The sequence below is a fragment of the Triticum urartu genome, chromosome 4A, assembly GCF_056163025.1.
Source record: "Triticum urartu cultivar PI428250 chromosome 4A, HENAU_Tu73, whole genome shotgun sequence".
Classification (NCBI taxonomy): Eukaryota; Viridiplantae; Streptophyta; class Magnoliopsida; order Poales; family Poaceae; genus Triticum; species Triticum urartu.
Window position 1 is genome coordinate 145,721,363 of NC_141876.1, and position 72,089 is coordinate 145,793,451.

At 43.3% G+C, this 72,089-nt stretch overlaps 1 protein-coding gene across 1 annotated transcript; it reads left to right on the top strand.

Annotated features, from left to right (window-relative positions):
- Positions 1–31,919: 31,919 nt before the first annotated feature.
- LOC125551176 (clathrin heavy chain 1) lies at positions 31,920–42,743 on the top strand. Its single transcript, XM_048714333.2, has 30 exons — positions 31,920–32,135; positions 32,287–32,491; positions 33,617–33,705; positions 33,821–33,899; positions 34,017–34,144; positions 34,514–34,612; positions 34,696–34,804; positions 34,985–35,064; positions 35,147–35,374; positions 35,462–35,527; positions 36,055–36,171; positions 36,518–36,715; positions 36,832–36,948; positions 37,043–37,102; positions 37,229–37,315; positions 37,391–37,474; positions 37,564–37,698; positions 37,777–37,839; positions 37,911–38,015; positions 38,111–38,223; positions 38,312–38,564; positions 38,654–38,790; positions 38,873–39,151; positions 39,265–40,267; positions 40,402–40,887; positions 41,007–41,177; positions 41,260–41,445; positions 41,730–41,852; positions 41,924–42,034; positions 42,121–42,743. Exons 1-30 carry the CDS (start codon positions 32,091–32,093, stop codon positions 42,310–42,312), a joined length of 5,148 nt encoding a protein of 1,715 aa, XP_048570290.2. The 5' UTR covers positions 31,920–32,090; the 3' UTR covers positions 42,313–42,743.
- The last annotated feature ends 29,346 nt before the right edge of the window (positions 42,744–72,089 follow it).

Here is a 72,089-nt window from a genome sequence, read left to right on the forward strand (position 1 = left end):
CGGAATCAGGCGATTCAAGCGCCTAGAGTTTCATCTCCAAGCCCTATTTCTGTTTAATCAACTTAAACACGTTTTTGCTACTGTAAAATTTGACTTTAGTCCAGATTAGTAAACGGATCTTGTTTCTTTCGCAGTTTGAGTTTCATTGCTTCGTTTGATTTGATTCTTTTTGCAAACCGGAGTTCTTAAGTTGAACTTTCTGGTTAGATCTTCTTATTTGAGTTTTACCCGTGCATCTTTGCTTGGTTGCTTATTGTATGCTTTTTTGATTGCGATAGAGTACCCGGAGTGTGAAGCGTGCTACTACGAGTCTCTAGGTTGCACGGATCATCAGCAAGGCAAGTAACACTTTGATCATACTTCTTTACTACCCAGTTTTATTGCATTAGGTCAATCCTCAAACAATTGCATGATTAGGATCTGATTAATATGTAGGTTTTGGGAAGTATATGAGGTAGTACCTATTGTCCTATTTATTACCAAACCTTTGGGAGTTACTTATACGTTGCTTATATTGCTATGCTATGCTCGTAGACGTGGTTTGGGTTTGAGTGTATTCATGACAGATGTGAGTATTTTAATTTATGGTTAACTTAAGGTGGCAACTTTAATACACATCTGGGTGGATTGAGGCACCCGGGGAACCCAGTGTTGCCTGTATTTTTGGAAATCCCAGGGTACCGTGTGATTCTCCTATGGACTGCCACCCAGGCTCAAAGGGATCATAAGATTATTCATGCTAGAAACTTCCGTGTGCAGCCACATGCCATTATGGGCTCTGGCATAGTTGAGTAAGTTGTGGGAAACCTTTCCATGATGGGCTAGCAGATGTAGGGGATTGTAGGTGTACCAGCCTATCTATCGGTTAAGGGGACCTCTTCAGAAAGACTGTGTCTCGGTCATCCGTTTCTCAAACATCATGTAGTGAGAGAAACCCAACGGAGGAGATCGAGTCTTGTGGGGAAAAGTGCACAAACCTCTGCAAAGTGTACAAACTAATCATGGTTAGCCGTGTCCCCGGTTATGGACATCTTGAGTATCTAGTTCTTGGATTATCATGTGGATCTCATCACTCTTAATATAATTTGATTGGGTTTAATGATGAAGCTTAATTGGGATTGAGTTGGGTGAACCTTCTCAATGTTCAACAACCACCATGATAGTTAAATAAAATTTATTCCTTTGTTGTAGGGAAAAATTGGCTTTCCGCAAAACATATTAACCATACAGCCTCCACCAGCCATATACATGTAGTGATAGCATTATTCTGTTCATTACTCTCTTGCGTTACCTTGCCAGCATATTCCATGTGTTGACCCATTTTCAGGCTGCAATGTTCATGTTGCAGACTTTTCAGACGACGAGTAAGGTGCCTTAGGTCGTGGTCTTTCACTCAGTGATGTCGCTGGAGTTGATGGACTCACTTTATCTTCCAAGCCTTCCGCTGTTATCGTATTAGATGGCATTAAGCCATATTTATTGTAATAAGTTCTCTTTTGAGACATTCGATGTAATAAGTGTGTGATTGCTACTCTGTTATAAATCCTCAAGCACTGTGCGTGTCAGCATTATCGATCCAGGGATGACACTAATGCACAGAGATCAGGCTGTTTGAGGTCCGGTCGCTACAATGCCCCGGATGGCATCACCTCTTTCGTCTTCGTTCCATCGGTAAATTTACTTGAGGCTATATTTTAATGCACCACATGATAGGTGTTTTGCTTGGAGCGTCTTGTATGATATGAGTCTTTGCTTTTTAGTTTGCCACAATCATCTTTGCTATACATACCTTTTGAGAGGGACACGCATGAATCATGAATTTATTAGAATACTTTATGTGCTTCACTTATATATTTTGTGCTAGGCAATTTTGCTCTAGTGCTTCACATATATCTTTTTAGAGCACGTCGGTGGCTTTATTTTATAGAAATTGTTGAACTCTCATGCTTCACTTATATTATTTTGAGAGTCTCTAAACAACATGCGTAGGTTGTGAATTTAGTCCTAATATGATGGGCATCCAAGATGGATATAATAAAAACTTTCATATAAAGAGCATTAAATACTATGAGAAGTTTGATTCCTTATGATTGTTTTGAGATATAAGGATGGTGATATTAGAGTCATGCTAGTGAGTAATTGTGGATTGGTAGAAATACTTGTGTTAAAGTTTGTGATTCTCATAGCATGCATGTATGGTTAACCGTTATGTGATGAAGTCGGAGCATGATTTATTTTTTGATTTTCATCCTTTGTGTGGAGGTCGGGAGCGCGCGATGGTTAACTCCTACCAACCTCTCCCCTAGGAGCATGAGTCTAGTTCTTTGTTTCAATGACTAATAGATTTTTGCAATAAGTATGTGAGTTCATATTACACCAATATAAATAAAGAATGAGTTCATGATACATCCATTTTGCATCAAGCTTTTATATCGATATTTATTGCATTATGGGCTGTTATTACACATTATGTCACAATACTTATGCCTATTCTCTCTTATTTTACAAGGTTTACATAAAGAGGGAGAATGCTGGTAGCTGGGATTTTGGGCTGGAAAAGGAGCAAATATTAGAGACCTATTCTGCACAGCACCAAAAGTCCTGAAACTTCACGGAAGTCATTTCCAGAATATATAATAAATAATGAGCGCAAGAAGTTCCAGAGGGGGCCACACCCTGCCCACGAGGGTGGGGGCGTGCCCTACCCCCTTGGGCGCGCCCCCCTGCCTCGTGGGTCCCCTGGTGGCCCTCCGATGCCCATCTTCTACTATATGGAGTATTTCGATGAGGAAAAATCATAAGCCAACTTTCGGGACGAGACTCCGCCGCCACGAGGCGGAACCAATCTAGGGCTCTGGCGGAGCTGTTCTGCCGAGGAAACTTCCCTTCGGGAGGGGGAAATCATCGCCATCGTCATCACCAACGATCCTCTCATCGAGAGGGGGTCAATCTCCATCAACATCTTCACCAGCACCATCTCCTCTCAAACCCTAGTTCATCTCTTGTATCCAATTCTTGTCTCCAAGTCCGGGATTGGTACCTGTGGGTTGCTAGTAGTGTTGATTACTCCTTGTAGTTGATGCTAGTTGGTTTACTTGGTGGAAGATCATATGTTCAGATCCTATATACATATTAATACCCCTCTGATTATGAACATGAATATGCTTTGTGAGTAGTTACGTTTGTTCCTGAGGACATGGGAGAAATCTTGCTATTAGTAGTCATGTGAATTTGGTATTCGTTCGATATTTTGATGAGATGTATGTTGTCTCTCCTCTAGTAGTGTTATGTGAACGTCGACTACATGACACTTCACCATTATTTGGGCCTAGATGAAGGCATTAAGAAGTAATGAGTAGATGATGGGTTGCTCGAGTGACAGAAGCTTAAACCCTAGTTTATGTGTTGCTTCGTAAGGGGCTGATTTGGATCCATATGTTTCATGCTATGGTTAGGTTTACCTTAATACTTTTGTTGTAGTTGCAAATTCTTGCAATAGAGGTTAATCATAAGTGGGATGCTTGTCCAAGTAAGGGCAGTACCCAAGCACCGGTCCACCCACATACCAAATTATCAAAGTACCGAACGCGAATCATATGAACGTGATGAAAACTAGCTTGACGATAATTCCCATGTGTCCTCAGGAGTGCTTTTCTCTATATAAGAATTTTTCCAGGCTTGTCCTTTGCTACAAAAAGGATTGGGCCACCTTGCTGCACTTTATTTACTTTTGTTACTTGTTGCTCGTTACAAATTATCTTATCACAAAACTATCTGTCACCTATAATTTCAGTGCTTGCAGAGAATACCTTGCTAAAAACCGCTTATCATTTCCTTCTGCTCCTCGTTGGGTTCAACACTCTTACTTATCGAAAGGACTACGATATATCCCCTATACTTGTGGGTCATCAGTTCACAACAGTACCAAAAGTGGTGACTTATTTCATTATACCAACGGATCTCTTGAGTTTTTCTTTTGAGTTTTGTGTTGTGAAGTTTTCAAGTTTTGGGTAAAGATTTGATGGATTATGGAATAAGGAGTGGAGAGAGCCAAAGCTTGGGGATGCCCAAGGCACCCAAGGTAATATTCAAGGACAACCAAGCATCTAAGCTTGGGGATGCCCCGGATGGCATCCCCTCTTTCGTCTTCGTTCCATCGGTAAATTTACTTGAGGCTATATTTTAATTCACCACATGATATGTGTTTTGCTTGGAGCGTCTTGTATGATATGAGTCTTTGATTTTTAGTTTTCCACAATCATCGTTGCTATACATACCTTTTGAGAGCGTCACGCATGAATCGTGAATTTATTAGAATACTCTATGTGCTTCACTTATATCTTTTGAGCTAGGCAATTTTGCTCTAGTGCTTCACATATATCTTTTTAGAGCACGGCGGCGGCTTTATTTTATAGAAATTGTTGAACTCTCATGCTTCACTTATATTATTTTGAGAGTCTCTAAACAGCATGGTAATTTGTGTAGGTTGTGAATTTAGTCCTAATATGATGGGCATTCAAGATGGATATAATAAAAACTTTCATATAAAGAGCATTGAATACTATGAGAAGTTTGATTCCTTATGATTGTTTTGAGATATAAGGATGGTGATATTAGAGTCATGCTAGTGAGTAATTGTGGATTGGTAGAAATACTTGTGTTAAAGTTTGTGATTCCCGTAGCATGCACGTATGGTGAACTGTTATGTGACGAAGTCGGAGCATGATTTATTTTTTAATTGTCATCCTTTGTGTGGAGGTCGGGAGCGCGCGATGGTTAACTCCTACCAACCTCTCCCCTAGGAGCATGAGTCTAGTACTTTGTTTCAATGACTAATAGGTTTTTGCAATAAGTATGTGAGTTCATATTACACCAATATAAATAAAGAATGAGTTCACAACAGTACCAAAAGTGGTGACTTATTTCATTATACTAACGGATCTTATGAGTTTTTCTTTTGAGTTTTGTGTTGTAAAGTTTTCAAGATCTGGGTAAAGATTTGATGGACTATGGAATAAGGAGTGGAAAGAGCCTAAGCTTGGGGATGCCCAAGGCACCCCAAGTTAATATTCAGTGCCAACCAAGCATCTAAGCTTGGGGATGCCCCGGATGGCATCCCCTCTTTCGTCTTTGTTCCATCGGTAAATTTACTTGAGGCTATATTTTAATTCACCACATGATATGTGTTTTTCTTGGAGCGTCTTGTATGATATGATTCTTTGCTTTTTAGTTTGCCACAATCATCCTTGCTATACATACCTTTTGAGAGGGACATGCTTGAATCGTGAATTTATTAGAATACTCTATGTGCTTCACTTATATCTTTTGAGCTAGGCAATTTTGCTCTAGTGCTTCACATATATCTTTTTAGAGCATGGCGGTGGCTTTATTTTATAGAAATTGTTGAACTCTCATGCTTCACTTGTATTATTTTGAGAGTCTCTAAACAGCATGGTAATTTGCGTAGGTTGTGAATTTAGTCCTAATATGATGGGCATCCAAGATGGATGTAATAAAAACTTTCATATAAAGAGCATTGAATACTATGAGAAGTTTGATTCCTTATGATTGTTTTGAGATATAAGGATGGTGATATTAGAGTCATGCTAGTGAGTAATTATGGATTGGTAGAAATACTTGTGTTAAAGTTTGTGATTCCCGTAGCATGCACGTATGGTGAACTGTTATGTGACGAAGTCGGAGCATGATTTATTTTTTAATTGTCATCCTTTGTGTGGAGGTCGGGAGCGCGCGATGGTTAACTCCTACCAACCTCTCCCCTAGGAGAATGAGTCTAGTACTTTGTTTCAATGACTAATAGGTTTTTGCAATAAGTATGTGAGTTCATATTACACCAATATAAATAAAGAATGAGTTCACAACAGTACCAAAAGTGGTGACTTATTTCATTATACTAACGGATCTTATGAGTTTTTCTTTTGAGTTTTGTGTTGTAAAGTTTTCAAGATCTGGGTAAAGATTTGATGGACTATGGAATAAGGAGTGGAAAGAGCCTAAGCTTGGGGATGCCCAAGGCACCCCAAGGTAATATTCAGTGCCAACCAAGCATCTAAGCTTGGGGATGCCCCGGATGGCATCCCCTCTTTCGTCTTTGTTCCATCGGTAAATTTACTTGAGGCTATATTTTAATTCACCACATGATATGTGTTTTTCTTGGAGCGTCTTGTATAATATGATTCTTTGCTTTTTAGTTTGCCATAATCATCCTTGCTATACATACCTTTTGAGAGGGACACGCATGAATCGTGAATTTATTAGAATACTCTATGTGCTTCACTTATATCTTTTGAGCTAGGCAATTTTGCTCTAGTGCTTCACATATATCTTTTTAGAGCACGGCGGTGGCTTTATTTTATAGAAATTGTTGAACTCTCATGCTTCACTTATATTATTTTGAGAGTCTCTAAACAGCATGGTAATTTGCATAGGTTGTGAATTTAGTCCTAATATGATGGGCATCCAAGATGGATGTAATAAAAACTTTCATATAAAGAGCATTGAATACTATGAGAAGTTTGATTCCTTATGATTGTTTTGAGATATAAGGATGGTGATATTAGAGTCATGCTAGTGAGTAATTGTGGATTGGTAGAAATACTTGTGTTAATGTTTGTGATTCTCGTAGCATGCACGTGTGGTGAACCGTTATGTGATAAAGTCGGAGCATGATTTATTTTTTGATTGTCATCCTTTGTGTGGAGGTCGGGAGTGCGCGATGGTTAACTCCTGCCAACCTCTCCCCTAGGAGCATGAGTCTAGTACTTTGTTTCAATGACTAATAGATTTTTGCAATAAGTATGTGAGTTCTTTATGACTAATGTTGAGTCCATGGATTATACGCACTCTCACCCTTCCACCATTGCTAGCCTCTCTAGTACCGCGCAACTTTCACTGGTGCATTAAACCCACCATTACCCTTCTCAAAACAGCCACCATACCTACCTATTATGGCATTTTCATAGTCATTCTGAGATATATTGCCATGGAACTTCCACCGTTTCGTTTATTATAACACGCACCATCTTTGTCATATTGCTTTGCATGATCGTACGATAGCTAGCATGATGTGCTACGGTAGATTATTGCACATGCCAGTACACCGCCGGAGGCATTCATATAGAGTCATACTTTGTTCTAGTATCGAGTTGTAATTCTTGAGTTGTAAGTAAATAAAAGTGTGATGATTATCATTATTAGAGCATTGTCCCATGTGAGGAAAGGATGATGGAAGCTATGATTCCCTCACAAGTTGGGATGAGTCTCTGGACTTTATGAAAAATAAAAGAGGCCAAAGAAGCCGAAATAAAAGAAAAGAGGCAAAAGAAGCCCACAAAAAAATGAGAGAAAATAGAGAAAGGACAATGTTACTATCCTTTTTCCACACTTGTGCTTCAAAGTAGCACCATGATCTTCATGATAGAGTCTCCTATTTTGCCAGTTTCATATACTAGTGGGAATTTTTCATTATAGAACTTGGCTTGTATATTCCAATGATGGGCTTCCTCAAATAGCCCTAGGTCTTCGTGAGCAAGCGAGTTGGATGCACACCCACTTATTTTCTTTTTTAAGCTTTCATAAATTTATAGCTCTAGTGCATCCATTGCATGGCAATCCCTACTCACTCACATTGATATATATTGATGGGCATCTCCATATCCCATTGATACACCTAGTTGATGTGAGACTTTCTCCTTCTTTTTGTCTTCTCCACAACCACCATATTTTATTCCACCTATAGTGCTATATCCATGGCTCACACTCATGTATTTCATGAAAGATGAAAAAGTTTGAGAAAACTAAAGTATGAAGCAATTGCTTGACTAATATCGGGGTTGTACATGATGAAATACTTTGTGTGATGAAGATGGAGCATAGCCAGACTATATGATTTTGTAGGGATAACTTTCTTTTGCCATGTTATTTTGAGAAGACATAGTTGCTTTATTAGTATGCTTGAAGTATTATTGTTTTTATGTCAATATTAAACTTTTGTTTTGAATCTTATGGATTTGAATATTCATGCCACAATAAAGAAGATTACATGTATAAATATGTTAGGTAGCATTCCACATCAAAAATTCTGTTTTTATCATTTACCTACTCGAGGACGAGCAGGAATTAAGCTTGGGGATGCTTGATACGTCTCGAACGTATCTATAATTTTTTATTGTTCCATGCTATTATATTATCTGTTTTGGATGTTTTATATGCATTAATATGCTATTTTATATTATTTTTGGGACTAACTTATTAACCCAGAGCCCAGTGACAGTTTTTGTTTTTTCCTTGTTTTTGAGTTTTACAGAAAAGGAATATCAAACAGAGTCCAAATGGAATAAAACTTTATGGTGATTTTTCTTGGGCCAGAAGAAACGCGGGAGACTTGGAGAGCATGCCAGAAGACCAATGGGGAGGCCACAAGCCCTAGGGGCGCGCCCCAGGGGTGAAGGAAATATGCCCTAGAGGCAATGATAAAGTTATTATTTATTTCCTTATATCATGATAAATGTTTATTATTCATGCTAGAATTGTATTAACCGGAAACATGATACATGTGTGAATACATAGACAAACAGAGTGTCACTAGTATGCCTCTACTTGACTAGCTCGTTGATCAAAGATGGTTATGTTTCCTAGCCATAGACATGAGTTGTCATTTGATTAACGGGATCACATCATTAGGAGAATGATGTGATTGACTTGACCCATTCCGTTAGCTTAGCACTTGATCTTTTAGTATGTTGCTATTGCTTTCTTCATGACTTATACATGTTCCTATGACTATGAGATTATGCAACTCCCGTTTACCGGAGGAACACTTTGTGTGCTACCAAACGTCACAACGTAACTGGGTGATTATAAAGGTGCTCTACATGTGTCTCTGAAGGTACTTGTTGAGTTGGCGTATTTCAAGATTAGGATTTGTCACTCCGATTGTCGGAGAGGTATCTCTAGGCCCACTCGGTAATGCACATCACTATAAGCCTTGCAAGCATTGTAACTAATGAGTTAGTTCCAGGATGATGTATTACGGAATGAGTAAAGAGACTTGCCGGTAACGAGATTGAACTAGGTATTGAGATACCGACGATCGGATCTCGGGCAAGTAACATACCGATGACAAAGGGAACAATGTATGTTGTTATGCAGTTTGACCGATAAAGATCTTCGTAGAATATGTGGGAGCCAATATGAGCATCCAGGTTCCGCTATTGGTTATTGACCGGAGACGTGTCTCAGTCATGTCTACATAGTTCTCGAACCCGTAGGGTCCGCACGCTTAAAGTTCAGTGACGATCGGTATTATGAGTTTTTGTGTTTTGATGTACCGAAGGTAGTTTGGAGTCCCGGATATGATCACGGACATGACGAGGAGTCTCGAAATGGTCGAGACGTAAAGATCGATATATTGGACGACTATGTTCGGACACCGGAAAGGTTTCGGACATATACCGGAGTACCGGGGGGTTACCGGAACCCCCTTGAGGGCTTAATGGGCCTACATGGGCCTTAGTGGAAATAGAGGGCAGCAAGGGGAGTGTGGGGCGCCCCCCCCCCCCAAGGCCCAAACCGAATTGGTTTAGGGCAAGGGGGCCGGGCCCCTCTTTCCTTCTCCTCCTCTCCCTTTCCTTCCCCCTCTCCTACTCCTACTAGGAATAGGAGGAGTCCTACTCCTAGTGGGAGTAGGACTCCCCCTTGGCGCGCCTCTCCCTGGCCGGCCGCCTCCTTCCCCTTGCTCCTTTATATACGGGGGCAGGGGGCACCCCATAGACACACAATTGATCATTGGTCCCTTAGCCATGTGCGGTGCCCCCCTCCACCATAACCCACCTCGATCATATCGTAGCAGTGCTTAGGCGAAGCTCTCCCGTGAAGCTTTGCTGGATCGGAGCTCGCGGGACGTCATCAAGTTGAACGTGTGCAGAACTCGGAGGTGTCGTGTGTTTGGTACTTGGATCGGTCGGATCATGAAGACGTACGACTACATCAACCGCGTTGTGCTAATGCTTCCGTATTCGGTCTACGAGGGTACGTAGACATACTCTCCCCTCTCGTTGTTATGCATCACCATGATCCTGTGTGTGTGCGTAGGATTTTTTTTGAAATTACTATGTTCCCAACAAGGGGGTGATACGTCTCGAACTTATCTATAATTTTTGATTGTTCCATGCTATTATATTATCTGTTTTGGATGTTTTATATGCATTAATATGCTATTTTATATTATTTTTGGGACTCACTTATTAACCCAGAGCCTAGTGCCAGTTTCTATTTTTTCCTTGTTTTTGAGCTTCGCAAAAAAGGAATATCAAATGGAGTCCAAACGGAATAAAACTTTCACGGTGATTTTTCTTGGACCAGAAGACACACGTGGGATTAGAGTCCAAGTCAGAAGACCCTCGAGGAGGCGATAAGCTAGGGGGTGCGCCCTTAGGGCTTGTGGCCCCCTCAGAGACCCACTGACCTCCTTCATTGGCCTATAAATTCAGATATATTCCCAAACTCTCAGAAGCATCCATGAAAAAACTTTTCCGCCGCCGAAACCTTCTGTTCCCGTGAGATCCCATCTTGGGGCCTTTTCCGGTGATCTGCCGGAGGGGGATTCGATCACGCAGGGCATCTACATCAACCCTATTGCCCTTCCGATGAAGCGTGAGTAGTTTACTTCAGACCTATGGGTCCATCGCTAGTAGCTAGATGGCTTCTTCTCTCTATATGTTCTTCAATACCATGTTCTCCTCAATGTTCTTGGAGTTCTATCCGATGTAATATTCTTTTGCGGTGTGTTTGTCGAGATCCGATGAATTGTGGATTTATGATCAGATTATCTATGAATATTATTTGAATCTTCTCTAAATTCTTATAGCATGATTTGATATCTTTGTATTTCTCTTCGAATTATTGATTTGGTTTGGCCAACTAGATTGATATTTCTTGCAATGGGAGAGGTGCTTAGTTTTGGGTTCAATCTTGCGGTGTCCTCACCCAGTGACATAGTAGGGGTAGCGTGGCATGTATTGTATTGTTGCCATCAAGGATAAAAATATGGGGTTTTCATCATATTGCCTGAGTTTATCCCTCTATATCATGTCATCTTACTTAAGGCGTTACTCCGTTCTTTACAAACTTAATACTCTATATGCATGCTAGATAGCGGGCGATGTGTGGAGTAATAGTAGTAGATGCAGGCAGGAGTCGGTCTACTTGACACGGACGTGATGCCTATATACATAATCATTGCCTTGGACATCATCATAACTTTGCGATTTTCTATCAATTACTCGACAATAATTTGTTCGCCCACCTTATTATTTGCCTTCAAGAGAGAAGCCTCTAGTGAAACCTATGCCCCCGGGTTTATTTTCCATCATATATTTTCAGATCTATTTTATGTTTTAGCAATCTTTTATACCTATCTCTATCAGATCTCACCTTTGTAGTTGACCGAGAAGGGATTGACAACCCCTTTATCGCGTTGGGTGCAAGTGTGTGATTGTTTGTGCAGGTGCATAGATTGGTGACTTGCTTGTACCTCCTACTAGATTGATACCCTGATTCTCTAATTGAGGAAAATACTTATCTCTACTTTGTTGCATCACCCTTTCCTCTTCAAGGGAAAAACTAACACAAGCTCAAGAAGTAGCAGTCTCTGATTGTAGTGTCACGTTAGCAGTATCCTGCAGTAGTGAACCGGCTAGGTCAACTCACATCTCGCAATGCATCGATCAATCGAGCCAGCAAACTACATACGCGCACAAGTCTTGCTCGCATCGATCGGGTTCAGTAAGCAGTGAAGGGATCACTCAGGTTCAGCTGGCAGCGAAGGGATTGCTTGGTTCAGTTAGCAACGAAGGAATCGCTCGGATTTAGTAGTAATTCGAGGGATCGATCGCTCGTGTTCAGTAAGCGAGGGATCGCTCGGGTTCAATGTAGTATGAGGGATCGACCGCTTAGATTCAGTAAACGAATGACTCGCTCGGGTTCAGTCGGCGAAGGGCTCGCACACGCTCGCGTACTAGAGAAATGCATAAATCACTGTTGGGGATCGTTGCAGAAATTAAAAAATTTCTACGCATCACCAAGATCAATCTATGGAGCTTACTAGCAACAGAGGGGAGTGCATCTTCATACCTTTGAAGATCGCGATGCGGAAGCGTTGCAAGAACGCGGTCGGTGGAGTCGTACACGAAGCGATTCAAATCGCGGCCGAATCCGATCTAAGCACCGAACAACGGTGCCTCCGCGTTCAACACACGTGCAGCCCGGTGACGTCTCCTGCGCCTTGATCCAGCAAGGAGAGAGGGGGAGGTTGGGGAAGACTCCGCCCAGCAGCAGCACGACGGCGTGGTGGTGGTGGAGGAGCGTGGCACTCCAGTAGGGCTTCGCCAAGCACTCGAGAGACGAGGAGGGAGAGGGGTACGGTGTTGGAAATATGCCCTAGAGGCAATAATAAAAGCATTATTATTATATTTCCTTGTTCATGATAATTGTCTTTTATTCATGCTATAATTGTGTTATCCGGAAATCATAATACATGTGTGAATAAATAAACACCAACATGTCCCTAGTAAGCCTCTAGTTGACTAGCTCGTTGATCAACAGATAGTCATGGTTTCCTGACTATGGACATTGGATGTCATTGATAACGAGATCACATCATTAGGAGAATGATGTGATGGACAAGACCCAATCCTAAACATAGCACAAGATCGTATAGTTCGTTTGCTAGAGTTTTTCCAATGTCAAGTATCTTTTCCTTAGACCATGAGATCGTGTAACTCCCGGATACCGTAGGAGTGCTTTGGGTGTACCAAACGTCACAACGTAACTGGGTGACTATAAAGGTATACTACGGGTATCTCCGAAAGTGTCTGTTGGGTTGACATGGATCAAGACTGGGATTTGTCACTCCGTATGACGGAGAGGTATCTCTGGGCCCACTCCGTAATGCATCATCACAATGAGCTCAAAGTGACCAAGTGTCTGGTCACGGGATCATGCATTACGGTACGAGTAAAGTGACTTGCCGGTAACGAGATTAAACGAGGTATTGGGATACCGACGGTCGAATCTCGGGCAAGTAACGTACCGATTGACAAAGGGAATTGTATACGGGGTTGCTTGAATCCTCGACATCGTGGTTCATCCGATGAGATCATCGAGGAGCATGTGGGAGCCAACATGGGTATCCAGATCCCGCTGTTGGTTATTGACCGGAGAGCCATCTCGGTCATGTCTACATGTCTCCCGAACCCGTAGGGTCTACACACTTAAGGTTCGGTGACGCTATGGTTGTAGGGATATGAATATGCAGTAACCCGAAAGTTTTTCGGAGTCCCGGATGAGATCTCGGACGTCACGAGGAGTTCCGGAATGGTCCGGAGGTAAAGAATTATATATAGGAAGTGCTATTTCGGCCATCGGGACAAGTTTCGGGGTCACCGGTATTGTACCGGGACCACCGGAAGGGTCCCGGGGGTCCACCGGGTGGGGCCACCTATCCCGGAGGGCCCCATGGGCTGAAGTGGGAGGGGAACCAGCCCCTAGTGGGCTGGTGCGCCCCCCTTGGGCCTTCCCCCTGCGCCTAGGGTTGGGAACCCTAGGGTGGGGGGCGCCCCACTTGCCTTGGGGGGGCACTCCACCCCCCTTGGCCGCCGCCCCCTTGGGAGATTGGATCTCCAGGGCCGGCGCCCCCCCTTGGGGACCCTATATATAGAGGGGGGAGGGAGGGCAGCCGGACCCATGCCCCTGGCGCCTCCCTCTCCCCTCCAACACCTCCTCCTCCGTAGAGCTCGGCAAAGCCCTGTCGGAGTACTGCTTCTCCACCACCACCACGCCGTCGTGCTGCTGCTGGAGCCATCTTCCTCAACCTCTCCTTCCCCCTTGTTGTATCAAGAAGGAGGAGACGTCACGCTGACCATACGTGTGTTGAATGCGAAGGTGTCGTCCGTTCGGCGCTAGGATCTCCGGTGATTTGGATCACGTCGAGTACGACTCCCTCATCCCCGTTCTTTGAACGCTTCCGCTCACGATCTACAAGGTATGTAGATGCATCCGATCACTCGTTGCTAGATGAACTCATAGATGGATCTTGGTGAAACCGTAGGAAAATTTTTGTTTTCTGCAACATTCCCCAACAGTGGCATCATGAGCTAGGTCTATGCGTAGTTCTCTTTGCACGAGTAGAACACAATTTGTTGTGGGCGTAGATGTTGTCAACTTTCTTGCCGCTACTAGTCTTATTTTGCTTCAGCGGTATTGTGGGATGAAGCGGCCCGGACCAACCTTACACGTACGCTTACGTGAGACCGGTTCCACCGACTAACATGCACTAGTTGCATAAGGTGGCTGGCGGGTGTCTGTCTCTCCCACTTTAGTTGGAGCGGATTCAATGAAAAGGATCCTTATGAAGGGTAAATAGAAGTTGACAAATCATGTTGTGGCTTTCACGTAGGTAAGAAAACGTTCTTGCTAGAACCCTATTGCAACCACGTAAAACTTGCAACAACAATTAGAGGACGTCTAACTTGTTTTTGCAGCAAGTGTTTTGTGATGTGATATGGCCAAAGTTGTGATGAATGATGAATGATATATATGTGATGTATGAGATGTTCATGCTATTGTAATAGGAATCACGACTTGCATGTCGATGAGTATGACAACCGGCAGGAGCCATAGGAGTTGTCTTTATTTTTTGTATGACCTGCGTGTCATTGAGAAACGCCATGTAAATTACTTTACTTTATTGCTAAACGTGTTAGCCATAGTAGTAGAAGTAATAGTTGGCGAGCAACTTCATGGAGACATGATGATGGAGATCATGGTGTCATGCCGGTGACAAGATGATCATGGAGCCCCAAGATGGAGATCAAAGGAGCTATGTGATATTGGCCATATCATGTCACTATTATTATTTGATTGCATGTGATGTTTATCATGTTTTTGCATCTTGTTTACTTAGAACGACGGTAGTAAATAAGATGATCCCTCATAATAATTTCAAGAAAGTGTTCCCCCTAACTGTGCACCGTTGCGACAGTTCGTTGTTTCGAAGCACCACGTGATGATCGGGTGTGATAGATTCCAACGTTCACATACAACGGGTGTAAGACAGATTTACACATGCAAACACTTAGGTTGACTTGACGAGCCTAGCATGTACAGACATGGCCTCGGAACATAGAAGACCGAAAGGTCGAGCATGAGTCGTATAGAAGATACGATCAACATGAAGATGTTCACCGATGTTGACTAGTCCGTCTCACGTGATGATCGGACACGGCCTAGTTAACTCAGATCATGTTATACTTAGATGACTGGAGGGATGTCTATCTAAGTGGGAGTTCATTGAATAATTTGATTAGATGAACTTAATTATCATGAACTTAGTCTAAAATATTTACAATATGTCTTGTAGATCAAATGGCCAATGTTGTCCTCAACTTCAACGCGTTCCTAGAGAAAACCAAGCTGAAAGACGATGGCAGCAACTATACGGACTGGGTCCGGAACCTGAGGATCATCCTCATAGCTGCCAAGAAAGATTATGTCCTACAAGCACCGCTAGGTGAAGCACCTGTTCTCCCTGCAGAACAAGACGTTATGAACGCTTGGCAGACACGTTCCGATGATTACTCCCTCGTTCAGTGCGGCATGCTTTACAGCTTAGAGCCGGGGCTCCAAAAGCGTTTTGAGAGACACGGAGCATATGAGATGTTCGAAGAGCTGAAAATGGTTTTTCAAGCTCATGCCCGGGTCGAGAGATATGAAGTCTCCGACAAGTTCTTCAGCTGTAAGATGGAGGAAAGTAGTTCTGTCAGTGAGCACATACTCACTATGTCTGGGTTACATAACCGCTTGACTCAGCTGGGAGTTAATCTCCCGGATGACGCGGTCATTGATAGAATCCTCCAGTCGCTTCCACCGAGCTACAAGAGCTTTGTGATGAACTTCAATATGCAGGGGATGGAAAAGACCATTCCTGAAGTATTTACAATGCTGAAATCAGCAGAGGTAGAAGTCAAAAAGGAACATCAAGTGTTGATGGTGAATAAAACCACTAAGTTCAAGAAAGGCAAGGGTAAGAAGAACTTCAAGAAGGACGGCAAGGGAGTTGCCGCGCCCGGCAAGCAAGATGCCGGGAAGAAGCCAAAGAATGGACCCAAGCCCGAGACTGAGTGTTTTTATTGCAAGGGAAGTGGTCACTGGAAGCAGAACTGCCCCAAATACTTAGCGTACAAGAAGGCCGGCATCACGAAAGGTATATGTGATATACATGTAATTGATGTGTACCTTACCAGTACTCGTAGTAGCTCTTGGGTATTTGATACCGGTGCAGTTGCTCACATTTGTAACTCAAAGCAGGAGCTGCAGAATAAGCGGAGACTGGCAAAGGACGAGGTGACGATGCGCGTCGAGAATGGTTCCAAGGTCGATGTGATCGCCGTCGGCACGCTACCTCTACATTTACCTACGGGATTAGTTTTGAACCTCAATAATTGTTATTTAGTGCCAAGTTTGAGCATGAACATTGTATCAGGATCTCGTTTAATACGAGATGGCTACTCATTTAAATCCGAGAATAATGGTTGTTCTATTTATATGAGAGATATGTTTTATGGTCATGCTCCGATGGTGAATGGTTTATTCTTAATGAATCTCGAGCGTAATGCTACACATATTCATAGTGTGAATACCAAAAGATGTAAGATTGATAATGATAGTCCCACATACTTGTGGCACTGCCGCCTTGGTCACACAGGTGTCAAATGCATGAAGAAGCTCCATACGGATGGACTTTTAAAGTCTCTTGATTACGAATCATTTGACACGTGCGAACCATGCCTCATGGGTAAAATGACCAAGACTCCGTTCTCAGGAACAATGGAGCGAGCAACCAACTTATTGGAAATCATACATACTGATGTGTGCGGTCCAATGAGTGTTGAGGCTCGCGGTGGCTATCATTATGTTCTCACCCTCACTGATGACTTGAGTAGATATGGGTATGTCTATTTAATGAAACACAAGTCTGAGACCTTTGAAAAGTTCAAGGAATTTCAGAGTGAGGTTGAGAATCAATGTGACAGGAAAATCAAGTTCTTCCGATCAGATCATGGAGGAGAATACTTGAGTCACGAATTTGGCACACACTTAAGAAAATGTGGAATAGTTTCACAACTGACGCCGCCTGGAACACCTCAGCATAATGGTGTGTCCGAACATCGTAATCGCACTCTATTAGATATGGTGCGATCTATGATGTCTCTTACCGACTTACCGCTATCATTTTGGGGCTATGCTTTAGAGACTGCCGCATTCACTTTAAATAGGGCTCCGTCGAAATCCGTTGAGACGACACCGTATGAATTATGGTTTGGGAAGAAACCTAAGCTGTCGTTTTTAAAAGTTTGGGGATGCGATGCTTATGTCAAGACACTTCAACCTGAAAAGCTCGAACCCAAGTCGGAAAAATGCGTCTTCATAGGGTACCCTAAAGAAACTATTGGGTATACCTTCTACCTCATATCCGAAGGCAAGATCTTTGTTGCCAAGAATGGATCCTTTCTAGAGAAGGAGTTTCTCTCGAAAGAAGTAAGTGGGAGGAAAGTAGAACTTGATGAAGTATTACCTCTTGAACCGGAAAATGGCGCAACTCAAGAAAATGTTCCTAAGGTGCCTGCACCGACTAGAGAGGAAATTAATGATGATGATCATGAAACTTCAGATCAAGTTGCTACTGAACTTCGTAGGTCCACAAGGACACATTCCGCACCAGAGTGGTACGGCAACCCTGTCTTGGAAATCATGTTGTTAGACAACGGTGAACCTTCGAACTATGAAGAAGCGATGGCGGGCCCGGATTCCGACAAATGGCTAGAAGCCATGAAATCCAAGATAGGATCCATGTATGAAAACGAAGTATGGACTTTGACTGACTTGCCCGTTGAGCGGCGAGCCATAGAAAATAAATGGATCTTTAAGAAGAAGACAGACGCGGATGGTAATGTGACCATCTATAAAGCTCGGCTTGTCGCTAAGGGTTATCGACAAGTTCAAGGGGTTGACTACGATGAGACTTTCTCACCGGTAGCGAAGCTAAAGTCCGTCCGAATCATGTTAGCAATTGCCACATTCTATGATTATGAGATATGGCAAATGGACGTCAAAATGGCATTCCTTAATGGTTTCCTTAAGGAAGAATTGTATATGATGCAGCCGGAAGGTTTTGTCGATCCTAAGAATGCTGACAAGGTGTGCAAGCTCCAACGCTCGATTTATGGGCTGGTGCAAGCATCTAGGAGTTGGAACATTCGCTTTGATGAGATGATCAAAGCGTTTGGGTTTACGCAGACTTATGGAGAAGCCTGCATTTACAAGAAAGTGAGTGGGAGCTCTGTAGCATTTCTCATATTATATGTAGATGACATACTTTTGATGGGAAATGATATAGAACTCTTGGACAGCATTAAGGCCTACTTGAATAAGAGTTTTTCAATGAAGGACCTTGGAGAAGCTGCATATATATTAGGCATCAAGATCTATAGAGATAGATCAAGACGCCTCATAGGTCTTTCACAAAGCACATACCTTGACAAGATATTGAAGAAGTTCAATATGGATCAGTCTAAGAAGGGGTTCTTGCCTGTGATGCAAGGTGTGAAATTGAGCTCAGCTCAATGTCCGACCACGGCAGAAGATATAGAAGAGATGAGTGTCATCCCCTATGCCTCAGCCATAGGTTCTATTATGTATGCCATGCTGTGTACCAGACCTGATGTAAACCTTGCCGTAGTTTGGTAGGTAGGTACCAAAGTAATCCCGGCAAGGAACACTAGACAGCGGTCAAGAATATCCTGAAGTACCTGAAAAGGACTAAGGAAATGTTTCTCGTTTATGGAGGTGACGAAGAGCTCGTCGTAAAGGGTTACGTCGATGCTAGCTTCGATACAGATCTGGATGACTCTAAGTCACAAACCGGATACGTGTATATTTTGAATGGTGGGGCAGTAAGCTGGTGCAGTTGCAAGCAGAGCGTCGTGGCGGGATCTACATGTGAAGCGGAGTACATGGCAGCCTCGGAGGCAGCGCATGAAGCAATTTGGGTGAAGGAGTTCATCACCGACCTAGGAGTCATACCCAATGCGTCGGGGCCAATCAAACTCTTCTGTGACAACACTGGAGCTATTGCACTTGCCAAGGAGCCCAGGTTTCACAAGAAGACCAGGCACATCAAGCGTCGCTTCAACTCCATTCGTGAAAATGTTCAAGATGGAGACATAGATATTTGTAAAGTACATACGGACCTGAATGTAGCAGATCCATTGACTAAACCTCTCCCTAGAGCAAAACATGATCAACACCAGAATTCCATGGGTGTTCGATTCATCACAATGTAACTAGATTATTGACTCTACTGCAAGTGGGAGACTCTTGGAAATATGCCCTAGAGGCAATAATAAAAGCATTATTATTATATTTCCTTGTTCATGATAATTGTCTTTTATTCATGCTATAATTGTGTTATCCGGAAATTGTAATACATGTGTGAATAAATAGACACCAACATGTCCCTAGTAAGCCTCTAGTTGACTAGCTCGTTGATCAACAGATAGTCATGGTTTCCTGACTATGGACATTGGATGTCATTGATAACGAGATCACATCATTAGGAGAATGATGTGATGGACAAGACCCAATCCTAAACATAGCACAAGATCGTTTAGTTCGTTTGCTAGAGTTTTTCCAATGTCAAGTATCTTTTCCTTAGACCATGAGATAGTGTAACTCCCGGATACCGTAGGAGTGCTTTGGGTGTACCAAACGTCACACCGTAACTGGGTGACTATAAAGGTATACTACGGGTATCTCCGAAAGTGTCTGTTGGGTTGACACGGATCAAGACTGGGATTTGTCACTCCGTATGACGGAGAGGTATCTCTGGGCCCACTCGGTAATGCATCATCACAATGAGCTCAAAGTGACCAAGTGTCTGGTCACGGGATCATGCATTACGGTACGAGTAAAGTGACTTGCCGGTAACGAGATTGAACGAGGTATTGGGATACCGACGATCGAATCTCGGGCAAGTAACGTACCGATTGACAAAGGGAATTGTATACGGGGTTGCTTGAATCCTCGACATCGTGGTTCATCCGATGAGATCATCGAGGAGCATGTGGGAGCCAACATGGGTATCCAGATCCCGCTGTTGGTTATTGACCGGAGAGCCATCTCGGTCATGTCTACATGTCTCCCAAACCCGTAGGGTCTACACACTTAAGGTTCGGTGACGCTAGGGTTGTAGGGATATGAATATGCAGTAACCCGAAAGTTTTTCGGAGTCCCTGATGAGATCCCGGACGTCACGAGGAGTTCCGGAATGGTCCGGAGGTAAAGAATTATATATAGGAAGTGCTATTTCGGCCATCGGGACAAGTTTCGGGGTCACCGGTATTGTACCAGGACTACTTGAAGGGTCCCGGGGGTCCACCGGGTGGGGCCACCTATCCCGGAGGGCCCCATGGGCTGAAGTGGGAGGGGAACCAGCCCCTAGTGGGCTGGTGCGCCCCCCTTGGGCCTTCCCCCTGTGCCTAGGGTTGGGAACCCTAGGGTGGGGGGGCGCCCCACTTGCCTTGGGGGGCACTCCACCCCCCTTGGCCGCCGCCCCCTTGGGAGATTGGATCTCCAGGGCCGGCGCCCCCCCTTGGGGACCCTATATATAGAGGGGGGAGGGAGGGCAGCCGGACCCATGCCCCTGGCGCCTCCCTCTCCCCTCCAACACCTCCTCCTCCTCCGTAGAGCTCGGCGAAGCCCTGTCGGAGTACTGCTTCTCCACCACCACCACGCCGTCGTGCTGCTGCTGGAGCCATCTTCCTCAACCTCTCCTTCCCCCTTGCTGGATCAAGAAGGAGGAGACGTCACGCTGACCGTACGTGTGTTGAACGCGGAGGTGCCGTCCGTTCGGCGCTAGGATCTCCGGTGATTTGGATCACGTCGAGTACGACTCCCTCATCCCCGTTCTTTGAACGCTTCCGCTCACGATCTACAAGGTATGTAGATGCATCCGATCACTCGTTGCTAGATGAACTCATAGATGGATCTTGGTGAAACCGTAGGAAATTTTTTGTTTTCTGCAACGTTCCCCAACATACGGCTGCACCAAGAGAGAGAGAGAGAGATTCGTGTCCCTGGCAGCCCCAAAAACCCCACTATATATAGGGGAAGGGGAGGGGGCGCCGGCCCCCGGGGCGGCGGCCCCTCAGGGGGGGGGGGTAGCGGCCCCCTTAGGGTTTCCAACTAGGGGGGGCAGCGGCCCCCTAGGGTTTCCAACCCTAGGCGCCTTGGGCCCTTGGGGGGTGCACCAGCCCACTAAGGGGCTGGTTCCCACCCAACTACGGCCCATTAGGTCCTTCGGGGCAGGTGGACCCTCCCGGTGGACCCCCAGAACCCCTTCAGTGGTCCCGGTACAATACCGATAAACCCCGAAACCTTTCCGGTGACTGAAACTGGACTTCCCATATATAAATCTTCACCTCCGGACCATTCCGGAACTCCTCGTGACGTCCGGGATCTCATCCGGGACTCCAAACAACATTCGGTAACCACGTACATCTATTCTCTATAACCCTAGCGTCATCGAACCTTTAAGTGTGTAGGCCCTACGGGTTCGGGAACTATGCAGACATGACCGAGACATCTCTCCGGCCAATAACCAACAGCGGGATCTGGATACCCATGTTGGCTCCCACATATTCCACGATGATCTCATCGGATGAACCACGATGTCAACGATTCAATCAATCCCGTATACGATTCCCTTTGTCTATCGATATAGCACTTGCCCGAGATTCGATTGTCGGTATACTGATACCTTGTTCAATCTCGTTACGGCAAGTCTCTTTACTCGTTCCGTAACACATCATCCCGTGACCAACCCCTTAGTCACATTGAGCTCATTACGATGATGTCTTGTCGAGTGGGCCCAGAGATACCTCTCCATCATACAGAGTGACAAATCCCAGTCTCGATTCGTGCCAACCCAACAGATACTTTCTGGGATACCCGTAGTGTACCTTTATAGCCACCCAGTTACGTTGTGACGTTTGGCACACCCAAAGTACTCCTACGGTATCTGGGAGTTTCACAATCTCATGGTCTAAGGAAAAGATACTTGACATTAGAAAAGCTTTAGCAGACGAACTAGACGATCTTGTGCTAGGCTTAGGATTGGGTCTTGTCCATGACATCATTCTCCTAATGATGTGATCCCGTTATCAATGACATCCAATGTCCATGGCCAGGAAACCATAACCATCCATTAATCAATGAGCTAGTCAACTAGAGGCTCACTAGGGACACGTTGTGGTCCATGTATTCACACACGTATTGCTGTTTCCAGATAATACAATTATAGCATGAACAATAGACAATTATCATGAACAAGGAAATATAATAATAACCATTTTATTATTGACTCTAGGGCATATTTCGAACAGTCTCCCACTTGCACTAGAGTCAATAACCTAGTTACATTGTGATGAATCGAACACCCATAGAGTTCTGGTGTTGATCATGTTTTGCACATGGAAGAGGTTTAGTCAACGGATCTGCGACATTCAGGTTCGTATGCACTTTACAAATCTCTATGTCTCCATCTTGAACATTTTCACGAATGGAGTTGAAGCGACGCTTGATATGCCTGGTCTTCTTGTGAAACCTGGGCTCCTTGGCAAGGGCAATGGCTCCAGTGTTGTCACAGAAGAGAGTCATCGGTCCCGACGCATTGGGAATAACTCCTAGGTCGGTAATGAACTCCTTCATCCAGATTGCTTCATGTGCTGCCTCCGAGGCTGCCATGTACTCCGCTTCACATGTAGATCCCGCCACGACGCTTTGCTTGCAACTGCACCGGCTGACTGCCCCACCATTCAAAATATACACGTATCCAGTTTGTGACTTGGAGTCATCCAGATCTGTGTCAAAACTAGCATCGACGTAACCCTTTATGACGAGCTCTTCGTCACCTCCATAAACAAGAAACATATCCTTAGTCCTTTTCAAGTACTTCAGGATATTCTTGACCGCTGTCCAGTGTTCCATGCCGGGATTAATTTGATACCTTCCTACCAAACTTATGGCAAGGTTTACATCAGGTCTGGTACACAGCATGACATACATAATAGACCCTATGGTTGAGGCATAGGGGATGACACTCATCTTTTCTCTATCTTCTGCCGTGGTCGGGCATTGAGCCGTGCTCAATCTCACACCTTGCAATACAGGCAACAACCCCTTCTTGGACTGATCCATATTGAACTTCTTCAATATCTTGTCAAGGTACGTGCTTTGTGAAAGACCAATGAGGCGTCTCGATCTATCTCTATAGATCTTGATGCCTAATATGTAAGCAGCTTCTCCAAGGTCCTTCATTGAAAAACACTTATTCAAGTAGGCCTTTATGCTTTCCAAGAGTTCTATATCATTTCCCATCAATAGTATGTCATCCACATATAATATGAGAAATGCTACAGAGCTCCCACTCACTTTCTTGTAAACACAGGCTTCTCCATAAGTCTGTGTAAACCCAAACGCTTTGATCATCTCATCAAATCGAATGTTCCAACTCCGAGATGCTTGCACCAGCCCATAGATTGAGCGTTGGAGCTTGCACACCCTGTCAGCATTCTTAGGATCGACAAAACCTTCTGGCTACATCATATACAGTTCTTCCTTAAGGAAACCATTAAGGAATGCCGTTTTGACGTCCATTTGCCATATCTCATAATCGTAGAATGCGGCAATTGCTAACATGATTCGGATGGACTTCAGCTTCGCTACGGGTGAGAAGGTCTCATCGTAGTCAACCCCTTGAACTTGTCGATAACCCTTAGCGACAAGCCTAGCCTTATAGATGGTTACATTACCATCCGCGTCTGTCTTCTTCTTAAAGATCCATTTATTTTCTATGGCTCGCCGATCATCGGGCAAGTCAGTCAAAGTCCATACTTCGTTTTCATACATGGATCCTATCTCGGATTTCATGGCTTCAAGCCATTTGTCAGAATCCGGGCCTGCCATCGCTTCTTCATAGTTCGAAGGTTCACCATTGTCTAACAACATGATTTCCAAGACAGGGTTGCCGTACCACTCTGGTGCGGAACGTGTCCTTGTGGACCTACGAAGTTCAGTAGCAACTTGATCTAAAGTTTCATGATCATCATCATTAACTTCCTCTCTAGTCGGTGCAGGCACCACAGAAACATTTTCTTGAGCTGCGCTACTCTCCGGTTCAAGAGGCAATACTTCATCAAGTTCTACTTTCCTCCCACTTACTTCTTTCGAGAGAAACTCTTTCTCTAGAAAGGATCCATTCTTGGCAACAAAGATCTTGCCTTCGGATCTGAGGTAGAAGGTATACCCAATAGTTTCCTTAGGGTATCCTATGAAGACGCATTTTTCCGATTTGGGTTCGAGCTTTTCAGGTTGAAGTTTCTTGACATAAGCATCACATCCCCAAACTTTCAGAAACGACAGCTTAGGTTTCTTCCCAAACCACAATTCATACGGTGTCGTCTCAACGGATTTCGACGGAGCCCTATTTAAAGTGAATGTGGCAGTCTCTATAGCATAACCCCAAAATGATAGCGGTGGATCAGTAAGAGACATCATAGATCGCACTATGTCTAATAGAGTGTGATTACGATGTTCGGACACACCATTACGCTGAGGTGTTCCAGGCGGCGTGAGTTGTGAAACAATTCCACATTTCCTTAAGTGTGTGCCAAATTCGTGACTCAAATATTCCCCTCCACGATCTGATCGTGAGAACTTTATTTTCCTGTCACGTTGATTCTCAACCTCACTCTGAAATTCCTTGAACTTTTCAAAGGTCTCAAACTTGTGTTTCATCAAGTAGACATACCCATATCTACTTAAGTCATCAGTGAGGGTAAGGACATAATGATAACCACCACAAGCCTCAACACTCATTGGACCGCACACATCAGTATGTATGATTTCCAATAAGTTGGTTGCTCGCTCCATTGTTCCGGAGAACGGAGTCTTGGTCATTTTGCCCATGAGGCATGGTTCGCACGTGTCAAATGATTCATAATCAAGAGACTCCAAAAGTCCATCTGTATGGAGTTTCTTCATGCGTTTGACACCAATGTGACCAAGGCGGCAGTGCCACAAGTATGTGGGACTATCATTATCAACCTTACATCTTTTGGCATTCACACTATGAATATGTGTAACATCACGTTCGAGATTAAATAAAAATAAACCATTGACCAGCGGGGCATGACTATAAAACATGTCTCTCATATAAATAGAACAACCATTATTCTCATATTTAAATGAGTAGCCATCTTGCATTAAACGAGATCCAGATACAATGTTCATGCTCAAAGCTGGTACTAAATAACAATTATTGAGGTTTAAAACTAATCCCGTAGGTAAATGTAGAGGTAGTGTACCGACGGCGATCACATCGACCTTGGAACCATTCCCGACGTGTATCGTCACCTCGTCCTTTGTCAGTCTCCGCTTATTCCGCAACTCCTGTTTTGAGTTACAAATATGAGCAACTGCACCGGTATCAAATACCCAGGAGCTACTACGAGCGCTGGTTAGGTACACATCAATAACATGTATATCACATATACATTTGGTATTGTCGGCCTTCTTATCCGCTAAGTACTTGGGGCAGTTCCGCTTCCAGTGACCGTTTCCTTTGCAATAAAAACACTCAGTCTCAGGCTTGGGTCCATGATTTGGCTTCTTCCCGGCAACTGGCTTACCGGGCATGGCAACTCTCTTGCCGTCCTTCTTGAAGTTCTTCTTACCCTTGCCTTTCTTGAACTTAGTGGTTTTATTCACCATCAACACTTGATGTTCCTTTTTGATCTCCACCTTCGCTGATTTCAGCATTGAATATACCTCAGGAATGGTCTTTTCCATCCCCTGCACATTGAAGTTCATCACAAAGCTCGTGTAGCTAGGTGGGAGCGACTGAAGGATTCTGTCAACGACCGCATCATCCGGGAGATTAACTCCCAGCTGAGACAAGCGGTTGTGCAATCCAGACATTTTGAGTATGTGCTCGCTGACAGAACTATTCTCCTCCATCTTACAATTGTAGAACTTGTCGGAGACTTCATATCTCTTGACCCGGGCATGAGCTTGGAAAACCATTTTCAGCTCTTGGAACATCTCATATGCTCCGTGCTGCTCAAAACGCTTTTGGAGCCCCGGTTCTAAGCTGTAAAGCATGCCGCACTGAACCAGGGAGTAATCATCACTACGCGACTGCCAGGCGTTCATAACGTCTTGAGTTGCTGGGAAAACAGGTGCATCACCTAGCGGTGCTTCAAGGACATATGCTTTCTTGGCAGTTATGAGGATAATTCTCAGATTACGGACCCAGTCCGTGTAGTTGCTACCATCGTCTTTCAGCTTGGTTTTCTCTAGGAACGCGTTGAAGTTGAGGGCAACATTAGCGTGGGCCATTTGATCTACAAGACATATTGCAAGGTTTTTAGACTATGTTCATGATAATTAAGTTCATCTAATCAAATTATTTAATGAACTCCCACTCAGATAGACATCCCTCAAGTCATCTAAGTGATACATGATCTGAGTCAACTAGGCCGTGTCCGATCATCACGTGAGACGGACTAGTCATCATCGGTGAACATCTTCATGTTGATCGTATCTTCTATACGACTCATGTTTGACCTTTCGGTCTTCCGTGTTCCGAGGCCATGTCTGTACATGCTAGGCTCGTCAAGTCAACCTAAGTGTATTGCGTGTGTAAATCTGGCTTACACCCATTGTATTTGAACGTTAGAATCTATCACACCCGATCATCACGTGGTGCTTCGAAACAACGAACCTTCGCAACGGTGCACAGTTAGGGGGAACACTTTCTTGAAATTATTGCGAGGGATCATCTTATTTAAGCTACCGTTGTTCTAAGCAAATAAGATGCAAAACATGATAAACATCACATGCAATCAAATAGTGACATGATATGGCCAATGTCATTTTGCTCCTTTTGATCTCCATCTTCGGGGCGCCATGATCATCATCGTCACCGGCATGACACCATGATCTCCATCATCGTGTCTTCATGAAGTTGTCTCGCCAACTATTACTTCTACTACTATGGCTAATGGTTAGCAATAAAGTAAAGTAATTACATGGCGTTTTCATTGACACGCAGGTCATACAATAAATTAAGACAACTCCTATGGCTCCTGTCGGTTGTCATGCTCATCGACATGCAAGTCGTGATTCCTATTACAAGAACATGATCAATCTTATACATCACATATATCATTCATCACATCCTTTTGGCCATATCACATCACACGTCATATGCTGCAAGAACAAGTTAGACGTCCTCTAATTGTTGTTGCAAATTTTACGTGGCTGCTATAGGTTTCTAGCAAGAACGTTTCTTACCTACGCCAAAACCACAACGTGATATGCCAATTTCTATTTATCCTTCATAAGGACCCTTTTCATCAAATCCGATCCGACTAAAGTGGGAGAGACAGACACCCTCTAGCCACCTTATGCAACTAATGCATGTCAGTCGGTGGAACCTGTCTCACGTAAGTGTACATGTAAGGTCGGTCCGGGCTGCTTCATCCCACGATGCCGCCGAATCCAGATAAGACTAGTAACGGCAAGTAAATTGACAAAATCGACGCCCACAACAACTTGTGTTCTACTCGTGCATAGAAACTACGCATAGACCTAGCTCATGATGCCACTGTTGGGGATCGTTGCAGAAATTATAAAATTTCTACGCATCACCAAGATCAATCTATGGAGCTTACTAGCAACGAGAGGGGAGTGCATCTTCATACCTTTGAAGATCACGATGCGGAAGCATTGCAAGAACGCGGTCGGTGGAGTCGTACACTAAGCGATTCAGATCGCGGCCGAATCCGATCTAAGCACCGAACAACGGTGCCTCCGCGTTCAACACACGTGCAGCCCGGTGATGTCTCCCGCGCCTTGATCCAGCAAGGAGAGAGGGAGAGGTTGGGGAAGACTCCGTCCAGCAGCAGCACGACGGCGTGGTGGTGGTGGAGGATCATGGCACTCCAACAGGGCTTCGCCAAGCACTGCAAGAGACGAGGAGGGAGAGGGGTAGGGCTACGCCAAGAGAGAGGGAGACTCGTGTCCCTGGCAGCCCCAAAACCCCCACTATATATAGGGGAAGGGGAGGGGGCGTCGACCCCCTAGATCCATCTAGAGGGGGGCGGCGGCCCCTCGGGGGGGGCAGCGCCCCCCTAGGGTTTCCAACCCTAGGTGCCTTGGGCCCTTGGGGGGCGCACCAGCCCACTAAGGGGCTGGTTCCCACCCAACTACAGCCCATTAGGTCCTTCAGGGTAGGTGGACCCTCCCGGTGGACCCCCGGAACCCCTTCGGTGGTCCCGGTACAATACCGATAAACCCCGAAACCTTTCCGGTGACTGAAACTGGACTTCCCATATATAAATCTTCACCTCCAGACCATTCCGAAACTCCTCATGACGTCCGGGATCTCATCCGGGACTCCTAACAACATTCGGCAACCACGTACATCTATTCCTTATAACCCTAGCGTCATCGAACCTCAAGTGTGTAGACCCTACGGGTTCGGGAACTATGCAGACATGACCGAGACATCTCTCCGGCCAATAACCAACAGCGGGATCTGCATACCCATGTTGGCTCCCACATGTTTCACGATGATCTCATCGGATGAACCACGATGTCAAGGATTCAATCAATCCCGTATACGATTCCCTTTGTCTATCGATATAGCACTTGCCCGAGATTCGATCGTCGGTATACCGATACCTTGTTCAATCTCGTTACGGCAAGTCTCTTTACTCGTTCCGTAACACATCATCCCATGACCAACCCCTTAGTCACATTGAGCTCATTACGATGATGTCTTACCGAGTGGGCTCAGAGATACCTCTCCGTCATACGGAGTAACAAATCCCAGTCTCGATTCGTGCCAACCCAACAGATACTTACAGGGATACCCTTAGTGTAACTTTATAGCCACCCAGTTACGTTGTGACGTTTGGCACACCCAAAGTACTCCTACGGTATCCGGGAGTTTCACAATCTCATGGTCTAAGGAAAAGATACTTGACATTAGAAAAGCTTTAGCAGACGGACTACACAATCTTGTGCTAGGCTTAGGATTGGGTCTTGTCCATCACATCATTCTCCTAATGATGTGATCCCGTTATCAATGGCATCCTATGTCCATGGTCAGGAAACCGTAACCATCTATTGATCAACGAGCTAGTCAACTAGAGGCTCACTAGGGACACGTTGTGGTCTATGTATTCACACATGTATTACTGTTTTTGGATAATACAATTATAGCATGAACAATAGACAATTATCATGAACAAGGAAATATAATAATAACCATTTATTATTGCCTCTAGGGCATATTTCCAACAATCACTGCATCGCTCGGGCTCAGCCACCCACCGTATTCCAGGAAATCCCCGAAAATTTCTTCGCCCTCACTTCTACCATGATTTTTTTACGTCATGGACGGCCAAAAGAATGCCATGCAGGTGCGCCCCCAACCCGCCCAGGATGAAAAGTCATTTTTTGTCACAAAAGTAGGAGCCCACCACATCCATGATGATACATGTTTTTGTCACAATTATGAATTATCGTCATGAAAGTGTCACATCCATGGCAAAAAAAGTTCTCGTTCGGGTTATAATGTCACGAATGTGTCTTCTTTTTATTATGGGACTCCTGTAATCCTAGGCCTTCGGTATTCTTATAAGTCGAGGCTGGGCTGGTTGATAGAACACAATCTAGACATCTCAGATCATACATCTAGAGACAATAATCTCAAAGTAGACCATCTGTACTTTATACTCCATCCCAAAGCAATAAAACAGAAGCATATGTAGGGTTTTATCTCTTCAAAGAGCTCAGACATGTGTAAAAACTCGTGTCCTCGTTAGTCATTACCATCATCTCTAGACTCTTAGTTTGGGCCCCCCTACATGAGATGTATCGAATTTAGCTCCGTCAGGTTGCCTCTCAACAAACACTTTTCTTTAATGCCTTTTAGCTAGGCTTAAGATTTCAATGGTTTTCACATGAAAATAGGAATTTAAGAATAAAAGAGAGCATCAAAAGGCATATATCAAGCTTAACCCACTTCCTATGCATGGGCATCTTATAAGTCAACAAATTATTAGAGGAAGCAATCCCTAGCATAGGCAAGAGAGAATAATGCAACTTTAAAGCTTTCAACACAAAGAGAGGTAATTTAATAACATGAATTTACATAACCTAGGATATTTTCCTCTCTCATAATAATTACATGTGGGATCATGATCAAACTCAATAATATGGCTATCACCTAGGATACTTTCCTCATGATCCATATGCACATAGATTGTATTATCCTCCAAAATTGTGGGATCAACCTTAGCTAAAGTCACTACCTCTCCAAAACCACCTTTATCAATAATTTCATAAAATTGAACACTCTCTAAACATGTTGGATTCTTTCTACAAGTCATGACCTCTTCAAACCCACTTTCAGTAGTATCATAATTACTGCGATCAAATATAGGCTCATCATTGGTACCAAATAAATTTTCAATGTCACAAGAACTTTCATAATTATCTCCCCAATCATGATCATCATAATGACTAGTAGGCATAACAAAATCATCCCCAATAGTGCCTACTAACATATCATCACCATTAAGAATAATACTTTCATCAAGTGTGTAATTATTTGTATAGTAAACTTTAAGGTAGTTTCCTCCATAAGATTCTTAGCTACCAACTTATCATTTTCATACTTGAATTATGAATTTCACCATGTTTATTCAAATCATATTTAGCATTTGATGAGCATAGCCAACTAACCTATTCTTTATTTATAGGCCCAAAGTATGTAGTACCTTTGAGAAGATCAGAAATTTCCATCTAGCACGATAAAGAAAAAGTAACTAAGCAAAATAGATAACAAGGAAGTAAAGTAATGGAGTGTAGGACCTGTGATTGTGATGACAGCTCCCCGGTAATGGCTCCAGAAAAAAGCTTGGCCTTACTAGGAGGTTGACAATAGCTTTCTTCGCTAGTATTACCTTAACTCCCCGACAATGGCGTAAAAAAAGGCTTGCTTCCTCTCTACTAGGAAGTTGTTGGGCCTCCAAGTGCAAGTGGGTGTAGCAAGCAACAATTTCCCTTAAGTGACCTCAAGGTTTATTGAACTAACAAGAGCTAGGCAATTACAACCAATTATCAATATCGTTTTTTCTACACGTGATCTGATGGCCAAATTCACCGAGTGCGTGGGATAGACAAACGTGGTTCAGTTTTTTGGCCTAAATTTGAAGGCTGATGCCGGATTACATAGGCATCTAAAGGCTTGGAAGGAATTATGACCCAACGACTAAAATGTTGGTGATGGTGTTCAATTTTAATTGTCCTATATATATTGTGAAATGCTTTATGATCCATCGTTAATATTTTTTTTTTGACAACAAATATTTCTTAAGTTGTTACCATTCACCGTTGGCTGAAGAACTCTCTCAACATTATTAGGTAACTAAATAAAGTTACTTCTATGTGAAGAACTTATCATCATTTCTCCGCAATAAATGAAAAAGAAAAGAGAACTTATCATCATCAATCAAAAAAGAATCCCCTAAAAAGATCAATAAAAAAAGAAAAGAAAGATACTTCACCATGACGAACTTTATTATCCGAAAGATACTTCGCCATGAAGAAGTCTATCAGTAGGTGCGTTGTGACTTAAATGGCGTTCGCAGTTATTCGAGAGATGGCGGAGGACTAATCGGGGAAACACCTCCAACGCACACCCTCCACCTCCACGACTAATTAAAATTCCCAAACACTGCATCGTCTCTCCCCCGTTGGTTCCAACCCCCTCCTTCCCTCCCTCTTCAGATCCGATCTCTCCAACACCACGGGCACACACCACCAGCCCTCCCCCGCCGTCTCGCTCCAGGGAGCTCTCGCCACCGCCGCCTGCCGCCATGGCGGCGGCCAACGCCCCCATCGCCATGCGTGAGGCGCTCACGGTAACTACAGCACCATCGCATATACCCGTCCATCATTCTTCTCTCTCTCTCTCTCGGAAGTCAGATCAGATCTCTGAGGAGGGACTAGCTAGGCCTTGCGACTTACTGATTGGTATGGCCGCCATGGCGGTGGCTTTGTTGCTTGTTGCAGCTGACGAGCCTGGGGATCGCGCCACAGTTCGTCACCTTCACCCATGTCACCATGGAGTCGGACAGGTACATCTGCGTCAGGGAGACCTCGCCGCAGAACAGCGTCGTTATCATCGACATGGCCATGCCCAGCCAGCCCCTCCGCAGGCCTATCACCGCCGATTCCGCGCTCATGAACCCCAACACCAGGATCCTCGCGCTCAAAGGTATGTGCCTCACTAGATCTCTATACGAGCTCTACGGGATCTCATTCTCATGACCGCCCGTGCTACAACTGCTGCCATCCTAGTCCAGTCACCGCGTCCTGGGATCTGGAATAGTTGGGCGACGATTTCAGCTTCCATCTCAGCTCAGTACACATATCTTGGGAGGGGGGCTACGGATTTGCTTAACTGAGATCAAGTTTTAGCTTGGCATCTGGTAGTTTTGCGTCTCAGTTGCATTTTGTGTGTGTTTTAGTAACACATTTACTGTTCGGATGATCTTGGGAAGTTGTGAGCCTAAATGTTGATATTGATACTTGCATTCTGCTAGTATGCAGAGCACACAATAATAGGTTGGTCATCTATTATGTGAAATTCAATGATAAATCTCGATGATTAGATGCGTTTTATAATTAGTACAGCACATCCTCTAATGAAAGATCACACACCCAAAGTTTCTTTAGATTAAAAGTGAATGATATATGCTTATCAGTTCTCTAATGAGATCTTAGTTTACATGTGCCTGCAAGTGATTAGGATTCGAAGAATGTATCTATTATGTTGATAATGTTACCATGGCCAAAACATTGAATCCCTTCGATTGAGCATAGTTTGGTCCCTAGGATGGGGGCCTATTAGAGTTAATATCTAATTGTGAGTATTTTTTTTGCCGATGTTCTCATTGAATTGATGCCTTCTCCACAAATTGGCTCTACGGTAGTTGCTTACTATCTATTTTTATTAAAGAAATGCCCCCTTGTTGTCATGGGGTGGAGCTTTGAATATAAAACTGAAGTCATTTGTTCTGGACCGTACACTAATCTACCCATTTGATGTGATAAATGATTATGGTGTTTTTCTGTGTAACATGCTTCCTTGACATCTCAAATGCAAGCAAAGTGATAGTGGCAAGAAACTGTTCTCTCATAATCAGTCTTACTTTAGTTGGTTAAGTTGGAATGACTGCTTTATACATCGACAGCATAGTGTATTGCTGCTATATGTTTGATGGGGAAATAATCTATAAGAACTGCATATTTCAGAGTCAGCCTTTACCATCTGTTCACCTCAATCTGAATATGACGGAGTTTACAAATAGCAGTAACAAGTTTTTGCAAAATTTTGCAGCCCAAATAGCTGGAACGACGCAGGATCACCTGCAGATCTTCAATATTGAAGCTAAAACAAAAGTAAAGTCGCACCAGATGCCTGAGCAGGTGAAGTTTCGAAGTCTTCTCTAGTTATCTAGTATATTTGGTAATTTTATTTAATTGATTATGTGCAATCTTACTTGACATATTATCTGACATGTCTTCTTGTCTACAATCACAGGTTGTGTTCTGGAAATGGATCACCCCCAAGTTGCTGGGCTTGGTAACACAGACATCTGTTTATCACTGGTCAATTGAAGGTACTCATCTGACAAATCACAGCTGTTCTCTGCTGAAGCACCATTTCCAGCTTTGCATGATTTCACTGTTATGTATAGGAACTAAGATAATTATTGCTTGCTGATGTTGGAATGCAGGAGATTCTGAACCCACCAAGATGTTTGATAGGACAGCTAATCTGGCCAATAATCAGATCATTAACTACCGTTGTGACCCGGCAGAGAAGTGGCTTGTGCTTATTGGAATTGCACCTGGTGCTCCTGAGGTATGCTCGCAAAGATCATTCTTAATTAGCATCATCATAACCTGATGCACTGTTGTTCTGTAATTGAATGTGATATGATGATCAAAATTCTGGTTGTGTCCCTTCCTGCTATGGTCTGTTCTGTCCCTCTGGTTGTTTGACTATTCTTGGTGTTAAATGCTACTCCCTCCGTCCGAAAATACTTGTCATCAAAATGGATAAAAAGGGATGTATCTAGAACTAAAGAGGGAGTATAATTACGATTTCACAAATTTCCAAGTATCTAGTCTGCTATGTTGAGCTACAGGTGCAGCTGATATATGCACTGAGTAAATGGTACTTTGTTATGCATGCTTCTTATATTCATGGGCTTTCTACTTCACCTAGCAGAGGCCGCAGTTGGTGAAGGGAAATATGCAACTTTTCTCTGTTGATCAGCAGCGTAGCCAGGCACTTGAAGCCCATGCAGCATCTTTTGCAACTTTTAAGGTATTAATCAATTAGTTTGTGGAGGTTATAATTATTAGTTCACTTCTAGTATTTGTCAACGGTGCTTTACTTCTCCTGTCCAGGTTCCTGGCAACGAGAATCCATCAACACTCATCTGTTTTGCCTCGAAGGCAACTAATGCTGGACAGATTACTTCTAAGTTACATGTTATTGAACTGGGGGCTCAGCCAGGTTTGCATAAAGAACCGCCATGTTCTATTTTTGATTATCATTATTTCTGCATTCCAGTCTTGTAAATGTGGCAGTATGTCATCTATCCACCGATGTTTTTCCTTACAGGCTACCCTTTCCAAGTGATTTTTTTTCTGTTAGTCATTCTCTTTTTTTACCTTTCCAAATCATTTATTGCAGGGAAACCTGGTTTTTCCAAGAAGCAAGCCGATCTCTTCTTCCCACCAGATTTTCAGGATGATTTTCCTGTAGCCATGCAGGTGTATATCTTTTAGGTCCCACATGTAGTATACCCTGTTAGATATCACATATATCTAACTCGTTTTATCTTCTTTATTACAGATCTCTCAAAAGTATGGACTTGTCTATGTAATTACGAAGCTTGGCCTTTTGTTTGTGTATGACTTGGAAACTGCCGCAGCAGTTTATAGAAATAGAATCAGTCCAGATCCTATATTCTTGACAGCAGAGTCTTCTACAACCGGTGGATTTTATGCCATCAACAGAAGAGGACAGGTCTTACATGCCACAGTTAATGATGCGACTGTTGTGCCTTTTGTCAGCGGCCAAGTATGATTCTGGCATTTCATAAATTCTTCTGCTGATGCATACTTTAGATATTCCTTTTAAATTTCTAATACATTTTGGTTCATGCAGTTAAATAACCTTGAGCTAGCTGTGAATCTTGCCAAAAGAGCTAACCTTCCTGGGGCGGAGAACTTGGTAAGCTCCATAACTACTATGCTTTTTTGAATGATGTTTACATTTGCATAATTTGCTTGATTGTTGCCCATGCTTCTATTTTTGCATGTCTTTGTACGAGTTGAATCATTATTTCCTTGCTAGATCATTTAACTATGTGCTAGTATCATTATGTTCCATAAGAGCGCGTGCCGACATGCTTATGCAATTTTCTCAATATGCACCTATGTTCCTGCCTAATAAGCACTTCTGAATGTCACGTCATTTTTTGCTTGTATATCTTGTTCCAGTAACCATTTTCTGTAAGTTGAACGTTTATGCAGTTCTGAATGAGCACTTCTGAATGTACTAATAACTTATAAATGTGCTTGTGCTGTGGGTATTTTAGTGGCTCACAAACACCACATGTACTGTTTCGCTTGCAGCCATGTTAATGTTAATTCTTCATATTGGATTTAAAATTCAAGGAATATTCCATTCTTACACTTGCCTATCTCATTTGATGTGTAGAGGGACTAACCACTACTTTTTGTTATTCTGAATTGCAGGTTGTGCAAAGATTTCAGGAACTGTTTTCGCAAACAAAATACAAGGAAGCGGCGGAGCTCGCTGCAGAATCCCCTCAGGGTCTTCTGCGAACCCCTGAGACTGTTGCAAAATTTCAGGTGCCTTCCTGTTCTTGTTGCCCATGAGCTGTTAATGTGAATTCACCGCCTTTTCACAGCTCATTTCCTACATTTATACTTTCTCAATGAGCCAGGCATTCTTCATAGCCCCAACTGTCAGAATTACAAAGTGTGCTTGATATCTGACCCTAGAGATCATCCTGCTCTTACGAAATTTCCAGCGAAGAGACTGCTGTGCTAAAATGCTTAGGGCCGTTTTTTTTCTTTAATTTAAGCCAATGGGTTCTGCTTACCACATAATAGAAATGTTTCATAGTTAACTGTTCCTCGCTGGAAAGTGTAGGTTATGCTTGTCTGACATGTGATTTGTGTTCATCAAATGCAGAGTGTTCCTGTTCAAGCTGGGCAAACGCCTCCACTGTTGCAGTACTTTGGCACATTGCTAACTCGAGGGAAGCTCAATGCTTACGAGTCCCTTGAGTTATCTCGACTTGTTGTCAATCAGAACAAAAAGAACCTTCTGGAAAATTGGTTGGCAGAAGATAAGTTGGAATGCAGTGAAGAGCTAGGAGATCTTGTTAAGGTAACATGGGTGCTCTGCTGTGTTTGTTGATTGCACAAATCTCATCGTGCGTCAGTAAATTTCATTCGCTGCCTGTGTCTGGATTGTTTACTAATCCAATCGGTACTTTGGTGTAGACGGTAGACAATGACCTTGCATTGAAAATATACATAAAGGCTAGGGCAACACCTAAAGTCGTTGCTGCTTTTGCCGAAAGGAGGGAGTTTGACAAGATCCTTATATATTCAAAGCAGGTATATTGCGTTGGTACTGCTGAATTCTTGTTTTTGGTAGGTAGTAGCCAGTTCAGCTTGAACATTGACTGTGCTGTCTAATTATCTCTTCCAGGTTGGGTACACTCCCGATTACCTTTTCCTCCTCCAGACCATCCTACGTACAGATCCACAGGTAATAAGATTGTTTAAGGCCTTTAAAGACAAACTGGGTTGTGGTGAAACATTTGGTACCTGGTTGTGGGGTTTATTCTTTATGTGACTTTGCCTAATTGTGTATATCCTATATATTCTTTACCAGGGAGCTGTAAATTTCGCTCTCATGATGTCACAAATGGAGGGTGGTTGTCCATTAGATTATAATACCATAACCGATCTCTTCCTTCAGGTAGGTTTATATTTTTTTTCCTTTTTACTATGAAATTTGGTTGTACATCCTGCCTTATGCGTCTTTTGTTAACAGAGAAATATGATACGGGAGGCAACAGCTTTTCTGCTGGATGTTCTGAAACCAAACTTGGAAGAACATGCTTTTCTGCAAACCAAGGTCAGCATTTAGTTTTTATTTAATTGTGAATCTTTACAATATAGACCTCCCTGTTACTCAGTAGTAGCTTCTGTTTGAATTTATTTTAGGTTTTGGAGATCAACTTGGTGACTTACCCTAATGTTGCTGATGCCATCCTTGCTAACGGTATGTTCAGTCATTACGACCGCCCACGCATTGCTCAACTGTGTGAAAAGGCTGGTTTGTACTTGCGAGCCCTCCAGGTCCGTATCTTTGCATGGTTTTGGTTGTGATCTATCCTCATTGTCTTGCAGTTTAACAAGTCTTGTATTGTGATACAGCACTATGCAGAGTTGCCTGATATCAAACGTGTCATTGTAAATACCCACGCCATTGAACCACAGGTTTGTTTTCTTCAGTTATGTTTGACTGTCTATTTATTATTACCTGGCCTTTTAACAACTTCCTTTCATAGGCCCTCGTTGAGTTCTTTGGAACCCTTTCAAAAGAATGGGCACTAGAGTGCATGAAAGACCTTCTACTGGTCAATCTGAGAGGAAACCTTCAAATAGTTGTGCAGGTAATCTTTCTGTGTTCCTTTACCTTTCGTTCTTGTGGTTTTGTTCTTCTTTCTTATCGATTCTAATCATCTCCAATCCTGTAACAAATCTGAAGGCCGCCAAAGAATACTCTGAGCAGCTAGGTGTTGATGGTTGCATAAAACTATTTGAGCAATTTAAATCTTATGAGGGCCTGTACTTTTTCTTGGGATCCTATTTGAGCTCCAGGTATTTAGCCCAGTTGATGATATCTTTCAACCACCATTGTTTTCTTAATGTAGCACACTTAAACATCATATTTCTTTACATCCAACAGTGAGGATCCAGATATCCACTTCAAGTACATAGAATCAGCTGCAAGGACTGGACAAATCAAAGAAGTTGAGCGTGTAACCAGAGAGTCTAATTTCTATGATGCTGAGAAGACAAAGAACTTTCTGATGGAAGCAAAACTACCTGATGCCCGCCCACTGATTAATGTTTGTGACCGCTTTGGTTTTGTTCCAGATCTGACTCACTATCTGTACACAAATAACATGCTCAGGTATATTGAAGGCTATGTACAGAAGGTATGTAACTCTTCAAACTTAGTTTATCTTAGTACTTCTTCTGATATACTCATTATATTAATGTCTGTTTCCCTTTATCTGGTTTGTAGGTTAACCCTGGGAATGCTCCATTGGTAGTGGGGCAGCTACTTGATGATGAGTGCCCTGAAGATTTCATTAAGGGTTTGATTCTATCTGTCCGCTCTCTCCTTCCCATTGAACCACTAGTTGACGAGTGCGAGAAGAGGTTTCATTCTAATCATTGTCTCTGTACACTTTGCATATGCCTGCCTTTTTAGCTGGTCTCATTTCTTTGATCTTTTAATCAGGAACCGCTTACGTCTGCTTACACAATTCTTGGAGCACTTAGTGAGCGAGGGTAGCCAAGATGTGCATGTCCATAATGCTCTTGGGAAAATTATCATCGATAGCAACAACAACCCAGAGCATTTCCTTACTACCAATCCATTTTATGACTCTCGTGTGGTTGGTAAATACTGTGAAAAGCGGGATCCTACACTTGCTGTTGTTGCTTACAGGCGTGGACAATGTGATGATGAACTTATTAGCGTCACTAACAAAAACTCACTTTTCAAGCTGCAAGCTAGGTATGTTTATGGTTTATTGTCCTTTTGATGCCATGTAAATATGTTATTTTTCTGAATCATTATATCTGTTGCGTCATTGCTTACACGTTCAGTCCAATGTTTTGAGTTGTCAGGTATGTAGTTGAAAGAATGGATGGTGATCTTTGGGATAAAGTTCTACTGCCTGAAAATGAATACAGAAGGCAGTTCATTGACCAAGTTGTTTCTACGGCCCTGCCTGAAAGCAAGAGCCCTGAGCAAGTTTCTGCTGCTGTTAAGGCTTTCATGGAAGCTGACCTCCCGCATGAGCTGATTGAACTTCTTGAAAAGATTGTCCTCCAGAATTCTGCATTCAGTGGAAACTTTAATCTTCAGAACCTGCTCATCTTGACAGCCATTAAGGCAGACCCATCCAGGGTCATGGACTATGTTAACAGACTGGACAACTTTGATGGCCCTGCTGTCGGAGAAGTAGCTGTCGAGGCACAACTGTATGAGGAGGCTTTTGCCATATTTAAGAAGTTCAACTTAAATGTTCAGGCCGTCGATGTTCTGTTAGATAACATCCGAAGCATAGAAAGAGCTGAAGAGTTTGCATTCCGTGTTGAAGAAGATGCTGTTTGGAGCCAGGTTGCCAAGGCCCAGTTGCGTGAAGGTCTAGTCAGTGAAGCAATTGAGTCATTCATCCGTGCAGATGACGCAACACATTTCCTTGATGTCATCCGTGCTGCTGAGGAAGCTGATGTATACCATGATCTTGTCAAGTACTTGCTGATGGTAAGGCAAAAGGCAAGGGAGCCCAAAGTCGATGGAGAACTCATCTTTGCATATGCGAAGATTGATAGGCTTAGCGACATTGAAGAGTTTATTCTTATGCCAAATGTTGCTAATCTCCAAAATGTTGGTGACCGGCTTTACGATGAAGAACTTTATGAAGCTGCAAAGATCATCTATGCCTTCATCTCTAACTGGGCTAAGTTGGCTGTCACCTTGGTCAAGCTGAAGCAGTTCCAAGGAGCTGTAGATGCTGCTCGCAAGGCTAACAGCGCTAAAACATGGAAGGAGGTCTGCTTTGCCTGTGTTGATGCTGAGGAGTTCCGTCTAGCGCAAATATGCGGTCTCAATATCATCATTCAGGTATATATAAGCTAGAAAATTTCTGCGAAGCAACAAAATTATGCTTCAACACATGTTTCTAGTTCTATAAAAAAATCTTCAGAGTCCTGAGGCACTTTTATATAGTTCTTTCTGATATGCCTTGTTTTGTTTAGGTTGATGACTTGGAAGAAGTGAGTGAATACTATCAGAACAGAGGATGCTTCAATGAACTTATTTCTCTCATGGAGAGTGGTCTTGGACTTGAGCGTGCGCACATGGGCATCTTTACAGAACTTGGAGTCCTTTATGCTAGATACCGCCCTGAGAAGCTCATGGAACACATCAAGCTTTTCTCCACCCGGCTGAATATTCCTAAGCTTATCCGTGCTTGTGATGAACAACAACACTGGAAAGAGCTTATGTACCTATACATCCAATATGATGAATTTGACAATGCTGCTACCACTATTATGAACCATTCTCCAGATGCATGGGATCATATGCAATTTAAGGATGTTGCTGTTAAGGTTGCAAATGTTGAGATATATTACAAGGCTGTGCACTTCTATTTGCAAGAACACCCTGATCTCATCAATGATCTTCTCAATGTGCTTGCGCTTCGCTTGGATCACACAAGAGTTGTAGACATAATGCGCAAGGTTTGCCTCAAAATGAATATTTAATGTCGTATATGGGATGATTATGGGAAGGGTCTCTACTGGTGTGTCTGTTTTATGTTCTAATCTAGAAGTCTGAACTATTTTTATTCCATTTATAGGCTGGTCAGTTGCATCTTGTGAAACCATACATGGTTGCTGTTCAGAGCAACAATGTCTCTGCTGTCAATGAAGCATTGAATGAGCTTTATGTTGAGGAGGAGGACTATGAGAGGCTCCGTGAGTCGGTTGACATGCATGATAACTTTGATCAGATAGGTCTTGCCCAGAAGGTACAGTAAATAAATAGACGAATATGTAATGCTTGTTAATGGCGTTATTGTTTTTATAATCAGTTTCTTAACTCTTGATCAGCTTGAGAAACATGAATTGCTTGAGATGAGGAGGATTGCTGCTTACATTTACAAGAAAGCTGGCAGATGGAAGCAATCTATTGCCCTATCGAAAAAAGACAACATGTACAAGGATTGCATGGAAACATGCTCACAGTCTGGTGACCGTGAGCTGTCGGAGGATTTACTTGTCTATTTCATCGAGCAGGTTAGTGAAAAAAGCATTTTATGAGTGCGCAAACTGTGCTAATATTATTGCCTTCTTAGATAATTGCAGCAGATATTTTCTTTCGTGCTGGTTTTAGTGCTGTGATCACCTTTCTAAGATTCCCAATTCTGAGTGTTGCATCCTGTGCATATCAACTAGCTAAGAGTAGATAAATCCAAGAAACATGCAAATTAAGAACTAATCTGACCTTCATTGTTTTGGTAGACCAGTGTTGTCTGTGCAGTATTGCATTTCTAATCAGTAAGCATCTCTGACTATTGCAGGGAAAGAAAGAATGTTTTGCTTCTTGCCTCTTCATTTGTTACGACTTGATTCGTGCGGATGTTGCTCTCGAGCTTGCATGGACAAACAACATGCTGGACTTTGCTTTCCCCTACCTATTACAGGTATATTAAGTCTGTTTGCATGTTTGGAAATGTTCAGTTTTGTTATAATAGCATTCTTGCTATGTATGCAGTTCATCCGTGAGTACACAAGCAAGGTAGATGACCTGGTGAAGGACAGGATTGAATCGCAGAAAGAAGAAAAAGCCAAAGAGCAGGAAGAGAAGGACGTTGTTGCTCAGCAGGTAATATAAAGCGCTCTTCTTTTTGTTCAGTGTCCTGTTATTTGTTCTTAAGCAGTTAGCATGACAAGTTGTGTTTTGTTATACAGAACATGTACGCTCAATTGCTCCCTCTCGCCTTGCCTGCTCCGCCTGGTATGGGGGGTCCACCTCCGATGGGCGGCATGGGTATGCCTCCTATGGGCGGGATGGGTATGCCTCCGATGGGTGGGATGGGTATGCCTCCGATGGGTCCTGGTCCGATGCCGGCATATGGGATGCCTCCAATGGGAAACTACTGAGTTGGCTTTTGAAGAACATAGATGATGTCGATTGTTTCAGTCTTTTTTTACACAGAGGGAGCATGAGGATCCCAAAGGTATCTTTCAAGTTGTAGATTGATTTGGGCTATTGGTTGTTTCAGTTAATATTCTTTTGGTACCAGGGCAATTTTGGCGAGCAATATTTCTAGCCGAGGTAGAGTAAATTTACTGGTTGCTATATATTATGATCGGGTAGGATGAGGATGAGATTAGGTTCCAGCTGAAGAATGAGAGGTGGAAGACTGGTACCATTTGTATAGCTTGTGTGATAAAAAGACTAAGACATTTTGGGTGTACACTCCTCCGTGTTGGTGTTGCCACCCGTGAACATAAACACTGCCTGTATGTTATATGTTACACTTTGTGTTCAGAGGTTTGGGTTTTGTACCTGGAAGAATGCTTTTGTTGAACGACACGGTGTATTTGTATCTGTATTTTGTTAGTGGTCAGCAGTTCTCCTGAGCAAACTTGGATCTTTTGCTCCATTTGGACGTTGGATGAAAATTATTTGACGGTGGCGATGATGTCTCGTCTTTACTGTACTTGTAACCAGCCGTAGTAAGCTTAAACTGGACAAAGATGATACGCGAAGAGCTTGGAAGTTCTTTTTTTGGGGAGAGAATGTCAGCTTATTGATCACAGAAAGTATACATTTAGAATGTATCAAGAGCGTTCTTCCTTTGGTTAACTATTCCTACTGTACTCGGGTCGAAAGCTGATAGCGCTTTGTATTACTTCCGGGCTGGCCAAGCCGACCGAACGGAGAAAACACCCTATCATCATAATAATAATCAGTCAAAGGCAATTCAATATCCAAATCATCATAATAAGAATAGGGCCTCGATCAGAGTTTCATTCTTCTGAAGGTGAGAAAAAAGATCGTTACACGTGATAAAAGTGATTAGAATAAGCACACAACTGCACTAAGTATGATCCGTGACAAACCATCAACATGACTAAAGAGACTAGACGAGACCCGCCAAAACTTTGATATCGGAGATTACCGTTCCAATGCTTGAGCGATCCGCTATTTGAGAATGAATCCTTTGAATGATGGAAAGACAATCTGAAGCAAAGATGGTACCCACAAAATGTCGACGGAGCGCTGGTGCTTCAGCTAATTCCGGTGTGGTGACCTCCTCAATATTGACCATGACTATGTCAACTGGCGGCGGTACCCATTGAGACATCGACAGGTTTGAAACAATTCTGCACAATCAATTCCAAATACGCTCGTCGTCCCATCGACACGGCAAAACAACGTCTGGCGGCGCGTAGGATGCGCAACTGCCAGCGTCCGTGTCTGGTTGCGCTGCCCCCGTGTCTGGTTGCGCCGCCTGTACGTTGCGAGCGACGACTTAAGCTTTGGTGGCCTTGTAGAGTCTGCTGCTCGACGACAAAGTTGGGGTTCGCCGCGACCATGGCCGTCACGGTCTCCTTGCTCGCGCGCTCGGACCAGTCGGCAAACCGACCCGTGTTGAATTGCAAAACATGTCCAGACCACTTGGTCTAAATGGTTTGAGGGCCGGCGTTAGAACCAACAGATCTGGAGACACAAACTCTCGATCACTTTGTAAGCATCAAATCAAAGGTCATCAAGCAGAGATACACTAAAGAAACTTTATTTAAACCTGCAATCACCGCAACCACCTTATCAGTATCGTCGGACGGAAAAGAGGAGGGAGACGGAGGCAACGGTGCTTAGGAAAGCTCATGGCGGCGGCTCTGGTTGAGAATCCTTGGGGTGATTCGAATTGTTTTTTCAGAGGTATAGCTAGACTTTATTGATCATAGACCACATGAAGTGGTATAAAAAATGATTATGGGATGATCAGCCAAAGGTGTCGTCCCTGATCAATACGAATTGTTTTCTTGACCCTGTGGTGGTGTGGGTCCATTTACATTGACCGAACTTAACCTGGCCCATTCCATTTATTTTAACATGTGAAAGGTAAGAAGTTGCAATCGAGAAGGGCTGCCACAAGTCGAGTAACTTATATGGAGTCAGTCAATGAAGGTGATGAATGACTGACTATGATCGATAGAGCCTGGAACTAGTCGGGACACGTAACAAAACTAGATACAGTGCAGGGGACATTGCATTCACATACCATGGGGGAATCAAAATAATAATCACATTTTACCTACATGTAAGTTGCCTAATTTTAAATTTAGGTAAGTCGATTTTCTATTGTTGATTCTTTTGTTCAGATTTATGTTTTTTTCCTTGTATTCTTTTATAGCTTCTCAAACCGATTTTTGACTTGCCCTCGTTTTGGGGTAAGTCGACTTTTTCTTAGGCTGAATTTTTGACTTGCCCCGTATACATTGCCTTTTCGAGGCGTTGGGGTGTGTCTAGAGCACATCTAGATGTGCTCTAGTTATTGCACATCTAAGTGAGTGAATCATGCATAAAGAAGAAAAGGAAAAAGAAAAAGAAAATATCCACACGAATCTCAACGTAAGATCAATGACATAGGACTTAGATGTGCAATACTTATGGCACATCTAGATGTGCTTTAGCAAAACTGTTTTGCTTTGCTTTTTATTTTTTTGGGGATTTTTCATAATGGGTATTTTTGGATGTTGGATGAGTAGAATTGTATATAGCAAGTATTATACAATATGGATGTAAATTATACTGTTATATACTTATTCTTTGCATATTTAAAAAGTGTAATTTCAGTGCAATATCATGTGCAAATTTTTTATATGTTGTTTATTTATATCTGCCACTAATTCATTTTTTTAGGAAACTTGTTTTTTTAATAAAATTTCACTATTATATGCTTATTCTTGCATTATAAAAAAATTGCAATTTCTATGTAAATTATGTGCAATTTTTTCCATTATTTGTTTCTTTTTTTTCATTTTCTTTCATCTGAATGAGTAATACCAATGCAACTAATTCATTCTTTCTTAGAAAACTTTCTTATTTTATTTTTATTTATTTTCTTATTTAAGAGTAATACAAATGCCACTAATTCATTCCGTTATGAAACTTTTTTTTGCAAAAAATCCACTAGTATATGCTTGTTCTTGCATATGATAAAAAAATGTAATTTCTACGTGAATGGAGTGCAAAGTTTGTCATTGTTTTTTTTTCATATTCCTCTTAAAGGGTAATACCAATGCCACCAATTTATTTTCTTAATTATTATTATTTTATTTTGTTTTAGTATTTATTTAATTCTCTTTGTGTAAAATACCAACGCCACTAATTTATTTCTTCTTTGGAAACTTCTTTTTCTGTGCGTAAATTCCATTATTATATGCTTATTCCTGCATATTTTGAAAAAAGCCCAATTTTGGTGTTAATTTTGTGCAAATTTTGTCGTTATTTGTTTCATTTTACATTTTTTTCTTCTTCTTAAAGTGTAAACCAATGCCACTAATTCATTCTTACTTAGAATTTTTTCTTATTTTGATTTTATTTTAGTATTCCTTTCATTTCCCCCGTTTAGAAAAGTACACATATTATAGGCCTGCCTACACATTTGATCATCATCCTCATGCGAATACTAATTGAACTCTAACTTCGTATCCTATAAAAGACTCACTTAGTGATGATGGTGTGTCTGTCATCCGTCAATTCAGACCATCTCATCTGCATCCAACGGATGTGAAGTAAGTAGCATTTTTGCAACAAGACCCCACCTTTCTTCTCTGATTTGGAGAAAAATCTCTTCAAACCAACCACACCCTCACCTCATCCAAATAGCCACAAAGAATACATTTTGAGTGAAACCTAACATATTTTTAGTGATATATACCAAAGCTAGAGTGTTTTTTCTTTCAAATTCATGAACATGTATTATTATATTTTGATCCGTTGCAATGCACGAGCACATTGCTAGTATACCTAAATAGTTGATCCCCACTAACTCAATTACATTAACATGCAACTATGCCAACTCATCATGTCACCATGCATGCTTCAGTAACTTTAATTCTCTCAACATGCAACTATGCCAAATCATCAAGCCATCATACATGGAAAATTAATCACACCTTAACATGCACCTGAAGGAAATATGCCCTAGAGGCAATAATAAAGTTATTATTTATTTTACTATTTCATGATAAATGTTTATTATTCATGCTAGAATTATATTAACCAGAAACATAATAAATGTGTGAATACATAGACAAACATAGTGTCACTAGTATGCCTCTACTTGACTAGCTCATTGATCAAAGATGGTTAAGTTTCCTAACCATAGACATGAGTTGTTATTTGATCAATGGGATCACATCATTAGGAGAATGATGTGATTGACTTGACCCATTCCGTTAGCTTAGCACTTGATCGTTTGTTTACTGCTATTGCTTTCTTCATGACTTATACATGTTCTTATGACTATGAGATTATGCAACTCCCGAATACCGGGGGAACACTTTGTGTGCTACCAAACATCACAACGTAACTAGGTGATTATAAAGGTGCTCTACAGGTGTCTCCGATGGTACTTGTTGAGTTGGCATAGATCAAGATTAGGATTTGTCACTCCGATTGTCGGAGAGGTATCTCTGGGCCCTCTCGGTAATACACATCACTATAAGCCTTTCAAGCATGATAACTAATGAGTTAGTTATGGGGTGATGTATTATGGAACGAGTAAAGAGACTTGCCGGTAACGAGATTGAACTAGGTATTGGATACCGACGATTGAATCTCGGGCAAGTAACATACCGATGACAAAGAGAACAACGTATAGTGTTGTGCGGTTTGATCGATAAAGATCTTCGTAGAATATGTAGGAACCAATATGAGCATCCAGGTTCCGCTATTGGTTATTGACCGGAGACATGTCTCGGTCATGTCTACATAGTTCTCGAACCCGTAGGGTCCACATGCTTAAAGTTCGATGACGGTTATATTATGAGTTTATGTGTTTTGATGTACCGAAGGAAGTTCGGAGTCCCGGATGTGATCACAGACATGACGAGGAGTCTCGAAATGGTCGAGACATAAAGATTGATATATTGGAAGCCTATATTTGGATATCGAAAGTGTTCCGGGTGAAATCGGGATTTTACCGGAGTACCGGGGGTTACCGGAACCCCTCGGGGGTTTAATGGGCCAAGATGGGCCTTAGTGGAGAAGAGGAGGGGCGGCCAGGGCAGGCCGCGCCCCTCCTCTCCCTCTAGGCCGAATTGGACAAGGAGGGGGGGCCCTTTCCTTCCTCTCTCCCTCCTCCTCCCCCCTTCTCCTACTCCAACTAGGAAAGGAGGGAGTCCTACTCCCGGTGGGAGTAGGACTCCTCCCTGGCGCGCCTCCTCCTGGCCGTCCGCCTCTCCCCCTTGCTCCTTTATATACGGTGGCAGGGGGGCACCTCTAGACACACAAGTTGATCGCAAAGATCTCTCCCAGCCGTGTGCGGTGCCCCCTCCACCATAATCCACCTCGGTAATACTGTAGCGGTGTTTAGGCGAAGCCCTGCTGTGGTAGCTTCATCAACATCGTCACCACGCCGTCGTGCTGACGAAACTCTTCCCGAGCTCTACTGGATCGTGAGTTCGCGGGATGTCACTGAGCTGAACGTGTGCTGAACGCGGAGGTGCCGTACGTTCGGTAGTGAGGATCGGTCGATCGTGAAGACGTACGACTACATCAACCGCGTTGTCATAACGCTTCCGCTTAACGGTCTATGAGGGTACGTGGACGACACTCTCCCCTCTCGTTGCTATGCATCACCATGATCTTGCGTGTGCGTAGGATTTTTTTTTTGAAATTACTACGTTCCCCAACAGTGGCATCCGAGCCTGGTTTTATGCGTAGATGTTATATGCACGAGTAGAACACAAGTGAGTTGTGGGCGATACAAGTCATACTGCTTACCAGCATGTCATACTTTGGTTCGGCGGTATTGTTGGATGAAGCGGCCCAGACCGACATTACGCGTACGCTTACGCGAGACTGGTTCTACCGACGTGCTTTGCACACAGGTGGCTGGCGGGTGTCAGTTTCTCCAACTTTAGTTGAACCGAGTATGGCTACGCCCGGTCCTTGAGAAGGTTAAAACAACACTAACTTGACGAACTATCGTTGTGGTTTTGATGCGTAGGTAAGAACGGTTCTTGCTCAGCCCGTAGCAGCCACGTAAAACTTGCAACAACAAAGTAGTGGACGTCTAACTTGTTTTTGCAGGGCATGTTGTGATGTAATATGGTCAAGACATGATGCTATATTTTATTGTATGAGATGATCATGTTTTGTAACCGAGTTATCGGCAACTGGCAGGAGTCATATGGTTGTCTCTTTATTGTATGCAATGCAATCGTCCTGTAATTGCTTTACTTTATCACTAAGCGGTAGCGATAGTCGTAGAAGCAATAGTTGGTGAGACGATAACGATGCTACGATGGAGATCAAGGTGTCGCGCTAGTGACGATGGTGATCATGACGGTGCTTCAGAGATGGAGATCACAAGCACAAGATGATGATGACCATATCATATCACTTATATTGATTGCATGTGATGTTTATCTTTTATACATCTTATTTTTCTTTGATTGACAGTAGCATTATAAGATGATCTCTCACTAAATTTCAAGATAACAGTGTTCTCCCTGAGTATGCATCGTTGCCAAAGTTCGTCGTGCCCAGACACCACGTGATGATCGGGTGTGATAAGCTCTACGTCCATCTACAACGGGTGCAAGCCAGTTTTGCACACGCAGAATACTCAGGTTAAACTTGACGAGCCTAGCATATGCAGATATGGCCTCGGAACACTGAGACCGAAAGGTCGAGCGTGAATCATATAGTAGATATGATCAACATAGTGATGTTCACCATTGAAAACTACTCCATTTCACGTGATGATCGGTTATGGTTTAGTTGATTTGGATCACGTGATCACTTAGATGATTAGAGAGATGTCTATATAAGTGGGAGTTCTTAAGTAATATGATTAATTGAACTTAAATTTATCATGAACTTAGTCGTGGTAGTATTAGCATATCTATGTTGTAGATCAATAGCTCGCGTTTAGCTCCCCTGCTTATTTTGATATGTTCCTAGAGAAAGCTAAGTTGAAAGATGCTTGTAGCAATGATGCAGATTGGATCCGTGATCTGAGGATTATCCTCATTGCTGCACAGAAGAATTATGTCCTTGATGCACCGCTAGGTGATAGACCTATTGCAGGAGCAGATGCAGACGTTATGAACGTTTGGCTAGCTCAATATGATGACTACTTGATAGTTTAGTGCACCATACTTAATAGCTTAAAATCGGGACTTCAAAGACGTTTTGAACGTCATGGATCATATGACATGTTCCAGGAGTTGAAGTTAATATTTCAAGAAAATACCCGAGTTGAGAGATATGAAGTATTCAACAAGTTCTATAGCTAAAAGATGGAGGAGAATAGCTCAAGCAGTGATCATGTGCTCAGATTGTCTGGGTACTACAATCGCTTGAATCAAGTGGGAGTTAATCTTCCAGATAAAATAGTGATTGACAGAATTCTCTAGTCACCATCACCAAGTTAGTAGAACTTCATGATGAACTATAGTATGCAAGGGATGACGTAAACGATTCCCGAGCTTTTCATGATGATGAAATCGATGAAGGTAGAAATCAAGAAAGAGCATCAAGTGTTGATGACTAACAAGACCACTAGTTTCAAGAAAAGGGCAAAGGGAAAGAAAGGGAACTTCAAGAAGAACGGCAAGCAAGTTGCTGCTCAAGTGAAGAAGCCCAAGTCTGGACCTAAGCCTGAGACTAAGTGCTTTTACTGCAAAGGGACTAGTCACTGGAAGCGGAACTACCCCAAGTATTTGGCGGATAAGAAAGATGGCAAAGTGAACAAAGGTATATTGGATATACATGTTATTGATGTGTACTTTACTAGTGTTTATAGCAACCCCTCGGTATTTGATACTAGTTCAGTTGCTAAGAGTAGTAACTTGAAATGGGAGTTGCAGAATGAACAGAGACTAGTTAAGGGTGAAGTAACGATGTGTGTTGGAAGTAGTTCCAAGAATGATATGATCATCTCGCACACTCCCTATACTTTCGGGATTAGTGTTGAACCTAAATAAGTGTTATTTGGTGTTTGCATTGAGCATGAATATGATTTAATCATGTTTATCGCAATACGGTTATTCATTTAAGTTAGAGAATAATTGTTATTCTGTTTACATGAATAAAACCTTCTATGGTTATACACCCAATGAAAATGGTTTGTTGAATCTCGATCGTAGTGATACACATATTCATAATATTGAAGCCAAAAGATGCAAAGTTAATAATGATAGTGCACATTATTTGTGGCACTGCCGTTTAGGTCATATTGGTGTAAAGCGCATGAAGAAAATCCATGCTGATGGGCTTTTGGAATCACTTGATTATGAATTAGCTGATGCTTGCGAACCATGCCTCATGGGCAAAGATGACTAAGACTCCGTTCTCCAGAACAATGGAGCGAGCAACTGCCTTATTGGATATAATACATACTGATGTATGAGGTCCGATGAGTGTTGAGGCTCGCGGCGGGTATCGTTATTTTCTGACCTTCACAGATGATTTGAGCAGATATGGGTATATCTACTTGAAGAAACATAAGTCTAAAACATTTGAAAAGTTCAAAGAATTTTAGAGTGAAGTGGAAAATCATCGTAACAAGAAAATAAAGTTTCTACGATCTGATCGCAGAGGCGAATATTTGAGTTACGAGTTTGGTCTTCAATTAAAACAATGTGGGATAGTTTCACAAACTTATGCCACCTGGAACACCACAACGTAATGGTGTGTCCAAACGTCATAACCGTACTTTATTTGATATAGTGCAATCTATGATGTCTATTACCGATTTACCACTATCATTTTGGGGTTATGCATTAGAGACATCTGCATTCACATTAAAAAGGGCACCGTCTAAATTCGTTGAGACGACACCGTATTAACTGTGGTTTAGCAAGAAACCTAAGCCCTCGTTTCTTAAAGTTTGGGATTGCGATGCTTATGTGAAAAAGTTTCATCTTGATAAGCTCAAACCCAAGTCGGAGAAGTGCGTCTTCATAGGTTACCCAAAAGTAACTGTTGGGTACACCTTCTATCACAGATCCGAAGGCAAGATATTTGTTGCTGAGAATGGATCCTTTCTAGAGAAGGAGTTTCTCTCGAAAGAAGTGAGTGGGAGGAATAGAACTTGATGAGGTAACTGTACCTGCTCCCTTATTGGAAAGTAGTTCATCACAGAAACCAGTTCCAGTGACGTCTATACCAATTAGTGAGGAAGTTAATGATAATGATCATGAAACTTCAGATCAAGTTGTTACTGAACCTCGTAGGTCAACCAGAGTAAGATCCGCACCAGAGTGGTACGGTAATCCTGTTCTAGAGGTTATGTTACTAGACCATGACGAACCTACGAACTATGAAGAAGCGATGGTGAGCCCAGATTCCGCAAAATGGCTTGAGGCCATGAAATCTGAGATGGGATCCATGTATGAGAACAAAGTGTGGACATTGGTTGAGTTGCTAGATGATCGACAAGCCATCGAAAATAAATGGATCTTCAAGAGGAAGACAGACGCTGATAGTAGTGTTACTATCTACAAAGCTAGACTTGTCGAAAAAGGTTTTGACAAAGTTCAAGGTGTTGACTACGATGACATTTTCTCACTCATAGCGATGCTTAAGTCTGTTCGAATCATGTTAGCAAATTGCCACATTTTATGAAATCTGGCAAATGGATGTCAAAACTACATTCCTTAATGGATTTCTTAAGAAGAGTTGTATATGATGCAACCAGAAGGTTTTGTCGATCCTAAAGGTGCTAACAAAATGTGCAAGCTCCAACGATCCATCTATGGACTGGTGCAAGCATCTTAGAATTGGAATATACGCTTTGATGAGTTGATCAAAGCATATAGTTTTATACAGACTTGTGGTGAAGCCTGTATTTACAAGAAAGTGAGTGGGAGCACTACAACATTTCTGATAAATATATGTGAATGACATATTGTTGATTGGGAATAATGTAGAATTTTCTGGAAAGCATAAAGGAGTATTTGAAAGGAGTTTTTTTTCAAATAAAGACCTCGGTGAAGCTACTTACATATTGAGCATCAAGATCTATAGAGATAGATCAAGACGCTTGATAAGTTTTTTCAATGAGTACATACCTTGACAAGATTTTGAAGTAGTTCAAAATGGAACAGTCAAAGAAAAAGTTCTTACCTGTGTTACTAGGTGTGAAATTGAGTAAGACTCAAAGCCCGACCACAGCAGAAGATAGAAAGAGAATGAAAGTCATTCCCTATGCCTCAGCCATAGTTTCTATAAAGTATGCCATGTTGTGTACCAGATCTATTGTATACCCTAAACTGTGTTTAGCAAGGGAGTACAATAGTGATCTTGTAACATCCCAAAATTCTAAATTTTGGAATGTTATAATAAATAGATAGATTTGATTGATTGTTTGATTGATTGTCTGAAAGTGAGTGAATTCGAATTTTTTGAAAGTTAAATGAGAGGGAATAAAAGGACTTTCCCAAACTTTCATATTTGCTTTCTGATCTCCATGAATTCAAATTCTTTTCAAATACAAAACCCTTGAGCGAAGATGATATGACTTCTTCCATTTAAAATTAAATGAAAGGGTATTTGAAAATAATTGAATTTCATTGGAAATATTTCAATTCATAAACTTCATGCAGCTCAATGATTTTCATGAGAGAAGATAAAATGACTTCTTCAAATTATATGAAATATGAGTTGGGAGTTCAAAGAATTAAATTCAAAGTTCTTTTAAATTTATTTTCAATTTGGAGTTATTTGAGTTTTATTCAAATTATTTTTCTCCAAAAATAAAATATATGGAAAATAGGGTAACATGATTCCCTATATTAGAAAATTGGAGAGAAATAAATTTGAAATCATTTTGGTATTTTTTAAAATGATTTTTGTTGGATTTTAATAGACCACCAGCACTCTTTGAATTATTTGAATTTGTGTGAATTTTATTTAATGCTAGAAAAATGTTCATGTTGTTGGAAATCTTTTTCTGAAAATTTTGATATATTATATGCCTATATAATATTTTTATTTTTTTATTATTTTATTTGTGTGGATTTTTTTTTTAAAAATTCCGCCGACTAGGCCGGCCCAGCCAACCAGGCCAAGCCCAGCCCAGCCGAGCCTTCCCCGACCTCGCGCTAGAGGCCGGATCTTGCACGACTGCGCCGCTGCCTCGACGTGCGTGCTTCGCCTGGACTCCCCGCCGCCTCTCCTTGCCCCTCCTCCACGCCACCTCCTCGCCCTCCTCATAAAGCCGCCGCCCCGGGCCCCGCCTCTCTCTCTGCCGCGCCGCGCCGCCCCTCTCGCAGATCGCTGCCGCCTGCCGCCGCACTCGCGCCGCCGAGCCGCTTGCTGCCGCCGCCCGCGCGCTGCTGCCTTGCGCGGCCCAGCGCCGGCGCCGCCGCCCAGCGCCCGCCCCGCGCAGCCACCGCCCGCTCCTCGCCGGAGCCGCTTCGCGTCGCTGCTGCCGTCGCCGGAGTTCGTCTCACCGCCGCCAGTTTTCTTGCGAAGACTGTCAAACTGCCGAGAACCGTGGTAAAAACCGCCACCGACCGGTCCGATACAAATCGGTTTTTTATATAAACCATTTTTTTATTTAACGGGCGTTCTCTGTTTAGATCTCTTTAGCGAACGGTTTTCGTTCGTTAGGGTTCAGTAGTGAACGTTCACTGTTTAGTATTTTCCTTTTTCTGTTTTAATTTCGGCCAGGGACCTATTCGTGATAATTTTCTTCACAGATTAGTCCCTGTACTTCAATCTATCATTACTTTTGACCCGTTTATCCAAATCCAATGAAACCAACGCTCACGTCTTCGTTACGATCTCCTCTATCCAGTAAAACAACTGAAACATGTTTTTGAAAAGTTTAAAATTTGAATTAGACCAGATTTGAATTCAAACTTCGTTTGATCATAACTTGAGTTTCGTAGCTCCGTTTGAGTTGATTCTTTTTGCAAATCGAAGCTCTTGACCTAAACATTCTAATAAGGCCAAATTCACATAATTTTGGTACTGCTAGAAATTGTTTTATGTTGCAAGAGTTATTTGCTTGGTTTTGATGTTTCCGAATCGTCTTCTTCGTTCTTTATGATCTTTTGAGTGATTGCTTATGTGTGGTTACTATTGTTTGCTTACGATAGATTGACCGGAGTGTGACAAGTAGATCTATCAAGAGTTTTGGGTGCGAATCATCTTCATCAACATTGCAGGCAAGTTCACACTTTGATCATATCCCTTTCATACCCAGTTTTTATGCATTAGTTTCACCCTCAAACATTGCAAGAGTAGGATTGATAACAAGTGGGTATTGGGAAGTAGTTGATGAGGTAGGAACCTATTGCCCTGCATTCAAACCTTGGGAGTTACTATTACGTTATGCTTATACTGCTATGCTATGCTCGTAGACGTGGATTGGGTTTTGAGAGTATCCATGACAGATGTGAGATTGTTAATTAATGGTTTACTTAAGGTAGCAACTTAAACACACATCTGGGTGGATTGAGGCACCTGGTTATTCCAGGATTGCCTGTCTAGGCACCTGGGTAGATCAGGATTGCCTGTTTTTTTATGGACCGCCACCCAGGCTCAAAGGGATCATGAGATTTTTCATGCTAGAAACTTCCGTGTGCAGCCACAAGCTATTATGGGCTCTAGCATAGTTGATTAAGTCGTGCGAACTCTTACAGTGGTAGAGTAGCAGATGTAGGGGATGTAGGTGGTACGGTCTACCCGATCGTAAGGTGCTAGCGCTTCTGAAAGACTATGTCTCGGTCATCCGTTACTCAAACACCATGTAGTGCGAGAAACTAAACGGAGGCGATCGAGTCTTGTGGGGAAAAGTGCGCAAACCTCTGCAGAGTGTATAAACTAATCATGATTAGCCGTGTCCCCGGTTATGGACATCTTGAGTATCTAGTACCTGGATTATCATGTGAATCTCATCACATTATTTTAAATTAAGTTGTTGGGTTTAATGATGTTATTTAATTGGGATTGAGAATGCTGTCAACCATTCTCAATGTTCAACAACCACCATGATAGTTAAATAAAATTTATTCCTTTGTAGTAGAGAAAAATTGGCTTTTCGCAAAAACTATAACCATAGAGCTTTTCCACCAGCCAAATATGCATGTAGTGATAGCCATTGTTCATCATTTCTCTCTATGGTGTGAATTTGCCAGTACATTCAATGTACTGACCCTTTGTGGCTGCAACGTCTCATGTTGCAGGATTTCTTACGACGAGTAAGTGATACGTTAGGGTTATGATTTCTACACTCAACTTTGCCGTTGGTGTTGATGGGAATCCACAACCTTGTTACTTCCGCTATTTGGATCGAGGTAATAGTATTTACGTTATTTTATACATGTGATTTACCTCTGTTATAAATCCTCGAGTACTGTGTGTGTCAGCATACCGATCCAGGGATGACACTTAAGCACAGAGACTTGATCCATTCGGGTCAGGTCGCTACAGATCTAGGAGTAGATCACTAGACAACGGTCAAAATTATCCTTAATGGAATGAGGATATGTTTCTCGATTATGGAGGTGACAAAAGGTTCGTTGTAAAGGGTTACATCGATGCAAATTTTGACACTGATCCAGATGACTCTAAGTCTCAGTCTGGATACATTTTGAAAGTGGGAGCAATTAGCTAGAGTAGCTCCGTGCACAGCATTGTTGACATAGAAATTTGCAAAATACATACGGATCTGAATGTGGCAGACCCATTGACTAAAATTCTCTCACAAGCAAAACATGATCACACCTTAGTACTCTTTGGGTGTTAATCACATAGCGATGTGAACTAGATTACCGAATCTAGTAAACCCTTTGGGTGTTGGTCACATGGCGATGTGAACTATGGGTGTTAATCACATGATGATGTGAACTATCGATGTTAATCACATGGTGATGTGATCTAGATTATTGACTAGTGCAAGTGGGAGACGGAAGGAAATATGCCCTAGAGGCAATAATAAAGTTATTATTTATTTCCTTATTTCATGATAAATGTTTATTATTCATGCTAGAATTGTATTAACCGGAAACATAATACATGTGTGAATACATAGACAAACATAGTGTCACTAGTATGCCTCTACTTGACTAGCTCATTGATCAAAGATGGTTAAGTTTCCTAACCATAGACACGAGTTGTTATTTGATCAATGGGATCACATCATTAGGAGAATGATGTGATTGACTTGACCCATTTCGTTAGCTTAGCACTTGATTGTTTGTTTACTGCTATTGCTTTCTTCATGACTTATACATGTTCTTATGACTATGAGATTATGCAACTCCCGAATACCGAAGGAACACTTTGTGTGCTACCAAACGTCACAACGTAACTGGGTGATTATAAAGGTGCTCTATAGGTGTCTCCGATGGTACTTGTTGAGTTGGCATAGATCAAGATTAGGATTTGTCACTCCGATTGTCGGAGAGGTATCTCTGGGCCCTCTCGGTAATACACATCACTATAAGCCTTGCAAGCATGATAACTAATGAGTTAGTTACGGGGTGATGTATTACGGAATGAGTAAAGAGACTTGCCGGTAACGAGATTGAACTAGGTATTGGATACCAACGATCGAATCTCGGGCAAGTAACATACCGATGACAAAGAGAACAACATATAGTGTTGTGCGGTTTGACCAATAAAGATCTTCGTAGAATATGTAGGAACCAATATGAGCATCCAGGTTCTGCTATTGGTTATTGACCGGAGACATGTCTCGGTCATGTCTACGTAGTTCTCGAACCCGTAGGGTCCGCACACTTAAAGTTCGATGACGGTTATATTATGAGTTTATGTGTTTTGATGTACCGAAGGAAGTTCGGAGTCCCGGATGTGATCACGGACATGACAAGGAGTCTCAAAATGGTAGAGACATAAAGATTTATATATTGGAAGCCTATATTTGGATATCGGAAGTGTTTCGGGTGAAATCGGGATTTTAACGGAGTACCGGGGGTTACCGGAACCCCCCTGGGGGTTTAATGGGCCAAGATGGGCCTTAGTGGAGAAGAGGAGGGGCGGCCAGGGCTGGCCACGCGCCCCTCTCCCTCTAGTCCGAATTGGACAAGGAGGGGGGGGGTGCCCCCCTTTCCTTCCTCTCCCCCTCCTCCTTCCTCCTCCTACTCCAACTAGGAAAGGAGGGAGTCCTACTCCCGGTGGGAGTAGGACTCCTCCCTGGCGTGCCTCCTACTGGACGGCCACCTCTCTCCCCTTGCTCCTTTATATACGGGGGCATGGGGGGACCTCTAGACACACAAGTTGATCGCAAAGATCTCTCCCAGCCGTGTGCGGTGCCCCCTCCACCATAATCCACCTCGGTAATACTGTAGCGGTGTTTAGGCGAATCCCTACTGCGGTAGCTTCATCAACATCGTCACCACGCTGTCGTGCTGAGAAACTCTTCCCGAGCTCTATTGGATCGTGAGTTCACGGGACGTCACCGAGCTGAACGTGTGCTGAACGCGGAGGTGCCGTACATTCGGTACTGAGGATTAGTCGATTGTGAAGACGTACGACTACATCAACCGCTTTGTCATAACGCTTTCGCTTAACGGTCTAAGAGGGTACGTGGACGACACTCTCCCCTCTCGTTGCTATGCATCACCATGATCCTGCGTGTGCGTAGGACTTTTTTTGAAATTACTACGTTCCCCAATAGCACCATGCATGCTATTAATATATTCAAGAAATATTCTGTAAGTATATAATGATAAAATATAATCAATTTTAATTCCTAATATTGTAACCGAAATACTGAAGTTTCATACTGCCAAATCTCATAGAAATAACCGCATCCAATTCTCACAGCAACACGCGGGATATCATCTCTAGTATATACACAAACCTCTTACCATAATTAAGCTCCATTGCATTGATCGATCAAAACTTACACATAGAAGCTATATCTATGAACTTCAACACTTGTGTATAGTTTCCGGGATTTGCTCAACCAAATATAATACTATAGCCAGCTAGCTTGTGTTGTGAGCCGAGGAAGACATATGTCCAAAGCATGCACCCTCATGCCAGTCACCGTCGGCTAGTACATAGGTGCCCCCTCTTGTCAAAGAAGAAAAAGTGTCTTGTCAAATTCTAAACCCATCATTTCTTAGAGAACCACATATCTATTCTTCTTTATTTGTAGTCGTTTTTGTCTTGTGTCTTACCAGGTATCATATCAGTTTCTATTATGTTTCAGACAAAGCCCAAGTACCAGATGGCCTTTTGTTTTGTGGTTGCAAAGGGTTGAGTGTTCCTCTAAAATAATTTACTCACCCAAAATCAAAATCAGCTTGCATCAATTTGGGTACTTGTCCCTAGCCGACCCATAATATTCAGGCGCTTAGAGTGCCAAACAAACTCTGCAACCGTCTCCGGCTCTTCCTGACAGTGCGACGCTGTCGAGTTTTGTCTTTCAAATAAGACCTTGAATTTATATTATAAACTTCCAATGATGCAAAAATCCTAGAGAACCAGGAAATAAATCTCAAGCACGAGCCAGTCACTGCCAATGCTCCACTACTCGAGCTAGCTGTCGTGGGAACGAGTCTGACAGTAGAAGTAGGGGGTACGTAGGATAGGGTAGTGTCCTAGCTACGGCGAGGTTGTATGCACAAATTTACGAGTTCAGGCCCCTCTCAGAGGAGGTAACAGCCCTACGTCTCGGTGCCGCGGAGGCTTGTCGATTGGAGTGTTGAATAGTTACAGGGGGTGCGGACCCTTGTGCCAGAGGGGAGGGGTGGCTTATATAGAGTGCGCCGACCCCTCACAACCTCTGCTGCATAGGGGGTTCGATGAGAGTTAAGTCCTGAACGTTACTGGTAACGCCCGTATTAAATGGTCTTTATGACGACAGTGTGAATGCCTGACCGTTGCCATCCTGGGGTGACTTTAGATATTCTGTACTCCGAGTAGGTTTTTGTACGGTCGAGTGAGTAGCCATGGTCGAGTGGAATTGTGATATCCGAGTGGAATCTTCCGTCGTGTGGATTGCACTTCGTGAGGATTTCAGCCGGTATCTTCTGTTGAACCTTGTAGGCCTTGGACTCTTATGTAGTGTCCTTGTGTAGGGCGTCTAGGTCAGGCCTAAGACCCTACCCTAGGTACATGTCATCTTCATTAGCCCCCGAATGGATTGAGGACCGAGTGAAGAAGGGTTGAAGTTGATTCTGACCTAGTTCAATGCCTTAGAGACATTTCCTTAGGGGCCTGAAACCATGCTGGTTTTCAACCCTTCATCAATCTCCTTGATCGATTCTGGCTTTTGGAATTTTTGAGTGAATTATGCTGTATGTCTTTGAGCAGATTGTATTTGGATATCCCCGGAGTGATCGGCTGCCTTGCGGCGCCCGGATCTCATGAGATTCGAAATTTGGAGAAGCGCGCGGGACGGGATGCGGCACGATAAGTGGGGTAGGTGGATAGGGACTCCTGATCCTCGCGCCACCTTTTCGCCACGTATTGGGCCGGTGCTGGTTGCGGGATGCGCTAGGATTGCATGGGCCCATGAGTCAGTCACTCGGATGTGTGACCATAAAAGGCACTGCTGCCGATGCGGGGTACTGTGCTTCTCCATTCGCCCCTCTGAAAGCACAAGTGCTCCCTGGGTGATTTTGGTAATTAATGTCAACATATCTTTTGTTGGACTAATACTTCTATCGAGTATATTTCAGATAAGTTCAACAGTGGAGTGGCTTGGACAAGAGGATGTGGAACCCCTTCAAAATGCTAAGGATAAAAGATTGGCAAAAGCTCAAGACTCTACATTTTCATTTTAGTGATCCAAGATCACATTGAGTCCATAGGAAAAGCCAATACTATTAAAAGGGGATGAGGTGTTGCTTAATGGCTTGCTTGCTCAAAGTGCTTAGTGATATGCTCCAAATCCCTCAACCACTTTTTCATTTCCACATATGTCCTAAACCTAAAGTCAAACTCGGCCCCACCGATTTGATCTATCCGGCGCCACCGAGTTCACTTGACATAGCCACTCCCAGAAACCCTAATCATTTCGGTCTCACCGATGGGATCTCGATCTCACAAAGATGGGCTTGCAAACTCTTTGTTGCCTGTTGCAATCATTTCGATCTCACCGAGATATGCAATCGGTCCCACCGGGTTTGCTTGACCAACTCTCTGTCTTGCTTATTACCAAAATCGGTCCCACCGAGTTTGTGTAATCGGTCAAACCGAGTTGAGGTTTTACCCTAATCCTACCACATCGGTCCCACCGAGTTGATCATATCGGTCCCACAAAAAATCCTAACATTCATATTTTGAACCAAATCGGTCTAACCAAGTTTCTCGATTCGGTCCCACCGAGTTTGGTGAATTGTGTGTAACAACTAGATTTTGTGTGGAGGCTATATATACCCCTCCACCCTTCCTTCATTCGTGAGGAGAGACATCAGAACATGCCTACACTTTCAACATACATTTTCTGAGAGAGAACCACCTACTCATGTGTTGTGACCAAGACATTCCAATCTAACCACAAGAATCTTGATCTCTAGCCTTCCCCAAGTTGCTTTCCACTCAAATCATTTTTTCACCAAATCCGAATATGTGAGAGAGAGTTGAGTGTTGCGGAGACTATCATTTGAAGCACAAGAGCAAGGAGTTCATCATCAACACACCATCTATTAACTTTTGGAGAGTCATGTCTCCTAGATTGGTTAGGTGTCACTTGGGAGCCTCCATCAAGATTGTGGAGTTGAACCAAGGAGTTTGTAAGGGCAAGGAGATCGCCTACTTTGTGAAGATCTACCCAAGTGAGGCAAGTCCTTCGTGGGCGATGGCCATGATGGGATAGACAAGGTTGCTTCTTCGTGGACCCTTCGTGGGTGGAGCCCTCCATGGAATCGCGCAACCGTTACCCTCCGTGGGTTGAAGTCTCCATCAACATGGATGTACGATAGCACCACCTATCGGAACCACGCCAAAAATCTCCGTGTCTCCAATTGTGTTTGCACACTCCAATCCCACCCCTTTACTTTCTTGCAACTTGCATGCTTTACTTTCCGCTGCTCATATACTCTTTCCATGCTTGCTTGAAACGTATTGTGAATGTTTAAACTAGTGCTAAAACTCCACCTTAACTTAAAGAAATTAAAAACTGCTACTTTTCCTTGTTAAGGGTCTAATCACCCCCTCTCTAGACACCTCTTCTTGATCCTACAATTGGTATCAGAGCCCTGGTGTCCATTGCTTTGGTTTAATCACCATTGGAGGAAGATGGATGAGTCTATGTTGGGGAGTCTTAGATGTAGAGTACCTATACTTGATGGAGAGTTCTTTCATGAGTGGAAAATTGAGATGCTTGAGATTTTCAATGAATATCACTTGAACAAGTACATTACTAGCACTTTGCACCCGTTGTTGACCCCTTGCATCCTACCCTTGACGAGTCTATTGACATGATTCACAACCTTAGAACTATCAATCTTATTACTAGAGGTTTGCCTACAAATTTGTTTAGTTGCTTGCCTACTCTTGATTGTGCCTACACTCTATGGAGATTTCTTGAGGAACGATTTCCAAACTATTCCTTGCAAAACTTAGATGAGATTCTTCACAAGTCTATTGCTTTGAGTAAGATGAATTCCAATGATCCTAAGTTTGGTGATTGTTTATTTGAGCTTACTAACCTCATGCGTGCCAAAGGAGATGTTGGAATCATTAGCAATATCGTCTCCGAAGCCATTAGACTTCATAAAGATGACATTGTAATGGTCATTTATCTAATGAATCAATCTCTCTAGGAATTGATCAATCACAAGACAATGTTGAACATGGATACTATGATGAGGATGATGATAGTGACTTTGATCTTGATGAGTCTATGAGACACTTTGGTCTTATGGCTAACATTCGTGGCTACATGGCTGGAGGAAAGGAATGGGTTCTTGATAGTGGATGTACCGATCACATGACCGGAGACAAGGATATGTTTCATGAGCTTGCTGAAAATGACGGCCCTCGAAAGTATGTCACCTTTGGTGATAACTCAAAGGGTAAGGTGGTTGGCCTAGGTAAGGTGGCCATCTCACATGATAGCTCCATACAAAATGTTATGCTCGTTGAATCCCTTGGCTATAATTTACTTTCCGTATCTATACTTGCTGACTTTGGTTTCAATGTCCTATTTACCGAAGTAGATTGCCAAGTGTTTCGTAGAGATAATCATAATATGGTCTTTACCGGTATACGTAGAGGTGATCTATACATTGTTGATTTCACTAAAAAGGCTCAACCTAGAACTTGCTTAATTTCTAAATCTTCTAAAGGTTGGTTATGGCATAGAAGGTTAGGTGATACGTCTCCAACGTATCTATAATTTATGATTGTTCCATGATATTATATTACCTGTTTTGGATGTTTAATGGGATTTAATTTACCATTTTATATTATTTTTGGGACTAACCTACTAACCAAAGGCCCAATGCAAATTGCTATTTTTTTTGCCTATTTCAGTGTTTCACAGAAAAGGAATATCAAACGGAATGAAACCTTCGGGAGAGTTATTTTTGGAACAAACACGATCCAGGAGACTTGGAGTGGACGTCAAGAAGGAAGCGAGGAGGCCACGAGGCAGGTAGGCGCGCCCAGGGGGGTAGGCGCGACCCCACCCTCGTGGGCCCCTCGCAGCTCCACTGACGTACTTCTTCCTCCTATATATACCCACATACCCTGAAAACATCCAGGAGCACCACGAAACACTATTTCCACTGCCACAACCTTCTGTACCCGTGAGATCCCATCTTGGGGCCTTTTCTGGTGCTCTGCCGGAGGGGGAATCGATCACGGAGGGCTTCTACATCAACACCATAGCCTCTCCAATGATGTGTGAGTAGTTTACCACAGACCTTCGGGTCCATAGTTATTAGCTAGATGGCTTCTTCTCTCTCTTTGGATCTCAATACAAAGTTCTCCTCGATTCTCTTGGAGATCTATTCGATGTAATTCTTTTTGCGGTGTGTTTGTCGAGATCTGATGAATTGTGGGTTTATGATCAAGATTATCTCTGAACAATATTTGATTCTTCTCTGAAATCTTTTATGCATGATTTAAATATCTTTGCAAGTCCCTTCGAATTATCAGTTTGGTTCGGCCTACTAGATTGATTGTTCTTGCAATGGGAGAAGTGCTTAGCTTTGGGTTCAATCTTGCGGTGTCCTTTCCCAGTGACAGCAGGGGCAACAAGGCACGTATTGTATTGTTTCCATCAAGGATAAAAAGATGGGGTTTATATCATATTGCTTGAGTTTATCCCTCGACATCATGTCATCTTGCCTAATGCGTTACTCTGTTCTTATGAACTTAATACTCTAGATGCATGCTGGATAGCGGTCGATGTGTGGAGTAATAGTAGTAGATGCAGAATCATTTCGGTTTACTTGTCACGGACGTGATGCCTATATACATGATCATGCCTAAATATTCTCATAAGTATTCGCTTTTTTATCAATTGCTTGACAGTAATTTGTTCACCCACCGTAGAATTTGCTATCTTGAGAGAAGCCACTAGTGAAACCTATGGCCCCCGGGTCTATCTTCCATCATATTATTTCCATATCAATTTGCTATCTCTATTACCTTTTATTTTTTGCAATCTTTATTTTCCAATCTATATCATAAAAATACCCAAAATATTTATCTTATTATCTTTATCAGATCTCACTTTCGTAAGTGACCGTGAAGGGATTGACAACCCCTTTATCGCGTTGGTTGCGAGGTTCTTGTTTGTTTGTGCAGGTACTAGTTGACTTGTGTGTTACCTCCTACTGGATTGATACCTTTGTTCTCAAAAATTGAGGGAAATACTTACGCTACTGTGCTGCATCACCCTTCCCTCTTCAAGGGAAAACCAACCATGCTCAACAGGTAGGAAGAAGGATTTCTAGCGCCGTTGCCGGGGAGGTTGCATCAAGTCAAGACATACCAAGTACCCATCACAAACTCTTATCCCTCGCTGTCAGGACCCCGATTCCAAGTCACATCGATCTAGCCGGTAACACCTCATATCACTTTGCGGCCTCACGCACGGTATCCCACGGGTGTCGCCTTACCATGGCCCGGGACCGTTTGCGCCTTTTGGCTCACGTATATGATAGTGTCGCTAGCATCCATATGACAGAGAACCCGGGCCGACATGGCTAGTCGTGAACCCAAAGCGGCACAGACCTATGGAGACAGGCATACATGAATCACATCGAGCATGTCGGTCATCAACGAGTGATTCCGGGCTGTAGCACTGGGCTAACAGGACTCCGGGGACCCCGGGCTGTAGCAGGCTAGGCAGGACTCCGGAAGTCACCGCGTGACATTTCCCCGAAGGGACAGACATAGGGACGAAGTGAAACACATGCCGGCCAGTCAAGCGTCCTGAACAGTAGTGCTGGGCTAGCAGGACTCCGGTGAACCGGGCTGTAGCGGACTACTATGGCTCGAGGAACACTAGACTACATTTCCCCATAAGAAAGGCTGCCAAGGATAAACAACTAGATTGTCGGATCCCACTCATACCAAGCATTTCAATCATACACACAATATGCTCGATATGAGTACATACAACATGGCATCACAACAAAACTCTACAACTCAAGTACTTTATTTAAAGGGCTCCAGAGAGCCATACATAACATGTCATACAGATAGGGGTCACATGACCCGACACCCAAGTCATACAATCATACAAGCACATGCGGAAGCAACTAGTCTGAGTACAGACTCTAAAAAAGAAAGAAGGCTTCTCGAAGCCTGTCTATCTACATAGGGCCCTCCATGGCCGGGATCACCACCTGGGTGGCTAGTCACTCGTCGACGTCAAGGTCTACATAAAACCCATCGGAGGGGGCAGTGTTGTCGTCTGAAAACAATAATTAAGCAAACATGAGAACAAAGGTACTCAGCAAGTCTTACATCAGAACCTACTTATTCTCAAGAAGGTGGTGGGGTTGATGCAGCAAGCCAGCTTTGACTCTTGGCTAAGCTATCCTACGAAACTTCACCAATAAAATAGTTTTCGCACACGAGTCCACTACTCACCAACACAATACTCCACCGGGGATCCTCCCTCGTCATCCTACGAGAGGGCCATCCTCGGTACTCACACTTATCTTGAGTCTTTTAGTAGTATCCATTAACTTGTCTATGAACTGTATATGCAACCAAGTAGTCCTTTACCGCAGAGGCGGCTATTCGAATAGTTTTATACCCTGCAGGGGTGTACTTCGTCATACACGCTTTCACCACTTACCGCCGTTTACACGACATGTACTCGGCAACCTTCAAGCGGAAGCCCAGCGAGGGTGTCGGCCACGGCCTACCTAAACACTTAAGTCTCTAGTCCAGGTTTATCGCCTATCCAGGTTCCATCCGCAGGGAGTTCGGCCGAGGTTTCCACATACGGCCCCGAACGATGTGAACAGGGTTCCCGAGACACCAAACGGGTGACTCGGTACACCGTGCCACGGTGTGTCTACCGCAACATAGCCCACCCCTAGGGTCAGCGCTACGCACGGCCGCCAACACATAACCTACAAACACCAGAAACTATTTGCAACTCCTGGACAGAGTACTAGGGTGATTAAGAAGCCGAGAGGGTCAATTAAGGATCCCAATGCATGGTAGTAGCTGAATCTTAAAATCACACATACAGATCTCAGTTCTTAGGGACGGCCTCAATGAAACAACCCACCATGTACTCCTACATGGCCTCTCATCGATACCTTTACCAAAACATGTTCAACACATCCCTGACATTACCGGCATAAGCATTTCACTCTAGCCCATCACCCAGATGAACTAGACCTGACACAACTCTAAGCATAGCAGGCATAGCAAGGTAGGAATCACAAAACATGGCTCAAACAACTCCTACACATGCTAGTGGGTTTTATCTAGTTACTGTGGCAATGACAGGTCATGCAGAGGATAAGGGTTCAACTACCGTAGCACACAGCAGTTTGACTCGCGTTGTCTTAATGCAGTAAACAAGAGCAGAAGCGAGAACATGGGTTTGTATCGGAATGATCAATGGTTGCTTGCCTGATGGAGTGGTAGTGGGATACTGCCCTTCAATTGGATACTCGTGAATATCCTCGGAGGCAGAACCTACCACGAAGAACACATCGGAACATAATCAACACATGACGATATGCAACAATATGATGCATGCTATGACATGGCAATATGAATGTGTTTTGGCCTAATGCAAGCTAAAATAGAAAGGAATGAACTCATTTGAATCAAAGATTCAAATATTAGCTCATTAACATGGCCTTAATAGTGCATTTCCTTATTCTGCTTAAACAGCAAGGTAAACTTGTTTTGTCATGCATGAAACCATTACAGATGGATAGATTGAATTTTTTTGATAATTTTTCATATATAATTTATCTCATTTGGAGCTATGGTTGAATTTCTATGAATTTTTGAAGTTTTAACTATTTTCTGGAATTTCCTGTATAAAAATAAATCCAGAAAATCAATTACTGCGTCAGCAATGCGTCAGGGTGACGTCAGCAGGTCAAAGGCGCCAGCCCAGGTCAAACCTGACTGGTGGGGCCCACTGGTCAGTGTCTCTGTGCACTAACTACGTTTAGTTATCCTAATTAACTGGTAGGGCCCACTAGTCAGTGACTATACTAATTAAACTAACCTATTTAGTTAGCACTAACAGGGTAATTAGCCGGGCGGGGCCTGCATGTCGGTGAGAGAGGGGGGGGAGGTCAACCCACGTCAGCAGAGTCAACCTCGCCGGTCAGCGGGTCAAAGCCTGCCGGCGTTTAGCCGCCGGCGAGGCCAGACGCGGAGGCGCGCTGCGGAAATCGCCCACAGGGCACCATTTGATGCGCGAAGAGCAGCTACGGGTAGCTGGGAACGAACCGCAGCGTTTGGTAGTGGTGGTTGGGCTCGGGGTGGCCGGAAACATCACCGGCGACGAGCTTGGCGGTCGCCGGAGTTCGGGCGAGGTTGGTTTCGAGGCTACGGTGCACGGGAGGAAGAGCGGGTGGTGGCTACGGTTCCTGGTGCTGCGCTGAGCACGGTGGTGTGCCCGGCTTCAAGCCACGGTGGCCCTGGCCACGACGGCGATGAGGCACGGCGCCGGCGAGCTTCGGCCGTGGTGGAAATGGCGGCTACAGGGGCCAAACGAGCACGGGAACTAGGGGAAGAGGAAGAGGAGCTCACAGCGAGTGCAGCGGTGGTCTCAGTGGGCTCGGGGACAGGCTGGAGAAGAGGTGCGGTCGCCGGCGATCTCGGATGCCCGAGGTTGAAGACGAGGGCGAAGGCGGCGCTGCAGGGCTTCCAGCGAAGCGTGGCTCGGTGGGGAGGATGAGGGGGTCGAGGCGGAGCTGATGGGCTCGTCGGAGGGGCGAGGGGAGGTCTCTGGCGGCGACTACGGCGATCGGCGGCGAGGGGCGCGCTCGGCCATCGCGGGAGAGGATGAGGGAGACGAGGGGGAGAGTGAGAGAGGACGGGAGGGGGACGAGGGTGTCTCGTGGCGTCTCTGGGCGCCTCCCAGCGTCGGCAGAAGCAGGAGGTGGCCGGCGCGTGGCCGGCGCACGGCGAGCACGCGCCCCTGCCTCCTAGCGCGAGGTAGGGGGTGACTAGCCGAGCCAGGTAAGGCCCAGGTGGGCTTCTTTCTCCCCCTTTTTTTAATTTTGTTTTCTTTTTCTATTTTTCTGTAGCTTTAGGGCTTTATTAAAAATACCTAGGCACTTACTAAAATCCTGAAAATAATTGTGGGCTCTGTTAGGATTATTCCTAACAGCAAACATTTATTTCCAGAATTATTTGAGCATTTAAATTATTTAATAGCATTTAAATGCCCAAATTCAAATATTTATAATTTAAATCAATGACCTTCTGTTGACCTAGAAAATTGTGCACCAATTTTGCCAGAGGTTCTAACCTAAGACAAAGAGGGTGAACATTTTGGAAGGGCATTTCAGGTTCATTGAAATTATTTTTAGTAAACCCTAGTTGATTTCAAAAGGGGTGCTGGGGGTTCTGCCTTTCCCATTTCAAGTTTCTGATGAAAAGTAAACATGATGCACACTCTAATGCATGGACTAGCTAGGGTGTGACAACTCACCCCCACTCAAAAGAATCTCGTCTCGAGATTTAGGATCCTCTGGAAAGAAGGTGGGGTACTCGAGTCGAAGACGATCCTCCCTTTCCCAAGTGGCTTCTTCCTCGGAATGATGTGACCATTGAACCTTGAGAAACTTGATATTATGCCGTCGAGTGGTACGCTCGGCTTGATCAAGGATTCGAACGGGATATTCCCGATAAGAGAGGTTATCTTGTAGGTCAAGCGTTTCGTGGTCCACTCCACGGATAGGATCCGCGAAGCAATGCCTGAGTTGTGAAACGTGGAAGACATCGTGAACTCTGGAAAGATGCGGGGGTAGTTCCAATTGGTAGGCAACTTCTCCTCGTTTGGCAAGAATACGAAAGGGTCCAATGTAACGAGGAGCCAATTTGCCTTTGATACCGAAACGATGGGTTCCCTTTAACAGAGTAACCCGAAGGTAAGCCTTCTCGTCGACTTCATAAGTCATAGGCTTATGTTTACGATCATATTGACTCTTTTGACGAGATTTGGCTGTTTTCAATTCCTCACGAATAACGCGAACCTGCTCTTCCGCTTCCTGAATCATATCCGGGCCAAAGAGTTGTCTTTCCCCGGTTTCTGACCAGTTAAGAGGCGTTCGACATTTTCATCCATAAAGAACTTCGAAAGGAGCTTTGCCCAAACTAGCTTGATAACTATTGTTATAAGCAAACTCCGCGAATGGAAGGCATTTCTCCCAACTCATTCCGAACGAGATAACAGAGGCTCGGAGCATATCTTCCAGAATTTGATTGACTCGCTCTACTTGACCACTTGATTGAGGATGGAAGGCGGTACTAAAAGAGAGACGAGTTCCCATAGCATTTTGGAAACTTTCCCAAAATCGAGAGGTGAAGAGACTCCCACGGTCTGAGTTAATTTCCAATGGGACACCATGAAGAGACACTATTCGGGAGATGTATAAATCAGCTAGCTGGCTAGCGGTGATACTCTCACGAACAGGTAGGAAATGGGCTACTTTTGAAAGTCGGTCGATCACAACGAAGATGGCATTATTCCCTCTCTTGGTCCTGGGAAACCCAGTGATGAAATCCATACTGATTTTATCCCATTTCCATTCAGGAATAGCCAAAGGTTGAAGGGTGCCAGCAGGCCGTTGGTGCTCTGCTTTAACACGACGATAGACGTCGCAGCTAGCAATGTATTGGGCGATTTCTCTCTTCATCCTAGTCCACCAAAACCTCTGGCGTAGGTCTTGATACATTTTAGTACTACCGGGATGAATGGTGAGAGGGGAATCATGAGCTTCCTTAAGGATCAACTGGCGCAGATGTTGTTTCTTGGGAACCACCAGACGGTTCTCAAAGAAGACAGCACCCCGCTTATCCATGGAAAAACACTTAGCAACTCCGCTAGCAATGTTTTCCTTAATCCGGGATATGCCCTTGTCATACCGCTGGGCAGTTATGATCTGATCCATAAGGGTAGGTTTCGCCACCAGGGTGGATAGGAATCCTCGAGGAACAATGTGAAGATTAAGCTTACGAAATTCCTCATGGAGAAGTGGTTGACCTTGTTGTAACATCAGGTTGTTACAATAGGACTTACGGCTTAGAGCATCAGCCATGACATTGGCTTTGCCTGGGGTGTAAGTTATTCCTAAGTCGTAATCCGAGATCAACTCGACCCAACGTCTTTGCCTGAGGTTCAAATCTGGTTGGGTGAAGATATATTTCAAACTTTGGTGATCGGTGAAGATCTCGCAATGATTACCGAGAAGGTAATGTCGCCAGGTTTTAAGTGCATGGACTACAGCTGCAAGCTCTAGATCATGTGTAGGATAATTTTCCTCATGTGGGTGTAATTGCCGTGAAGCATAGGCAATTACCTGACGATCTTGCATGAGTATGCAACCTAGTCCTTGTCGCGAGGCGTCGCAATAGATAATAAAGTCCTTGGAGAAGTCTGGTGGTACCAGTACGGGGGCAGATGTCAGGCGTCTTTTCAGTTCCTGGAAACTGATCTCGCACTGTGGAGTCCACTCGAACTTTTTATCTTTCTTGAGGAGTTCAGTTAGAGGTTTAGCAACCTTGGAGAAATTCTCGACGAAGCGGCGGCAATAGCTCGCTAGGCCAAGGAAACTCCGAACTTGCTTGTCCGTTTCAGGTGGAGTCCAATCAAGGATGGCTTGAACTCGCTCGGGATTGAAAGCAATACCCTTACCAGAGATTACATGGCCTAGATAGGTCACTTCTGGCAACCAAAATTCACACTTGGAGAATTTGGCATAAAGGCGATGCTCTCGAAGTTTCATCAATACCAGCCTTAGATGTTCGACATGTTCCTCTTCATTCTTGGAGTAGATGAGTATGTCATCGAGGTATACTATGACGAATTTATCCAAGTACTCCATGAAGACCGAGTTCATTAACCGAGAGAAGGTAGCCGGGGCATTGGTTAAACCGAAGGACATGACGGTGTACTCGTATTGGCCATAACGAGTAACAAAGGCCGTTTTGGGTATGTCCCTGTTTCTGATTTTGATTTGATGGTAGCCCAACCTCAAATCCATCTTGGAGAAGATTGAGGATCCAACGAGCTGATCATACAGATCATTGATCCTGGGAAGCGGGTATTTGTTCTTGATGGTGACCAAGTTGACAGGTCGGTAATCCACAACCATTCGATCCGTTCCATCCTTCTTCTTAACGAAGAGGACGGGGCAAGCCCAAGGAGAGGAACTAGGACGGATGAAACCCTTTTTCAAGGACTCATCGAGTTGGTTCTTAAGCTCGGCTAGTTCTAGGGGTGCCATCTTATAGGGTCTTCTAGAAATTGGAACGGTTCCTAGAACAAGGTCTATCACAAACTCAACATCCCTGTCAGGTGGAACACCTGGCAGTTCTTCTGGAAAGACATCCGGAAAGTCTCGGACTACTGGAACATCCTCAAGGTCTGGAAGGGGGTTGGCATTTAGGGAGTAAAGCTGGCGCTTGGCCACTCGAGTTAAGACATTGACTGTCTTGCCCGAGGGGTGAGTAAGTTGAACGGTTCTAGTGGCACAATCGATCTTAGCATAATGAGCTGACATCCAGTCCATACCCAAGATGATGTTTATATCCGAGGACTTGAGAGCTATTAAGGATGCAAGGAAGACAAGTCTATCGACAAGAATTTCGTTCCCATGGCTTACTCTAGAAGTTTGCCATTTGGAACCCGGAGTTTGAATTACCATGAAAGTGGGCATGTCACAGAATGTCGTGTTATGCAACCGAGCATAGTTCTCGGATATGAATGAATGAGATGCTCCAGTATCGAAAAGAATAGATGCCGGATGGCAGTTAACAAGGAGCGTACCAAGGACGACGTTAGGATCCTCATGAGCCTCCTCGGCTGAAACATAGTTGACATGGCCACGGGCAGTGGTGGCCGGCTTGGCGTAGAAAGTCCTCCCCGCGGGCTTACCACGGCCAACGGACTTTCCAGCTTGATTGGGGTTGTTCTGGGGACACTCTCGACTATAGTGACCCGGCTCTCCACACTTGAAACATGTCACCACATTGGGGCGTGGAGCAGCATTAGCAGCGGGGCCACCATAGGGCTTGGGCGGTGCAA

What these genes read in the sequence shown, in the direction of transcription:
- LOC125551176 (XM_048714333.2), top strand. Translation starts at nt 32,091, where the DNA reads ATGGCGGCGGCCAACGCCCCCATCGCCATGCGTGAGGCGCTCACG. An exon ending in CAGGATCCTCGCGCTCAAAG is followed by an intron (nt 32,492 to 33,616) that starts GTATGTGCCTCA and finishes AAAATTTTGCAG; the next exon opens with CCCAAATAGCTGGAACGACG. An exon ending in CTTTCCCCTACCTATTACAG is followed by an intron (nt 41,853 to 41,923) that starts GTATATTAAGTC and finishes CTATGTATGCAG; the next exon opens with TTCATCCGTGAGTACACAAG.